Source organism: Tachyglossus aculeatus, chromosome 9 (assembly GCF_015852505.1).
Source record: "Tachyglossus aculeatus isolate mTacAcu1 chromosome 9, mTacAcu1.pri, whole genome shotgun sequence".
In the NCBI taxonomy this organism is placed as follows: domain Eukaryota; kingdom Metazoa; phylum Chordata; class Mammalia; order Monotremata; family Tachyglossidae; genus Tachyglossus; species Tachyglossus aculeatus.
The window spans coordinates 36,311,846-36,378,101 of NC_052074.1; the positions used below are offsets into that span (position 1 = coordinate 36,311,846).

The following is a 66,256-nucleotide window of genomic DNA, read 5'->3' on the forward strand; positions in this document are numbered from 1 at the left end:
GTCAGGGTCCTGGTTGAGTGGACCAAGGGGTGTTGAGCTGATCCAGGATAGCTTCGCTTATGGAAAGGACAGAGCCATCTGTCTCAGATGGATCAGAACTCACGGGTCTGGAGGCAGGGGCCTGTATCAGATGATCTTTTGAGTCTTCTCCAGCTGAGAAGTGTGGGAGTCTAGGAGTTTGAAAATGAAAAGCACAGTCCCGTGGAACACCCTCTCAGAACGCCCCTGCCTGTTGAACCCCACTCGGACACTGGATTGGGCAGTTCTGTGTAAAATAGACAGACAGCTTTATTGACCAAACACCATCCCGAGGGCAACCAGGACAGAGCAGGTACAGGATTGCCTGGTGCCGGGTGAATGTTTTCACACAGAGTCTAAATCTAACATGACACAGAATATGTTCCGGACCCAACCCCAACCCCAGCCCCAAGGGCTCAAAGCCGGCGAAGGGCACCACCAGCACCAATCTGGGCATCGGCACAGTCGGGGATGATCCATGGGCACCATTACATCATTGTCATCGGGGTAGCGGGCTCAGCAGTGGACCCACCCTTCCCCTCAGTCCCAGGACCAGGTGTGACCGGCTGTGCACCAGATCGGTCCTGGCAAAGCCATTTGTGGTGGCACATGAGGACTCCGGGAAGACTCAGCCTGGCCTAAGTGACACTGAGGACTAGGCTGCGAATGGGTCAGTGTGTGTTTGTGTATGTGTGTGTGTGTGTGTGTGCGCGCGCGCACGCATGTGCTCTTGTGTGTGTGTGTGTGCGGGGTGCGCGCAGATGAAGCTTGGCAGCAGGTTAGAAACTAGGCAGAGGAAACGCTGGCTTGGCAGGAGCCCAGCTTGGCCTATGACCACTGGGGCCTGAACCAGGAGGTGTTCAACTGGGGCTCTGATGCAGATCACACCCAGCCCTCGGGGGCACCCCCTTCCTGAGCCTGGGGGCGGGGCTAGAGAGCTGGGGATCACCTGGCCAATGGGGAGGGGAGAGGGGAAAGGGGAGCCAGGGAAAAGAGGGGCAGACACTTCCCGCTAGGCCACACACACACCCCCAGTACGTCCCCGAGAAGGAGGAAGTCAGTCCAGTCAAACCTGAGGGTACCATGGGCCGGGATCACCCCGCAAGAAGCTGTGCTGCCCTTGGCCTGGTTGGCCTGCCCGGCTTGCCCCCACTCCGCCTGGCTTCACTCAAACATCTCGTAGTGGCGTGTCTGCCGCACCCGTGGCACCGTGTCCATCAGCAACCTGTACGGATAAACCAACAGGTCACCCCAATCCGGCCCCCGCTCCACTCCAGCCAACGGGTCCTCTTGCAGCTCACCATCTGGACCTGCTGCTGGCCTTGGAGCCGCCCAAACCCCTAGGTACAATGAGGCAAAGGGGATTTAAGGTTCCCTAGGGGATCGGGGGATCTTGCTGGAGTTGCTGTCCCTGCAAGTGTTATATTATTGTTTTTCTTTACTCGGAGTTGGCAGGTCTCCAGGAGGACAGAACAGGGGACAAGTCCCCTCAGACCCTAGCTGGGCTGGAGAAATACCAGGCAGCAGCTTTTCCCTGTGGGACCCCTGGGGAAGGATCCTAGCAGGGGATATCATGGAGGGTATATAGCTCAGACAGATACACACACAGAGCACCACAGTGATCTATGGAGAGGCACTCTTATTCATTGACGCACTCACATGTACCTTTGCATTGTACTCTCCCCAGTGCTTAGTACCATGCTCTACATCTAGTAAGTGCTCAATAAAGAAGACTGATTGATCTGCTATAAAGGTACATGCACAGATCCAATACCCTCCCCCCCCCATACACACAGCTAAGCACCCCACTCAGAGCTGTGCACAGTTGTACATCACACATATAGGTGTACACCATGCAGTGTATTATGCCATGCACTATGTGGTTAGGTACAAATAATAATAATAATAATAATAATGGCATTTGTTAAGCGCTTACTATGTTTGAAGCACTGTTCTAAACACTGGGGGGGGGGGGGATACAAGGTGATCAGGTTGTCCCATGTGGGGCTCACAGTCTTAATCTCCATTTTACAGATGAGGTAACTGAGGCTCAGAGAAGTTAAGTGACTTGCCCAAGGTCACACAGCAGACATGTGGCGGAGCCGGGATTAGAACCCATGACCGCTGACTCCAAGCCTGTGCTCTTTCTACTGAGCCATGCTGCTCCCCTTTGAAGGTTGTCATGGGACAACCTGATTACCTTGCATCTATCCCAGTGCTTAATACAGTGCTTGGCACATAGTAAGGGCTTAACAAATACCATTATTATCATTATTATTATTACAAATGTATAACAAACACACACACACACCCCACACACAGCGAGTGGATGCACATACTTGAGCCCATAGGCGAAGATGGTGAGCCCAATCAGCACACCGATGCTGCCGTCCAGGTACCAGATGGATGAGTTGTGCTTGAAAACCTCGGCGCTCAGCAGGATGGAGAAGCCCATAACACCCCCCACCAGCGAATTGAAGCCTGCAAGGAAACAGGCCGGAGATCAGAGTGAGGGCCCAGCTTGGGTCAGCCCCCCATCCAGGGGCTGTGGATGCCAGGAGGGAGCTCGGGAGAGCCGAGGGTGCAGCCCAAGATGCTTCGGGGCCAGCCTGGCCAGCACACAGTCCAGCTCATTTCTACAGGACCCGCCAGTCACCTGGGAGATCCGGGAGCCAAGAACGGAACTCCGGTTTGCTAATAATAATATTTGTTAAGCGTTGGCTATGTGCTGAGCACTGTTCTAAGCACAAGGCAATCATGTCGGACAGGTTCGCTGGGTCGGAGGTGCCTGCGGACACCACGCCCTGGACATCATAGCCCTGCCCGCCCGCCCGCAGCCGCCTCGTGCGCCATGAAGGAGCAACCGAGGCAAGGATGGAGAGGGGATGGGGCGGGGTTGTTGGGCCTCCCGCCCCGGAGAACCGGGAGCCTTTTCAGGTCGCCACCAGATGGCAAAGTGACTGCACCGTCCCCGGCCCCCGCTGAACCAGCTGAACCCCGAGAATCCCGGCCCCCGAACACCCCCCGACTGCGAGCACCGCTGCTGGGGGAAGAAGACAGAGCGAGGGGCTGCTGTCCCAGGAAGCTCTGACCCGCTGGACTCGCCCAATCAATCAATCAATCAATCGTATTTATTGAGCGCTTACTGTGTGCAGAGCACTGTACTAAGCGCTTGGGAAGTCCAAGTTGGCAACATATAGAGACAGTCCCTACCCAACAGTGGGCTTACAGTCTAAAAGGGGGAGACAGAGAACAAAACCAAACATACTAACAAAATAAAATAAATAGAATAGATATGTACAAGTAAAATAAATAGAGTAATAAATATGTACAAACACATATACATATATACAGGTGCTGTGGGGAAGGGAAGGAGGTAAGATGGGGGGGGTGGAGAGGGGGACGCCCAGTCCGGACAGAAAAGACTCCTGGGTCCCTGGCCCCTGGCTCCGGCCTCGGGGAGCTCGGGCCGGGCCGGGATCTTCTAGACTGCGAGCCCACTGTTGGGCAGGGACCGTCTCTATATGTTGCCAACTTGGACTTCCCAAGCGCCTAGTACAGTGCTCTGCACACAGTAAGCGCTCAATAAATACGAGTGAATGAATGAATCGGTCCCAGCTCTTCTGGTCGGCGGGCGGCCCAGGCGCTTAGGACAGTGCTCTGCACACAGAAAGTGTTCACAAAATGCGATTGAATGACTGACTGAAGGAATGAGCGAGCCCGGCAGGCGGAGTTGGGCTAGGTTCTCTGCTGGAGCCCTTCTCCGTCTCGCCACCAGGGGGAGCCGCCGACATTGCGGCTGGGCCCGGACGGCCGCCAGGGGGCGGGCGATGATGCAATCACACACACACACACACACACACACACACACACACACACACACACACACACACACACACACACACACACACACACACACACACACACACACACACACACACACACACACACACACACACACACACCCCCTCCCGACCGCATGCCCTCCGGACCCCGATACCTAAAACCCGGGGGTGTATGAACACGTGTGCCACAATGCATGCTTGTGGGCACCTATGTATGGGGAGGGAGGGAGGGAGGGAGGGAAAGAGGGAGGGAGGGAGGGAGAGAGAGAGAGAGAGAGAGAGTGTGTGTGAGTGTGAGTGTGTGTGTGTGTGTGTGTCAGCCCAAGGGCTGATTCCCGGCCCGTCCGTCAGCCCTTGGGCCGTGCCCCCGGCCACTCACCGTCCGTGATGAGGGCCCGGCTGGTCAGCACTTTCCCCAGCAGAAACTTGAGCACGGCCAGGACGCTGCACAGGATCCCGCTGAGGACGGACACGCTGAACAGAAAGTCGTCCTGAGGGGGAGGTCGGAGTGTTGGGGTCACCACTGCCTCAGGGCCTCACCCTCCACGAGGTCAGGCCCGCAGGGCCGCTCCATGATGGGAACCAGTGGTTGAGGAAACGGCCAGCCAACCAGCTCACCCCCACCCCCACCCACAGACCTTCCCCCAGTCAGCCATCCTCTGGCCCCGGTTCCCTCATTCCCCCTTCAGGGATCCCCCCCCACCATGCCAATCAGCCCCTGGCCCCTCCTGCTCTCCCCTCTGCAGGAACCCCCCTTGCCAGTCAGCCCCTAAACCCAGCCCCCCACGGTGATCTGCCCATGCCAGTCAATCCCTGGCTCCAGCCCCCTCTCGCTCCCCCCACCCAACAGGAATCCCCTTATCCACATCAGCCCCCCGCTCCCTCTCCACAGGGACCCCCGGGCCTACCAGCCCAACCTCCCGCCCCAACTGCCCCTGCAAGCCTCCCCAGAGATCACCAGACTAGCCAGGCCCCAACCACCCTCTTACCTGGCTCCTGCCCGTGCCCGACACCTCTCCACCCGCCCTCAGCCACTTCCCTCCACCCTCCTCTCCCCACTCGGCTACCCCCCAATCCTGGCCAACTGTGCTGGTCAGACAGTGGGACACTACTCCAAGACCTCCCTTCCCCCAGCCCCAGGAGGTCAAAGGGCAGATTTTCGGGCTCACTCGAGAACTCACAGCCCTTTGCCTAGCCCATCTCCTCCCTGTGGATTTCAGCAAGGATGTGGGACATGGGTCAGCACATTCCAGGCTGAAGGCTTGGCCAGCCCAGCACAAGAGTGACCTCAGGGGGCTCAGGCCCATCCCCCTCTGCCAAGGACAGGCTGACCATTCTGCTTCCTTTGGTGCCCAGCCACAAGGCAGTGAAGACCACAAAGGGACAGTGCCAGGACCTCTGTGGGCCTGGGGCAGGTGAAGCTGGGTGACCTGGCCAAGGCAGCTTCAGGAGGCCCCTTAGCCCAGAGTCAACACCGATCTATCCCCCAGCTTTGGCAACCCTGGCCCTTCAGGAAACTGATTCCTCCTCCACTCCCACAAAGCTAAAATTTCTGCCAGGCAGCTCTGTCCTGCAGGGACAGGCAGAGCCCCACCAAGCCCTCTCTGGGCATTGTTGGGCAGGGAACATGGCTACTAACTCTGTTATTTTGTACTCTCCCAAGTGCCTAGTATGGTGCTCTGCAAACAGTAAGGACTCGATAAATACAATTGATTGGACTGAGGACGGACACTAAGAAAATAATCATCATGTCACAGACTAGCAGATACTTGATAGTTCATTCATTCATTCAATCATATTTATTGAGCTCTTACTGTCTGTGCAGCACTGTACTAAGTGCTTGGGAGTATCCAGTATAACAATAAACTGACACATTCCCTGCCCAAAATGAGATTACAGTCTAGAGGGGGAGACAGTATATGGTCATCAGCCTTCTAACGGCACATGGACTGGCCAAGGACAGCATCCACACTGCAGCACTAAGCTACACTAGCCTACGGGGACCAAGGGCAACCCTGAGAGATAGCTGCTGGGAACACCTTCCTTTGAAAAACCCTTCCCTCTCCAGAACTAGTCCTTTCAGGGGCTGGATTTGCAATCAGGTGGCAACTCTGACTGGGGCCCCCAGACCTGCCTGAGACCTAGGTGACCGTCTGCTGCTACACCCGCTCTTGAAACAAACGCACTTTGCCACCATCACAGAGGCTTGTTTGTGTCCCCCACAATGATGAACAGCTAGGAGGACGGAGAATGTTTTCTACAAAGATTTGGACTAGCACATTGCAGGAGACGGGAGCCCTGGGGGATTCTGGAGGGAATAAAAGACCTGGAAAAATTGGTGAAACTGTGAGCCTGGGAGTGGACATGGGAGGAGGAGCAGTGGACCTGGAGTTGATGAAGGAGGAGCAGCGATGGACCCGAAGTAGATGAGAGAGGAGAAGCCATGTTACTGAGCAAAGAAAGGGTTCTGGTCAGAGAGAAGAAACACAGAAAACAAGGAAGCCATTCCAGAGTCCCTGGAAATATGATGGCTTCCTCCTTCCTGGTACTTTGCCCCCGACAAAGGTCCCAGGAGAAGACCTGCTCCCACTCCTCACCCAGAGAGACGGTGGAGACAAAGGGAACAGCCAGGGAATGGATGGAGAGAGGCTGGTACAGTCCACAAATCAGTCACGGCAGGGGTGGCAAGATTTTTCCCATACCTCCCTTACTCACACCCTCCTGCACCCCCCCTCCCTTCTACCCCACTGCACAAACCCCCACACACTGCTGCTCACCCCTTGCACACACCCCTCCGCATGCACCCTGCACACACACCCCTGCATAAAGGCAGAACAGCAGTCCCAGAACAGAACCAGAGAAACGGTGTGGCCTACTAGAAAGAGCACAGGCCTGGGAGATGGGAAGCCTGGGTTCTAATACCGGCTCCACCACTTGCCTGCCGTGTGGTTTGGGACTTCTCTGTATATCAATTCTCTTAGCTATATGACCCGACTACAGATTATATTATAAATCATTTCTTTATAATGTCTATCGCCCCCTCTGGACTACTAGCTTATTGTGGTCAGAAAACTTGTCTACTAACTCAGTTGTATTGTACCTTCCCAAGTGCTTAATACAGTGCTCTGCCTATGAGTGCTGCATATAGTGCTGAAAAGCAGTGTGGCTCAGTGGGAAGAGCATGGGCTTGGGAGTCAGAAGTCATGGGTTTTAATCCCGGCTCGGCCACTTGTCAGCTGTGTGACTTTGGGCAAGTCACTTCACTTCTCTGGGCCTCAGTTACCTCATCTGTAAAATGGGACTTAAGACTGTGAGCCCCATATGGGACAAATCTGATCACCTTGTATCCCCCCCAGCGCCAGAGAACAGTGCTTTGCACATAGTAAGTGCTTAGCAAATGCCATCGTTATTATTGTTATACAAGTAAGCACTCAATAAACACCATTGATAATGACCGTGAGCCCTATGTGGGACCAGGACTAAGCCCAATCTGATTGCATTATATCTCCCCCAACGCTTAGTACAATACTTGGCACAAAGTAAGCATTTAACACATACCCCAGTTATCATTAGAACCACAAGGAGCAAGAGGCCCTTACCACTTCTGGAAGCAGTCGGGTGGAGAGATCATGGATGGCCTTAACCACGATGCAGATGGACGACAGGAGAAATATCACCCCCAGGATGACACAGGCTCTGCAAATAATAATAATAATAATAATGGCATTTATTAAGCGCTATGTGCAAAGCACTGTTCTAAGCGCTGGGGAGGTTACAATGCGATCAGGTTGTCCCAAGTGGGGCTCACAGTCTTAATCCACATTTTACAGATGAGGTAACAGGCACAGAGAAGTTAAGTGACTCGCCCAAAATCACATAGCTGAATTGGATGCTGGAATTCAATTCAACCCATCAATCGTATTAAATTCTTACTGTATGCACAGCACTTTACTGAGCACTTGGGAGAATATGATACTTGGGAGAACTGTGGGATACATTGTTGGCAGGCACGTTCCCTGCCCACAATGAGCTTACAGCCTAGTGGGGGTCCTGTTGCTGCCCCACAGCCATTCTGATTCCCAAACAGCAGCATGACGACAGGCCCGGGTGTCCATTGGATTGACCTGGTGCCACGGTGGGAGGGGTGTTGGTCAGAGCTCCCTGTGGGGAACCGAGTCAGGGCTCAAGATAGGCACTGGTAGTCACCAACCACCCAAGCCCTTATTCAGCATCCTGCTCAGCCAGATATCCAGAATCCCTCAGTGGGGGTCGGGAGAGCCATAGCTGAGGGGGCTCCAAGGTCATCTGGTCACTCCCTCTGCCTCTGAGTAGGACTCACAGAAGCCACCCTGGTAGGGTGCTAATCTTTGTTCTGCCTGTTCAACCAGTCCATCGATGATATTTTACTGAGTGCCTATGAAATACTGGGCAATGTGTTAACTGCATGGTAACTGTGGCAAGAAGACACATTTGTGGCCTTCAAGGAGCTTACAGTTTACTGGGGGAAACAGCCCACATTATTTCCAGACCTGAAAAACAAGAGGACAAACAACTTTTAGCAGAAAGTCGGATATTTCTCAATCTCTCAACTGTCTTGGACATTGTGGATCACCCCCTTCTCCTTGAAATATTAGCCAACCTTGGTTTTGATTTTGATGTTTGCGATCCTGTCCCGCTATCTGTTATTGAGTCTGGTCCACATGTAACACTGGAAGAACTGCCCAAGGAGCTACATGTGGGAGCTGTGTCGGATCCAGGTATCAGAGCCGTAGAAAAGGCGGGACAACACTACAATTCTGGTGACCTTGAGTTTGGCTGGAGCCCGATACCTTGCTGCCACCGCACTCTGTTCAACCATCTTCCAAAGGATCACGTGAATAGACGTGGAGTAAATTTCTTGAAAGAATTAAAATTAAATTTTGACAAAACCACAAAAGATGAGAAAAAAGTAGGTCCTCAAATGTGTAAAGATTTATGATCTACTTATTCCCAGACGTTTTCACTGAGGAAAGAGCCCTGTTTCCTTCGTCCTCATCCCCGCCACTGTCCTCCTCCTTCTCCTCCTCCTCCCTCAGCCATTACTGGTACCCTCTTGGGACTACAGTCTCTGGTGCTTCTGCAAAGGGTCCCGAACCCCCCACTAGCTGGGACTGGAAGTCGTTGGTCAGGAGGGTGCTGACCTCAGGGCGGAGGTCACCTTGGGGATTCCAGGAGCCCCTTCCAGTAGCCCCGAAACCCGCAGATGCAAGCGAAAGTATTGGCAGGGCTCTGCCTGGACTGGACTCGTTGGGGAAACTTTTCCATTTTCATTTTTCTCCCAGACGTCAATGAGGAGTCCCAAGCTGTCACCAGCCAGCACCCAGCTGGGACCATGAGCGCAGTGTGGAGCCGTGGATAGGCAGGCGGGGCCGTGGCTCTTCTACCTTGGAGTCGATTCTGTTACACCCACTTCCCAAACCAAGTGCTTGGCCTAGCACTCAACCTGCAGCCTGCACACAGCCTGTCTGATGGGATGAAACCGGATTCAGGACACCTGCAGTGGCCCAAGGTTGACCACCTCACAGCAGCTGATCCAGGATGGGACCAGGACCCCAGGACCAGCCTCCTGACTGACACCAGGTAGTTCTACTCTGCCTGACCAGAAACTGGGCAAGAGGGAGGGAGGGGACTGGAGGGCTGGATGGGGGTGGGGGGGGCAGTGGAGGGCTGGAAGGGCAATGGCAGCAGCAGCAGGGAGCTGGGGGAGACCGGTGGCAAAGCAGCTGGGAAGGCTAGAGGGAACCAGGCAGATTTAGAGAAGCAGCGTGGCTTAGTGGAAAGAGCATGGGCTTGGGAGTCAGAGGTCGTGGGTTCTAATCCCGGATCTTCCACTTGTCAGCTGTGTGACTTTGGCCAAGTCACTTAACTCCTCTGTGCCTCAGTTACCTCATCTGTAAAATGAGGGTTAAGATTGTGAGCCCCACATGGGACAACCTTATGATAAACTTGTATCTCCTCCAGCACTTAGAATAGTTCTTGGCACCTAGTAAGCCCTTACTGCATCAGCCTTCTCTCTGATCTCCCATCCTCGTGTCTCTCCCCACTTCAATCCACACTTCATGCTGCTGCCCAGATTGTCTTTGTCCAGAAACGCTCTGGGCATATTACTCCCCTCCTCAAAAATCTCCAGTGGCTACCAATCAATCTGCGCATCAGGCAGAAACTCCTCACCCTGGGCTTCAAGGCTGTCCATCACCTCGCCCCCTCCTACCTCACCTCCCTTCTCTCCTTCTACAGCCCAGCCCGCACCCTCCACTCCTCTGCCGCTAATCTCCTCACCGTGCCTCGTTCTCTCCTGTCCCGCCGTCAACCCCCGGCCCATGTCATCCCCCTGGCCTGGAATGCCCTCCCTCTGCCCATCTGCCAAGCTAGCTCTCTTCCTCCCTTCAAGGCCCTACTGAGAGCTCACCTCCTCCAGGAGGCCTTCCCAGACTGAGCCCCCTCCTTCCTCTTCCCCTCGTCCCCCTCTCCATCCTCCCCATCTAACCTCCTTCCCTTCCCCACAGCACCTGTATATATGTATATATGTTTGTACATATTTATTACCCTATTTATTTATTTATTTTACTTGTACATATCCATTCTATTTATTTTATTTTGTTAATATGTTTGGTTTTGTTCTCTGTCTCCCCCTTCTAGACTGTGAGCCCACTGTTGGGTAGGGACTGTCTCTACATGTTGCCAACTTGTACTTCCCAAGCGCTTAGTACAGTGCTCTGCACACAGTAAGCGCTCAATATATACCATTGATTGATTGATTAACAGATACCATCCTTATTATTATTTAGCTAGGAGAGAACTGGCCCAGGACCTCCAGCCCATTCCTCAGCACATGGAAAGTCAGTGGGTCCCCACCTGCAGGAAGCCAGTTCACCAGCCGCTTCTCCTGTGGATGCAGTCAATGGCCCCGGGGAGAGCTGGTGGTCATTACGCAGGGTCATTGGGGTCAGTTGGCTGCCATAATAACTAAAGTTTCAGACACCTCCTGGGCATGCACGCTGTCCATTGGGAGAGTAACAGGATACTGCAGAGGCTGAGCTATGGCCATGGTGCCTTACTATCCAATGGGAGTGTGGCGGAATACTGCATGAAGGGTAGCTACTGCAACGGCACAATACTCGACAGGATGCTGCACAGAGTTTAGCTATTATAATACTGTCCTGTGGGAGAATGATGGGATTCTGCAAGGGCTGCGTCTACTGCAACAATGCAATACTGAGCCAGGGAGGAGTGGCTGAGAGAGGCAGCCTGAGGCTGGACTGCAGACAATCCTACCCCAGAAGCTGTCCTGGGAGCCCAGGAGACCACAGGTTCTAGGGGCAACTATCCTCCTGGCCGCTTCCTGCCCAGTCATCATCATCATCATCATCATCAATCGTATTTATTGAGCGCTTACTGTGTGCAGAGCACTGTACTAAGCACTTGGGAAGTACAAGTTGGCAACATAAAGAGACAGTCCCTACCCAACAGTGAGCTCACAGTCTAAAAGGGGGAGACAGAGAACAAAACCAAACATACTAACAAAATAAAATAAATAGAATAGATATGTACAAGTAAAATAAATAGAGTAACAAATATGTACAAACACATATACATATATACAGGTGCAGTGGGGAAGGGAAGGAGGTAAGATGTGGGGGATGGAGAGGGGGGCGACGGGGAGAGGAAGGAAGGGGCTCAGTCTGGGAAGGCCTCCTGGAGTAGGTGAGCTCTCATTAGGGCCTTGAGGGGAGGAAGAGAGCTAGCTTGGCGGATGGGCAGAGGGACTGGGGGCATTCCAGGCCTGGGGGTCGATGGCGGGACAGGCGAGAACAAGGTACGGTGAAGAGATTAACAGCAGAGGAGCGGAGGGTGCGGGGTGGGCTGTAGAAGGAGAGAAGGGAGGTGAGGTAGGAGGGGGCGAGGTGATGGACAGCCTTGAAGCCCAGGGTGAGGAGTTTCTGCCTGATGCGCAGATTGACTGGTAGCCCAGTCCGACAGGTTGTTGGCCCATGCCAGGGCTTTGCAGGCCTGGTTAGAGAGCTCTTGCCAGTAGCGACCAGGCTTCCCGGTGCTTCTGGGAGAGAGTGGGGAGAGTAGAGGTTGAGAATCTCTACATCTACATATTAATCCTAACCCTGACAATGTGGACCAAAAGGCAGGGGCTGGTCCTGTCCACCCCTGAAGTCGGCGGGGGGGATCGGTGCAGCAGAGACTCGAGTGTGAACGGCCCTCTCCAACTGCCCTGTTGGCAGCAACTGACAAGGAGCCTGCCTACCAGGAAGGGAGGGGGTCCCCCATGAGGGGTCTAGGGGCACCACCCCCAATTGCCCTGCTCCAGGGTCAGGGCTTGCAAGACAAAAGTTTGCTTTGACCCCATTGACCCACCCTCCATTGGCACTGTCTGACCCACTCCCCACCCCCAGCCCTCTTGGGACCCCTCACCCAAACTGACTCCATTAGACCAGAACAGAACTGGGGCCTGGAACTCCCCTTCCCCTAATCCCTTCCAGCATCATGGTAACTCTTTTTTTATGGTATTTGCTTAGCACTTATTATGTGTCAAGTACTGGAATAGGTACAAGTTAATTAGATCAGGCACAGTCCCTGTCCCTCATGGTGCTCACAGTCTAAGTAGGAGGGAGAACAGGTATCCCCGTTTTACAGTTGAGGAAACTGAGGCATCAAGAAGTGAAGTGATTTGCCAAAGGTTACAGCAAGCAATTGGCAGATGCGGCATTAGAACTCAGGTCCTTCTGATTCCCAGGCCCAAGCTCTTTCCACTGGGCTGTGCTGCTTCTTCCTCTTGTCTCAGCCCCAGACCCACAGACCCGGCCTGGCCCCTGCCCCCTTCAGATTTGGGGACCCACTATTGGGCCTCCCAGCTGGGCCATCCTTGGCTTTGTGGGCAGCCACTCCGGCTCTTCTCCCCCAGCCTCTGCCCTGCTGGTGGAGAAGAGCCCTGGGTGGCAAGAAGGGGAAGCTCTGCCTGCCTCTCAGTCCTCTCTGTTACAGGCAGGGTCACTGAGGCGTGGGCTATCCATCTGGGGCACTGCTTCACATGGGCACAGACCTGCTGGGCCCCGATCCAAACAGTATTTCCTGGGCAAAGGCAGCGATTCCTGCTGGCCCGGCTGCTCTGGGCAACATCGACTCAGATCTCCGCTTCCAGCCTCACAACGGTTGAATTAGTCATCGGCTTAGAGAGGGACGGGCTGACCAGGGCCGGGCTGGACCCCTACAAGAACAAACCCCACTTCTCCCTGACAACGACTGCGGTGGGCGGCAGCCAAAACTCTTCCCACTCAGCGGGAGCATTGCAAGGCCAACTCAGGAGGGAGCAGGAGAGGAGGAGAAGGAAAAGAAGGAGGGGGAGGAGGAGAAGGCACAGGAAACTCCAGTTCTCAGCCGCAGCCTAGCCCTTCCTGGGAAGTGGGGGCCGATAAGCCACACCCCCACCTCTGCATCCCCAGAAAATGCTGGTGCCATTGACCAGGAGATGGTGGCAGTTGGGGGGAAGGCACAGATGGGCTTCCCATCTTCCTCCTTCCTCAGACTCTGCCCCCCCACCCAGGGTCCTGCAGCCCGATGGTGCTAGTCCTGGGGCCATCAAAGTGCACAGAACCCATGCTGGGCAATCCAATATGAGTGTACCCATGCTGCCCCACCCCATCTTGGCCTACTTAAGCCAAGCTGCCTGGACTGTCCAAGGTGAAAGGCTTGTGGCATGGAGGCAGATGGCCATAAGAGCCAGAGGCTGGCACCCTGAACAGCTCCACTCTAGCCCTGATCTAATGGCCTAGTGGGAAGAGTGCAGGCTTGGGAGTTGGAGGCTGTGGGTTCTAATCCCAGCCCCACCACTTGTCAGCTGTGTGACTTTGGGCAAGTCACAACTTCTCTGGGCCTCAGAGAAGACTGTGAGCCCCATGTGGGACAACCCGATTACCTTGTATTTACTCCAGCACTTAGAACAGTGCTTGGCACATAGGAAGCGCTTAATAAATTCCATCATTATTATTATTATTATTATTATTATTATGAAGACCAGTAACAGACCACCAAGCAGCTACCATGACCATCACGCTGCTCTAGCTCCAACTTCCAACTCAGCCCTGTGAGGTGCTCACACTGGCTCCAGATGGAGAGGGACCCATACGTGCCCTGCCCCACGGGCACACATGTATTCCCTTGTGTAGGTGTTGCCCTGTGGCATGGACTCACATGTATTCCCTGTGTGCCGAGTGCACAGCCGCAGCATTGCTGTAGCGCCACAGGACAATCGCCGAAGACAGGACGTCCAGGATGGCATCAAACTGGAAAAAGAGACACAGAATCAGCGGTCCCAGCAGCTCCCTGGTCACCGCCCTCTGGGGAGCTGTTGGCCGCACCCAGGGAGAGGCCCATTCACAAAAAAGCAGCATGGCTTAGTGGAAAGAGCCCAAACTTGGGAGTCAGAGGACATGGGTTCTAATCCCAGCTCTGTCACTTGTCAGCTGTATGGCTTTGGGCAAGTCACTTAACTTCTCTGGGCCTCAGTTACCTCATCTGTAAAATGGGGATTAAGACTGTGAGCCCCACCTGGGACAACCTGATAACCTTGTATCTATCCCAGCGCTTGGTACAGTGCTTGGCACATAGTAAGTGCTTAACAAATGCCATCATTGTTATAATTATTATCTGCTCATCGTTCAACCACTCCCAACACACACAGGGTAGGCCTCTGGAGAGGGCAGACTTTCAGGCTGAAATCACTAGCCCAGTGCCCACCCCGGCCCGCCTCCTCTGATCCGTGATCATGCCTTGTTGGGGGTAGGGGGCTGAGAGGGTGGGCTGTGACCTGCCTCCCAGGCTCTGGTCACCAAGTGTAATGGGGCAGGCTCACTCCACCCCCAACCACTCTCAAGGACCCTAACCATGCCTGCTTAGCCCTCCCAGCACCACAGGAGACATTTGTCAATGACACTCCAGGCCTTCTTGTGCTCACACACCCTTACTGCCTCACCCCCACCAGAGCTCCAAATGCAGCCACCTTAAACACCCACCCCCCAAGCCTCCACACCCACACCTACCCAGGCTTTCCCCATCCTTCCCCCAGTCTCCCCTCCCCAACTCTCCACAAACACAACCACCCATTTTCTCCCCCCAGCCCACCCCCTGCCCAGGCCCTGCACATTGAAACTTTCAGCAGGGTCACTACCCTGTCCTTCTAAACTGACCACATCTTCAAGCAAGCTCCACAGGGCGTGGGGCCAAAGTTGGGAAGGGGAAATTTTGGACCTACTTACAGCAAACCCAAAAGCAGAGGCGCTGAACCTCATCACAGAGACCGCTGGGGAGAGAGAAGATGATGTTCAGAAGCACACAGAGAGAGGGAACATTCATTTGCGGGAGCTGGGGTGTGGCAGGTTTTCATCAGTTCATGCAGGAGGGTGGTGCCACCTCACAGGCTTCCGAGTCCCAAATCCAGCCTGCCCCAGGAGCTCAAATCCCAAAGCCAGCCTGTCCCAGGCATGTCCCAGCTCCCATATAGCAGCGAGGTAGGGAGGGGACCCCAGGAACCCAGACACCAGCAGCCACAGCCCCCATCTCTACTGCCAGTCTAGAGGCACTCTGGTCAGTGTCACTGGTGTCTTCCTCCCATTCCTGGGCCCACCTGCCTGCCTGCCAACCTGCCCATCCTCTTGTGCCTGCACTGGCAGCACCCTTGTTGCCCTCCCATGGTCATTTTGAAGCAAAAACTCGAGGGATGGCGAGGGGTGACGGGCCTCAAGCTGGGAAACAAGATCAGAAGGGCGCTCAATAAATCTGATTGATTGATTGAGCTGAGCTCCGGGACGAGGATGTGATATTCTCCGGCTATCTCAGCCTGAAGGAAGTGACCACAGTGGTCTTGGCTGAACTTGGCTGGGGATCAGACAGCTTCCTGGAATCCCCACGAGGGTTTCATCCTCTTGGCATTCAACCCACACCTCATTGGAGTGATGGTCACTGTGAGATTCTCTCTGAAGACTCTACTAGTGGGTCAGCTGGACAAGGTGCAGAGCTTGGGCACTCACAAGGGACACTCAGATGGTCAGCTAAATGAAGCAGCATTGACCTGCCAGGGGGGCAGCGGGGGGGCAGCTGGGGGCCTATTGGGGCCCCAAAGGAAGTTTCATTAAGATGCCTGAGGTAGGGGAGGGGAAAGGGGTGGCCTGGACATCCCTTGGCTTGGCCCTTGCCACGCTCCTATCCAGACTGTTGGCTTCTTGGCTCCGGGTGAAGCACAGCAAGGGTCACTCAGCCCAACATCTCCCGTGCCAGCCCCTGGGATGTCCTGCCCAGCCTGGGGACCTAGAGATGTGAGGCCAAAGCCATTGAGGCTAGTGCTCCAGTACTGACCGAACCTGCTTCCTCCATGGCTCCCACCAACACCCCTACCACCACAGTTCCTGCCAGCCGCACCCTCTACTATGGCTCCCGCCAGCACCACCCATGCCACAGTGGCTCCTATCAGCCCCACCTCCACCACAGCGCCTGCCAGCAGCACCCCAAACTATGGCTCCCACCTACCCTCCCTTGACAACCACCAGCCTCCGCCCTCCGTGACTCCCACCAACCCCCACCCCCAGGGCTCCTGCCAATTAGATCAGCCTTTCCTCACACCATCATGGTTCCCACCAGGTGACCAGTCGTACCCCAACATGGTTCCTGACAGCTAGACGCAGAACTCGGGAAAGGGACAGTGAACAGGCCATAAGCCGGGAACACAAAACTCTCTGAATTTTTCCTAAGCCACACACTCATTCCCACCCCCTACCCTGCCCAGGGCCACCCCTACTCAGCGTGGCTCAGCAGCGTGGCTCAGTGGAAAGAGCACGGGCTTTGGAGTCAGAGGTCATGGGTTCAAATCCCGGCTCTGCCAATTGTCAGCTGTGTGACTTTGAGCAAGTCACTTAACTTCTCTGTGCCTCAGTTACTTCATCTGTAAAATGGGGATTAGGACTGTGAGCCCCCAGTGGGACAACCTGCTCACCTTGTAACCTCCCCAGCGCTTAGAACAGTGCTTTGCACATAGTAAGCGCTTAATAAATGCCATCATTATTATTATTATTATTATTACTCTGCCCAGGGCTGCCAGCATTGAGGAGGCCTGTGTTGAAGTTCACCCTGCCAGAAACAGAAGACAAACACAAACAATGGCAGATGTTTTCCTGAATCCAGGAGGTAGGATGCAATTTGCCTCATGTCAGCTGCTGACCAGGGCACCGACCAATGAATTTGGGCTGCTGCCTTGGCTCCGGCCCTTAGGCGCGCAAATCTGCATACGCAACCATCACAGTCACACATCTGGGGCGGGATGTCACATTGCAGCTGTGCCCAAAATGCCCCAAGTCACCGCCCAGCAGAGGAGTTTCTTAATGCAATTTTTTACCAATTTTCCCAATTCACCTCCCCACCACAGCGCTAAGAATAGCCCCTTCCTCATCTGGTTCTGGCTTGATCAGTGGCCATGACCCCCCATCTCCAGGATCTCACCCCCGTGGCCGGCTCTGCGTCCTGACCATCCACCTCCCATCACACAACTTTGTTCCCTGCTCCCCCTCAGTGGGGCTGCGGGACACGTAGGTGCCCAATGTCAGTCCCCAGATCCACCCACCTCAGAAATGGGCAAGGTTCTGTCTCCTGCTGTCCATCCCTGACAGGGTGAGGTTCTCCCCTGCCTCTCCCTCCAGCACTGGGCCAGCTTCACCTCAAAGCCCATGAGGCCGGGCTTCTGCCACTAAGGATCAGGTCCGTGAGGTACCAACCAAGCTGGCAGAATTTGCTAGACCTCTGTCGGTGCAGCTTGGCAGCAGCAGTGCCCAAGAGACTCTTCGGGTTTGGGAGGGGTAGCGGGGCAGTCCCTAATGACCCTCATGAATACTGGGCTCCCAGACACAGGTGACATCATGTGTGCTACACCAGGCACAGCATAGCACGATGATATTGCACGCCATTTGTGGAAGTTTGCCAGAACTTGGAGTATCACCAGGGCCCCCTCCCCTCAACCCCTGACCTTCTCCTCATCCAAGAGCCTTCATGCCTGCCCTGCCCAGGAGGCTGAGAGCCCAGGTGCCGCTTCTGAGCTGTGGGGCTTGGCGGCAGGAGGCTGGGCACTGAAAATAAAAATAAAATAAAAATCCCAGATGGTGCCATGTCCATCGCAGCCAGGGGTCACCCGGCTGAAACTGGACTATCCCCATGAGACTAGGCCTTCTACATCATTTCGGCTCTGGAAAAAACCTATCAGAGCAGCCCCACTGGACAGTCCCAGAGATCAGCTGGACTGGGGAGGGGGGAAGGGGGAGAGGCGAGGGCCACGGGACAAGGGCCCCAAAGTGAGGCCAAGTCTTTCTAGGACTCATTTATTCATTCATTCAATCAATCATATTTATTGAGCGCTTACTGTGTAAAGAGCACTGTACTAAGCGCTTGGGAAGTACCAGCAGCTGAGCATGTGCAGTGAGAGCTGGGAAAGCATCCAGCGCACATGCTCTAATTCAAATGGACCTCCAGGTGCCAGTGGGATTATACCTGACCCAGGTCCTGTTTCTCCCTGAGGCTGGGGATGCCCCGCAGAGGGGTCATGTGACTACCACCATCAATGCACGGAGAGTAGTGGCTGGTGGGGGATGGGTGAGACCAAGTGTCTGCCCACAGAAGGCCTGAGAGAAGAGAGAAGTGCAACCAGAGAGGAGCTCGAGGAAACCAAACATTGGGCCTGGGAAGAACATTCACCAGGTCAGAGGTGCCACGGCCCAATAGGTCAGACCTTTTCCATGGGCAGGGACTGAACCAGCACCAAAGGTCCAGGCGGAAGACTGGCATTTGAGCTAGCAATTGAATCCTGGGGGATGGACACTGAATTGTGGCTGGAGTTGGGGCTGAATAGCCCCAACACAGGCACCTGATATCACTGTCCAGTTCCCTCTGACCCAGCCGCTGTGGCTGGGCTCGGGTCTGTAGCTAGGGCCATCCGAGGCTCTGCGGCGGCCGTGGCCATGGCCGAGACTGTCGGGGAGGTTGTGGTCAGGACTGTAGGGGAGGCTGTCGCCAATCATTCAACCAATGGTATACATACATTGTCATATTTATTGAGCGCTGTGTTTAAAGCACTGTGCTAAGCACTTGGAAGAGTACAACAGAGTTGGTAGATGTGATCCCTGCCCACAGGGAGCTTACAGTCCACAGGCCACTGGTTCCTGTGGAAAGTGGGAGTTGGAGGATAGGCCTGTCATGGGGATACAGTCCCGCTTGGCCCCGGGCATGGGGGAGGAGGCTTTATGTCCTCCCTAAGGCCCAAAACTCCATTTTTGTTTCCTGCCACCCACTCAGGCCACACTCAGGACTACCACCTAAAGCAACCACATGGCCAGCAAGGAAATAGGAAAATTAGCCAAAACTCTGCAGCCTGGTGAGCAAGGGACTGACTGCAAGAGGAAAGGGGCTCAAAGAGCTCTGGCAAAGACACTTCCTGACCACAGTGCAGGGAAGGGAAATAGAGACCAAAACGGAAAGGCTTGGCAGAGCCAGCCCTGGGCGTGCCCCAGGTGGACCGCCTGCTCTGAGCCCACCTCAGTGGTCGAGAACAGCAGCAGCATGGGGACCAGATTCTGCCTGGCCTCTCCGAACTGCGAGCTATAGTGCCCCTCTCCCAGTCCAATCAGCCAGACTATGAGTGGTGGCTCCTGAGGCTTCTCCCAACGAGCTCTAGCCCCAGAGAAACATGGCAATGAGCTCCAGCCTCAGAGAAACCTGCCACGCTCCATCCCTTGGCTGAGCGGTTTGGTGGTTCCAAACAAGCATGCAGACATGAACTCCTCAGGCCCGGGGAATGCTCTTCCCCTTGCCTGCCCAGATTGTAAACGCCACTAGATTGGGAGCTCTTTGAAGGCAGAGACTATATCCATCAACTCTGTTGTATTGTATTCCCCCAAATGCTTAGTACAGTGCTCTGCACACAGTAAATGCTAGGTAAACAAGCAGCTTGTGGGGACCCAGGGGAGAGGGGAAGGAGAGGGGAAATGGGGAAAAGTTGGGGAGAGGGAAAGGAGGGAGTGTTATGGGAGGGAGGGAGAGAAGGGAAGAGGGGAAGTGGAGAAGTGGGGATCCTTGTGTGGAAATCCTGGATATTTCAGTGTCCAATTAAATGACAGACATATTTGAAACTCTTCAAAGGTAGGAATTCCTGAGGATGTGTGCTTGTGGAAGGACAGCAGCTTGGGTGTACAGTCAGTCAGTTCTTTGCCTTCCAACTAGTCAGTCAATCAATCATATTTATTGAGTGCTTACTGTGTGCAGAACACTGTACTAAGCACTTGGAAGAGTCTAATTAGAGTTGGCAGACACATTTCCAGCCCACCACAAGCTCACAGCCTAGAAAAATCTCATTAGCGCCTCTCAGTCACCTGAAGACTTTACTCATATCATTTTGAAGATCACGAGACAACCACTCCTCCTGGATAAAATAAGTCTGAAACTAGATTTAATTAAAGCTGAAAATACCAAGCTCGTTAGAGCCAGAAAATTAACTGGTAGGCACTCCAGCCCACTGCTATCAGTGGCAAGGTTCAGCAGTGAGACAGGGAACTGAAAACATCTTTCAGTTTGATTGGCATTAAAAGCCCTCCACTACACCTCAGTTCTTGAGTGGAAGTTCACCTCCAGTCCACACCCCAGGGACCTAGAAAAGGTTCCTGTCTTGTCTCCCCCAGGTCCCACAAGTCGACACTCAGAAATCTGGACTGTGAGAGCAGATCCGCTAGCAGGCTGACTGCTGGGCAGGGAAGAACAGCTGGCTCAGGTCCAAGCTGGCAGAAAGAGCTATAAATTACAGTTGGATGCAATGTCAGGTAGGTGATATGGGGCAGAGGGCAGGGAGGGGGGCAGGAGGGTGTTGGACAAACAGGCGATTGACCCCTCCTTGGAAGTCCTGCAGATTATTCTGAACCTCTCCCCAGAATCAGAAAAACACTGTGAGCTGAAATGTGCTCGACAAACAGGTTGTGGACTGACCTGCACCTGGGAACCTTGGCCAGGCTACATGCTTGCGCTGCGGCCCAGACCTAAGAGTCAGCCCTGGTTTCAGCTAACTAGGCAGTCTTCTGTTGGAAGACACACAGATGGACAAGGGTGTTCAAAAGTGTTCTTTGGATGTCTGACAGTGTGTCACCAAAAAGTATCAAGATCCAGGCAATACTAAAGTAGGACAGGGCACTTGGTGTGTCCAACCTTCTTTATGGTTGTGAACATTGTACACTATGCTGAGTATTGAGAGCTGGTCTAATGCCGCCAAACGTATCTGTGTACAACTTTCACCACCAAGCGGTAAGGCAGGATCGCAATCACTGTGATTCTGAAAAGGGTCAAACCACCAGTGCTGCAGCAATGCGCGCCACATCGCAGTCTTCGCCAGCTGGGGCGAGATGGGAGAAGAGATGACAGCAATTTTCCAACAGCTACTCTATGGCGAGATGAAATGGAACAACTGAGGAATAGATGGACAGAAGAAATGCAGATGATGTGGCAGAACCGCAGGCGGCTGGGAGACACTAGCAGCAGACAGGTCAGCCTAGCTGGTGGCAATCAGAAGTGGTGTGATGGTCTTAGAACAAAGGCTTTGGGGAGGTTGTGGCATCAAGAAGAAGAAAAGAAAAGCAGTGCCAGGTACTGTGGTAGCAAATGCAACAGCACAGCAAGGGGTAATGGGACAGCCCCCAACGCGGAAGGGAACATCAGTCACACCTCGGCCCCTCTAGCCCACTCATATACTCCCACTGCTGGGGCATCAGCTTCAATCCTGGAGGACAGGTATACAGGCAGGAAAGTAACTAGCACACGGTGTTTCCAAGTGCTCTGGTGGTCCAAGACTGGAGGGCCATGAGCCTGACCAAGTTGGGCATTGCTCAGCAGCAGCAGCTGAGAGTCCTGAATGGCCGATTCTCTGGTGGAGCACGCCAGATCTTTGCGAACCTGCAGCCCGCAACTACGGCTCTAAAAGACCCTTTCAAGTCAAATTGATTTTTTTTAAATGGTATTTGTTAAGCGTTTACTATGTAACAGTCACTGTACTAAGTAGTGGGCTAGATAGAAGTTACTCAAGTAGGACATAGTCCATGTCCCACATTGGGCTCCCAGTTTTAATCCCCATTGTACAGATGAGCTAACTGAGGCCCTGAGAAGTGAAGCGACTTACCCCAGGTCATACAGCAGACAAGTGGCAGAGCCAGATTCCCTAGGTCTTTCTGATTCCAGCCCCGTCCTCTATCCACTAGGCCATGCTGCTTCTCTTCTTTTTGATCAGTCCTGGCAGGCTAACAGTGAGGATGTTTACAAGCCGGAGGCCCAGTGGTGCTTCGTGCCTGGAGGGGGCCCCCAAACCCCTGCTAGTTCCCCCCGAGCATGCAGGACCCTGGGCTGGGCTCCACCTCTGGGAGCAAACTGAACCCTGTGATGGGGCCGCGCCAAGTCTAGTGCCGGGGAGTTTGTGGTGGTGGCCAGACCTGGCAGTGGCGGACAATGGGAGCTGACCGTGGGAGCCGGTGCTGGGGACAGATGGTGGGAGCGGTGGGCAGACACCTTGGACCCCGCCTGACACTGCCCTGTCCAGCTGCTGCCCAGGGTGAGACTCACAGCCAAGACTGTGAGCCCACTGTTGGGTAGGGACTGTCTCTGCATGTTGCCAACTTGTACTTCCCAAGCACTTAGTACAGTGCTCTGCACACAGTAAGCGCTCAATAAATACGATTGATTGATTGAATGATTGATTACCGGCTAGCCACACCAAGTCTGGAGGGGTCTCTGTGGGGGTCCCAGGGGTTGTGGGGCAAGCAGGATCAGGACCCACAGGGGTTGGGGGGGGGGGGGTCACTGGGCCCAGGGAGGAACTGAGAGCTGTGAAAGTGGGAGGAAGAGGAAGAGGACAAGGCCCAGAATTCATCTTTAATAGCACCAAACTGGAAACCAGTCGCCCAACTGCTGGGAAACTCCAACTGAGATAAAAGCCTCAGGACAAATGCCTCCTTGAGGTTTACTGCCACTGCTGCAAGTGGAGACCAGACCGCTGTCAAATGTGCCATGGTGGCTGGGCCCAGCCAGGGATCCCTGCTGAGCCGGGATGGCAGGCCTCCCACCGGACTGTAGAGAAGCAGTTTGGCTCAGTGGAAAGAGCACAGGCTTGGTTTCTAATCCAGCTCCGCCACTTGTCAGCTGTGTGACTTTGGGCAAGCCACTTAACTTCTCTATGCCTTGGTTTCCTCATCTGTAGAATGGGGATTAAGACTGTGAGCCCCACTTGAGACAACCGGATTTCCTTGTACCCTGAGAGCTTAGAACAGTGTTTGGCACATGGTAAGAGCTTAACAAATACCATAATAATTATTATTATTATTACCGGACATCCGGACCCTGAGGGACAAGTGCAGCTCGGGCACAGAGTTGGGCCTGGAAGGTCAGCCCCCGGAGGACCCAATACTGGCACTCCTTGGCCCACTCCCCCTGCTGCCTGTCCCCCTAGGAGGGCCAGTGTCCCCAGGATTGGGCCAGCATCCACGGCCGCCTCCCATGGTGACATCCAACAGGCAGGACTCAGAACATCACCCCAGTCCAGCCCAGGACCAAAACCACCTCCGCCTTCAACCCAGGCCAACCTCACAGCCAGATTTCCTCTGGGTCCTGATTTTGGCTCCCAGGCTGCACCAGGTCTAGGTGCTGCCTGTTCCTCTCTGACCACCCATTTCCCACCCTCCCACGCCTCACCCTTGCCCCAAAGCAGGAGGAAGTCGCTGCTCCAGTGGCCCCAGATCAAAGGGAGCATCAACGTCAAACTCCTAGAGACCATACGAGGTCCAGCAACTCTGGGTCTCTGTTTGACTACAAAGCTCCCTGCCCTGCTGTGGGGCCCTGGCATCCCTACTCAGCAATGGGTGGGGGAGGTGGGAGGGGGACACGAGGCAGTGCAGGGACCTTGGGAGAATGGAGATTTGATGTCCGCTGTCCCCTGTGCCCGGCCTCAACGCCCATATGAACGCACCCTGGCTGGCAGCTCCTGGCCTCGTCTCAAGTTCCTCCTTTCCTCTTCCCAGCCAGGGGACAGACAGGAGCAGGGGTGGGGGCCAGGAGGGAACCAGGGGCAGGAACAATAGTGGCTGGACAGAGACTCCTCCATCAGCGTCTAAAGACTGTGAGCCTTATGTGGGACAGGGACTGTCTGACCTGATTATCATGTGATTATCAGCATGAGAAGCAGTGTGGCCTAGTGGAAAGTGCTTAGACTTGGGAGTCAGTAGGATCTGGGTTCTAATATCGGCTCCTCCACTTGTCTGGTGTGTGCCCTGGGGTAAGTCACTTAATTTCTCTATCCCTCAGTTATCTCATCTATAAAATGGGGATTAAGTCTATGAGCCCCATATGGGATATGGACTGTGTCCAACTTGATTAGTTTGTATTTACCCAGCGCTTAGTAAGAGCTTTAATACCATAAAAAAAGTACAGTCCTTGGCACATAGTAAGCGTTTAAAGACCACAATTATTATTCTGAAGACTATTGTCTCCCGAACACTCCCAGAAACACCGAAGGGAACAGAACATGATGGTAGGCTGAAGTAGTGGTGGACATGTACAGCCCAACAGTGGGCACCGCGTCCTCACACACAAACAGCCCTGTGGTGGTCACCCCGTCCTCTCACACAAACAGTCTGGCAGAGTCCCGCTCCCTAACAGGCCCCCACTTCATCTGAGTAAGGTAGCAATGGAAACGGAACCCAGTTGGCTGGCCTAGCCAACTGGGGGCAACCATCCATCTGGGCAACCGGGAACAGAACAAAGTATCACTGACTCAAACACAAACTCACAGCTGTGTCCAGACTATTACTGCCCAGCAGCAGAGCCACTCCCGCAGGCCACACAGCCTCAAACTCAGCCCAACACCCCACCGGCAGCAGGAGAAACAGTGTGGCCTAGTGGATAGAGCACAGGCTGGGAGTCAGAAGAACCTGGATTCTAATCTCTCTCCCCCACTTTTCTGCTGTGTGACCTTGGGAAAGTCACTTCACTTCCCTGGGCCTCAGTTACCTCATTTGTAAAATGGGGATAAAGACTGGGAGCCCCATGTGGGACGGGGACTGTGTCCAACCTGTTTAGTTTGTATTTACCCCAGTGCTTAGAAAAGTGCCTGGCACATAGTAAGCGCTTAACAAATACCATAAGAAAAAAACAGGAAAAAAAAACCCATTGCCACCCCCACCAGCTGGACACTAGCCCCCAGCTCTTTCAGCTCCCACCACTATTCAAACACCCACAAGAATGGGCCACAGGTGGGCAATTAACAGCTCCCTGTCCTTCTGGCCTGGGCACCTCAAATCTCAGCCTGAATCACAGTCTAGGCCCAGGCCATGCTGACCCCTGGCTCCGATCCGCATGGCCAGGAATGGACATCTAACACATTTAAGTCCTCCCTACCCAGAAACCTGCACACAGAAGTCAGCAGGTGGTGGTCATAGGAGAAAAGACTGAGGAGCAAATAAAGGAAAGAGCAAGGAGGAAAAGGGTTTATTTTTAGAGCAGAGCCCTGAATTATTAATAGCAGCCCTTCTTTTGAAGGAAACTTCAGTATAAATGGTTCTCTCACACCAAGGAAGACAAAAAGATGAAAAAGAGAGACAAGAGCAACTGACCAGAGTAGGCCATCTGCAGACAGGGTACAGCTCAATGGCTCAGGGGGACCCTGAGTCCGTCCCTTCCCCCCTTATACCCCTCTTTAACCCCACTCGCGGTCCAGTGTCACCCTCCCACAACTCTGTTATACTGTGGACTCTCCCAAATGCTTAGTACAATGCTCAGCACACTGGAAGTGCTCAAAAAATACCACCAACATCCTCCCCATTCATTCATTCATTCATTCAATCATATTTATTGAGCGCTTACTGTGTGCACAGCACCGAACTAAGCGCTTGGGAAGTACAAGTCGGCAACATCTAGAGACGGTCCCTACCCAACAGCGGGCTCACAGTCTAGAAGGGGGAGACAGACAACAAAACAAAACATATTAACAAAATAAAATAAATAGAATAAATATGTACGAGTAAAATAAATGGAGTAATAAATACGTACAAATGTATATACATATATACAGGTGCTGTGGGGAGGGGAAGGAATGTAAGGCGGGGGGGATGGGGATGAGGGGGATAAATAAATAGAGTAATAGAGTAATCCCCATCTCACGAGCCCATAACCTTGGCATTATCCTTGACTCACCTCTCTCATTCAAACCCATATGTTCAGTGTGCCATGAAATTCTGTCACTTCTAACTTGACAACATCTCTAGAATCCACCAATTCCTCTCTATCCAAATTGCTGCTGTGCTGACCCAAGCACTTGCCATATCTACTGCCTCAGCTTCCCTGCTGATCTCCCTGCCACCAGTCTCTCTCCACTCCATATTTCACTCTACTGTCTGGATCATTTTTCTGAAAAACGGTTCAGTTCCTGTTTCCCCATTCCTCAAGACACTCCAGTGGTTGTCCATCCACCTCTGCATCAAACGACTCTACACTGGCTTTAAGGCACTCAATCAACTCTCCCCCTCCTACTTTACCCCACTCACCTCACATTACAACCCAGCCTGCACTTTGCTCTTCTAATGCCAATCTATTCACTGTACCCTGATCTCATCCCTCTCACCTTTGATCCCACTCCCTTGGAGAACTCATTTGCTCCCGTGGCTTCAGCTACCACCTATATGCAGATGATTTTCAAATCTACAGCTCCAGCTCCCATCTCTCTCACCTTCTCTGCAGTCTTTCATTTTCTCCTACCTTCAGGATACCTCTGCTTGGTTGCTCCGCCGACACCTCGAACTTAACGTATCCAAAACAGAACTCCTTATCCTTCCACGCAAACCCTGTCCTCCCACTGACTTTCCTGTCACCTGACAGCACCCCCATCCTTCCTGTCTCACAAGCCCATAACCTTGGCGTTATCCTAGACTCATCTCTCTCATTCAACCCACATATTCAATCTGTCACTAAATCCTGTTGGTTCACCGTTCACGACATCACTAAAATCTGCTCTTTCTCTCTATCCAGACTACTATCACATTAAACCAAGCACTTATCCTATCCCACCTTGACTAGTCCAACGTCCTCCTTGCTAACCTCCCAGCTTCTGTCCCTCCCCACTCCAGTTCATGCTTCACTCTGCTGCCCAGATTGTTTTTCTACAAAAACATTCAGTCTGGGTTTCCCCTCTCCTCAAGATCCTCCAGTGGTTGCCCATCCACCTACACATCAAACAGAAACTCTTTACCATCGGCTTGAAAGCACTCAATAACCTTGCCCCCCCTCCTACCTCACCTTGCTACTTTCCTATTACAATCCAGACCATACACACTTCACTCCTCTAACTTCAAACTACTCACTATACCTCGATCTTGTCTATCTCACTGCCAACCTCTTGCCCACGTCCTATCTCTGGCCTGGAACAGCCTACCCCTTCACATCCTACAGACAATCACCTTTCCCTACCTTCATAGTGTATTGCTGGCACATCTCCTCCAAGAGACCTTCCCTGAGTAGGCTCTCATTTCTTTTTTTCCCCCATCTCCTTCTGTGTCACCCCTGTACTTGGATTTGCACCCTTAATTCTTCTCTCCCTTAACCCCACAGCACTTATATAACCCTTTTCCTCAGCTCCCCCTCCCCGCTCCATCTCCCCAATTCACTCCCTTTGCTCTAGCCCCCCAACCCACAGCACTTGTGTATACATGTACATATCTATTATTCTATTTATTTACATTAATGCCTGTTGTTTTGATTAATACTTGTTTTGATGTGTACATATCTATAATTCTATTTATTTATATTGATGCTATTGATGCCTGTTTACTTGTTTTGATGTCTGTCTAGACTGTGAGCCCACTGTTGGGTAGGGACTGTCTCTATATGTTGCCAACTTGTACTTCCCAAGTGCTTAGTACAGTGTTCTGCACACAATAAATGCTCAATAAATACGATTGATTGATTGTCTCCCCCCTTCTAGACCATAAGCCCATTGTGGGCAGGGATTGTCTCTCTTTATTGCTGAATTGTACTTTCCAAGTGCTTAGTATGGTGCTCTGCACACAGTAAATGCTCAATAAACAATTGATTGAATGAATGAATATCTGCCATTTATTTATTTATATTAATGTCTGTCTCCCCTCTAAACTGAGCTAAGCTCATCGTTGGTAGGGAACATGTCTAGCAACTCTCTTGAACTGTACACTCCCAAGTGCTTAGTACAGCGCTCTGCACATAAGCCATCAATAAACGCAATCTATTGATCGATCCATTGCCCCGTCTCCCTTTGGCCCTTCATATCCGACAGACTACAGCCCTACTCACCTTCAAAGCCCTAATAAACTCACAGCTCATCCAAGAAGCCTTCCCTGTCTAACTGCTCCTCTCCATATCCTATTTGCCCTTCCTCCTCTGCATCACCTATGCATTTGGGTCTGTGCCCCTTAAGCCCTTTGATTGGTACCTCATCCCCAGACCTAAAACACTTTTGTACATATCCTTATACTCTGCTGCTACCCCATCTGTAATTATTTTAAGGTTTGTCTCCCCTACTAGATTATAAGCTTCCTAAGGGCAGGGATCATGACTACTGACTCTATTGCATGTGAATTCTCCCAAGTGCTTAGTATTCTGCACCCAGTAAGCACTCGGTAAGTACGACTGATTGTTTGATCACAGTGCTCTGCTCATAGTGAGCAGTCAAGAAATACCACTGATTGATTTGATCAATCTTTCCCCTCACACTCCGAGCCCAACTCTAGGCCAGCAGACTCCTTCCCTAAGGAATCCTGGACCTGGGCAGCTGGATGCCAACAACTCATCAGCACATCAGGCAAAACACCCGAATGAGGATCACTGGAGTGAGAATGAAGAACCCCTCTCCCCCGCACCAGACAACAGTGGACTTTAAACTGAACCACAAACAAACATGTGTTAACCTGAACAATCCCCTCCTTCCCTCCAGACCCCCAACCTCAAATGGCAAAGAGAGTCCAGGTTTGGGGTAAGCTGGGTTTTATTGCCCAACAGAGTCCACCAGCAGACTACATTCAGGACCAGATGGGTTGCTGGGGCTGCGTTCCAGGCAGATAGTTCCAAAGCTTCACACTCCTCTCTCCCTATATGTCCACCTTGGCCCGACCCAGCCCTCATCTGCTCCATCACCATCATCCCAACTCCTCCTCTCCCATCCTTCCTCCAGACATCTCTTTTACTGTTTGTCTATTGGGCCATGTTCTGTGTCCAATCAAGGTCACCTCTTGTGGATGGAGCTATGAGTGTCCTTGGGGTTTTTTGTTGCTTTTTTTCATGGTATTTTTTAAGCACTCTACTATGTGCCAGGGACTGTACTGAGAAACAGCAAGGCTTAGTGGAAAGTGCATGGGCTTGGGAGTCAGAGGACATGGGTTCTAATTCCAGCTCTGCCACTCGTCTGCTGTGCGATCTTGGACAAGCCACTTAACTTCTCTGTGCCTCAGTTACCTCATCTAGAAAATGGGGATTAAGACCGTGAGCCCCACATGGGACAACCTGATTACCTTGTATCTACTCCAGCGCTTAGAACACATAGTAAGCACTTAACAAGTAGTAGTAGTAGTAGTAGTAGTAGTAGTAGTAGTAGTGAGGCCCAGAGAAGTTAAATGGCTTGCCCAAGGTCACAAAGCAGTCAAGTGGCAGAGCCTAGATTACAGCCCATTACCTTCTGACTCCTGGGCCTGTACTCCATCTTCTTACACTGGCCCTACTCTCACTACTGCATTTGTGCTTGTTTCCATAACTTCCCTTTAGTAAGCATGTGCCAGCTTTCTAGTTCTTCTTTACTCTATCTCTACCCTTTCACACATACCTTTATGGCTCCCCATCCTAGACCAACTCCCCTAACTTACTTTGTCATAAATATGACATGCCCTCTTCCACAGTCTCTGTTTCCATCCTCAATGTTACCCATTTCATTCCCCCAATATTATGCAGCCGTAGCAGCTCTTAAGAGGTGCCCCTTGAAGGTAAGCCCCTAGAGCATCCAGCACAGTGGCCTGAGAGAAGCGTACGAGCTGGGGTACAGTGGGATAAAAGAGTAGGAGGAGATGGGCAGATTGAGTACCTTAAGCCAATGGTTAGGAATTTCTGCTTGATGCGAAGAGGGACGGGCAATCATGAGGAGTGGGGAGACAGTCCCAGAATGACATTTCAGAAAAATGATCTGAGCAATGGACTGAAGTATCGACTGGGCCAGAGTGGACAAGAGTGATGGTTGTTTGGATGAAAAGGGAGGGGCTGATCCTGGAGATGCTTTGAAGGGAGAACTGACAGGATTTGGTGATAGACTGAATACAGAGGTTAAAAGAGAGAAGAGCCAAGGATGATGCCAATGTTGCAGGCTTGTGAAATGGAGAGGATGGTGGCACTGTCGGCTGGATGACAAAGTTAGCTGGAGGAGAGAGAGAATTCTGGAGGAAAGATGAGGAGTTCAGTTAAGCTTGGGGTGCTGGTGGGGCATCCAGGTTACAGATGTCCTGGAGGCAGGAGGAAACAAGAGATAGCAAAGAAGGGAGGTCAGAGCTAGTGAGGTAGCCTGGGGAGTCACTTAGAGGGGGCAGGCACATTGGCTTCTGACCAACACCCCACTGATCCACTCAAAGGGAAGGGTAGAAGACAGATTGACCAAGCAGCACATAAGGCACCACCCAAGATCCAACACAATTCCGGGTTCCCTGTGTTTTGGGATCCACAGTCCAGATCTCTGTGAACGGTCAATTCCAAGGACGAATTATTCACAAGTAGCCAGTCTCACTCGGCGTTGCAGAGGGCCCGCAAGCGTGTCCCAGAAAGGTCATCGAGAGAATCCACAGTGTGCATGGGCAGTGTGCACGCATTCAAAGAAATAAACAAAAACAAAGATGCAGATTCGGCCACCAAAGTGAGCTGGTCAGCGGTGCCCATTCTGCGACACTGGCAGGAGTTGAGGGTCAAAGGGTCATTGGTCAGGTTCTGGCCAGTCATCCCAGTGAAAAGCCAGTGGGAGAGAGGATTTGATCCTGTCACCTCATCAGTCACCCTTGGGGCAGGCCTATATATTGGTTTGAGACTGTCTTTGCATAGTACTCTTTTTACCAGTGCACATTTCTGATTTACCTTGTTCCTACCTAATGGGCCCAATCTGTGTCTGTTTGTCAGTTCCCCTTTAGACTACAGCACCCCTTTTCTCCTTCAGGAGGCCTTGCCTGATTAAGCCCTCATTTCTCCGACCCACCCTCCCTTTGTCACCTACGTGTTTGGATTTGTACCTGTTAAGCACTTCTATTCATTTGATCGCATTTATTGAACATTGACTGTGTGCAGAGCATTGTACTCTCGCAAGTGCTTAGTACAATTCAACAATAGTCACATTCCCTGCTCACAGTGAGCTTACAACCCACCACTAGCCCCCAGCACTTATGTCCATATCCTTAAGCTCTTCCACTTTCCCATCTGTAATTTATTTTAATATCTGTCTTCCCCGTAGACTGTGAGCTGGGATTGTGCCTACTGATTACACTGTATTGTACTCTCCCAATCAATCAGTCCTATCCCAAGCATTTAGTACAGTGCTCTGCATACAGAAAGCACTCAGTAAAACCACTGATTGATCAGTTAGGTGGGATCTGTGTTGGTAACTTTAATGTACAGTTCTTAGAGACCCAGGGGTGCCCTGTACATGCTAGGCCCTGTGCAACATTGACGGAACAGGACAGGGTCCCTAGACAGACAAGAGACTCGGAGGATCACTGTGGTCCTAGAGAGCAGAAGGGGTGAAACTGAGCAAAACTCAGAAGTCCATGGGGCATCCCTGGGGAGAGGAAGTGAGGCTGACCTGCTCCTCTCTGGGACTTCTGAGAACCAAATGAGAGACTACAGAAGGATAGCTTGGGACCAGAAACAAGGAAGAACCTCCCTGGCTGTCAGGGGTCAAACCAAGGAATGAGTGACACAGAAACCCCTTAGTGGGGATGTGAATGTCCCAGGGCAGGAGCAGATGGGAGGGAGAGGTCAGTCACTGCCTGGGGTAGGGGTGGGGTGGGCAGGGGAAACGGATGGACACTGAATTGGCTCCCTGACTGTGATCTGTGGAAGGGTAGCAGGGGAAAGGAAACAAAAGGAAACCTGAGACAGCAGGCAGGCACGGTGCTCAAAGCGACCAGCTGCAGCACACCCTGTCCAAAGCTTGCCGCAGCAGGGTCAGGGCCAGTGCCCAGGGGAGCCGGCTGAATTAGAACGACATGGAATGTGGGCCGGCAGGCTCCACAGATGGAGGCAGAAGTCACCACAAGAATGGACACAGGGAGGAAACCTGAGGCTGGAAGTACAAGCTGCCACCCCAAGCCCTAGGGACAGGCCACCCTGGATCCCCTGGCTGAGGAAGGTTGGGGGGGCAATGGCAGCCAGATAATAATAACAATAATAATAACAATGATGATGGCATTTGTTAAGCGCTTACTATGTGCAGAGCACTGTTCTAAGCACTGGGGGGGTTACAAGGTGATAAAGTTGTCCCACGTGGGGCTCACAGTCTTAATCCCCATTTTACAGATGAGGTAACTGAGGCTCAGAGAAGTTAAGTGACTTGCCCAAGGTCACACAGCAGACATGTGGTGGAGTTGGGATTCGAACCCAGGACCTCTGACTCCAAAGCCCGGGCTCTTTCCACTGAGCCACGCTGCTCCTCAACCCCAGGGTCTGGCCACTAGGACACTGCCTGCTCCCCAGGTCTGGGGAACTTGGGAGAGAAAGGCAGAGGAAAGATTTGGGGCTTGGGCGTCGTTCCCCCGGTAAACTGATTTCCGTTCTTTTTGGAAAGCCAACTCTTGCCTCTGACTCCCAGAGCACCCGGGGCAACGATGAATGGGACCACAGAGTGAGAGCCACCCTGCCCTCACTAGGTGAGGGGGTCCCCCAACATCTCTGCAGATCCCAAGGGCTGTACCACAGTTCTACACTTGACTGTGCCTGTGCCCAGCTCCACTGCCTCTCTTAGGGACCTTACTTTATTAATACTAATAAAGATAATAATATTTGTTAAGCACTTCATATGTGCCAAGCAATGTACCGAGTTTTGGGGTAGGACACCTGTCTACATGTTTTGTTGTATGTCTCCCCCTTCTAGACTGTGAGCCCGTTGTTGAGTAGAGACCGTCTCTATATGTTGCCAACTTGTACTTCCCAAGTGCTTAGTACAGTGCTCTGCACACAGTAAGCGCTCAATAAGCATGACAATGAATGAATACAAGATAATCAGGTTAGACACAGTCCTTGTCCCACATGGGGCTCACAGTTGAAGTAGGAGGGAGACAGGTGTTTAGTCCCCATTTTACAGATGAGAAAACTGAGGTCGAGAAGTTAAATGACTTGCTTAAGGTCACCCAGTAGATAAGTGGAGGAACTGGGAAGGGAACCCAGGTCCTCTGACTTTCAGGCCTCTGCTCTTTCCACTAGGCCACGCTGCTTCCCACAAAGGACAAGAGGAAATGAGGACACATATGCTCAGACACTAAAGTGCCAAGGCAACAAGAACATGAGTAACTCCACCCAGAGACCACACTATGTTTCATCCGGTTGAGTGGCACCAGGACACTCGGAGGAATCATGCCAGGACATTCAAGAGTGCTCTGCATGTAGTAAGTCCTCAATAAATAGCACTGATTGATTGATCCGCCCTCAGGGATAGGGATGGACTACCTCAAGACAGCAGGTCCCCTGGTTCCCCTCCACTGACCCTTCAACCACCTCCGGCAGACTGGTGGGGCACAACTTCCCCTGACTGCTTACTGTTTGGGAAGGTGGGGGATCTTTCCCCCAAATCTGAGCCCACCTCATAGAGTCAACAAGATCTGAGAACTCCAGCAGTCCCAGAGATTCTACAGCCATGAAAGTGAGATCACTTTAATCACTGTCACCAGGATCACCACTGAATGAACCCTTCTTACAGATCTGCCTGTCTTACAATTCAGTGGTCAACCGTGTGCATGTGTTTGTGTGGGCACATTCACGTGCACATATACTGGCAGATAAAACTGTCCTTTGTGTAAAGGGTTACCTAAGGATGAGAGCGTGGCTGAAAAGACCAATTGGGGTCGATAGTTCTGACCACACTGTGCCTCCAGTCAGGCTCCTGAGGCCAGGCCGTGTCATCTGTAATGATAGGCTACATACTCTCCCCTCTAAGTTCCTCGGGAAGGCTCTGATGGGTGGCTTGCAAGCCTTGGGATTGGCTTACGCGTAGTTTAGCCATTTGGCATAAGCACCCAGGAGCCCACTAATAGCTTGATCCGCTTCATCTTACCTGCCTGTTCCACTAATTTGGGGGTGAGGCTCCAAAACCTTCCCCGATGAGGATGGAGATGATGGAATCTCCTGACAAGAGCAACAGATAAATCTTGGCCTTGGACTTCCTCAAACGACTTTATCCAGAGCCTCAGCCTCAGTCAAGGGGCTCCACTGATCCACCAGCCAATCTGCAGTTGCCCTCTAGGTCTGACTTAATTGATAAATCTTTTAGTAGCTTTGGCAGCCTTGCACGATCCTCTGAGATTCCTTTCTAGCCACCTGATCCTTGTTCACACTAGGCCTGCCACTCTTCAGGAACTTTCTTGTTCTCTTCACCTGGGATACTTTTCATCGTTCCCCCTGGTGAACTCTTTTATCTGGCCAATCAATCAATCACATTTACTGAGCACTTACTATGTGCGGAGCACCATACTAAGCGCTTTGGAGAGTGCAATACAACAGAAAGCCATTCAGGGTTTCTGCTAGGTGCCATTTTTGTGTGTGTTGAAGCCCTCACTATTCAGGTCTGCTTCACTGTTTCACTGTTTCTTCGTCTAATTTCCTCTTTTCAAATGAAATATCCTGGTGCTGTGGACTTGGAGAGGTCTTTCAGGCAATCAGTGGTATTTATTGAGCACTTATGTGCAGAACCCTGTACTAAGTCTTCAGTAGAGTACAGATAGTTGGTAGACACATTCCCTGTCCAACAATAGCTTAGAGTCTGCTGGAGGAGACAGACATGAAAAGAAATTACAAATAAGTATGAAAGTTCTGTGGGGCTGAAAATGGGGTGAATATCAAGTGGTTAAACAGTACAGATCCAAGTGCAAGGATGATGCAGAAGGCAGAGAGAGAGGGCTTAACTGGGGAAGGGCTCTTGAAGGAGATGTGATTTTGGTAAGTCTTTGAAGGTGGAGAGAGTGGTGGTCAGTTGTTTGTAAAGGGGGAGGGAGTTTTGGCCAGAGAGAGGACGACATCGAGATACAGTGAGTAGCTTGGCTTAAGAGGAGCAAAGTGTGCAGGCTGGATTGTAGTAGGAACTCAGTGAGGTAAGATAGGAGGGGTAGTGCTGAGTGCTTTTAAAACAGATGGTAAGGAGTTTATGTTTGACGGAGAGGTGGATGGGCAACCACTGGAGGTTCTTGGGGAGATGCAGACTGAACAATATTTTTTAGGAACCTGATCTGGGCAGCAGGTGAAATAAGAATTGGAGTGGGGAGAAACAGGAGTCAGAGAGGTCAGTGAGGAAGCTGATACAGAAGTCCAGGCAGGATAGGACGAGTGCTTGGATCGGCATGGTTGAATGGATGGAGAGGAAGGGGTGGATTCTAGAGATGTCATAAAGATAGAAATGACTGTAATTTGTTACAGATTGTATTTGAGAGATTAACGGGAGAGATCAGTTGAGGACAATGCCAAGTTTATGGGCTTGAGAGACAGGGAGAAGCAGCTTAACCAAGTGGATAAAGCACGAGCCTGGGAATCAGAAGAATCTGGGTCCTAATCCTGACTTTGCCACTCATGTACTGTGTGACTCTGGGCAAGTCACTGAACTTGTATGCCTCAGTTACCTTATCTGTACAATAAGGATTAAGACTGTGAGCCCCAAGTGGGACATTAGCTATGTCCAACCTGATTAGCTTGTATCTACCCCAGCATTTAGTACAGTGCCTGGCAGTAGTAAGTGCTTAACAAATACCATAAAAAAGGGAGGATGCTGGTGTTATCTACAGAGATGGGAAAGTCAGTAGAAAGAAAGGGTTTGGGTGGGAAGGCGAGGAGTTCCATTCTGGACTTGTTAAGTCTGAGACATCAGTAAGACAGTGCAAGTTGAGATGTGCTGAAGCCAGGAGCAAATGTGAGGAAAGGGGTCTCTGTTCTCTTTCCCCACTATATATCTGACAGTCCAGCACTCTTCCCATCTTTAAAGCCCGACTAAAATCATGTTTCTTCCAGGAAGCATTCCCTGACTAGGCTTTCATCTCCCAACCTATTTTCCCATCCTACTAACTGACCCACACCCTTAGTTCCACCCCAACCCCACTTACGTACACATATTTATACTCAGTTGCTTCCCTTACCTGTAGTTTACTTTAATGTTTGTTTCTCCTGCTAGACTGTAAGCTCCTTGAGTGCAAGGATCATGTCTACCAACTGTGTTGTACTCTGCCAAGTGATGAGTACAGTGCTCTATGCAAAGCAAGTGCTCAATAAGTACCATTGATTGACTGATTAAGAGTGGGAACAAGTGTTTTTAGAAGGCAAGAAGAGGGCTCTCCCACAAAGATGAGATGAGAAGCAGCATGGCTCAGTGGAAAGAGCACAGGCTTGGAAATCAGAGGTCGTGGGTTCTAATTCCGCCTCCACCACTTGCCAGCTGTGTGACTTTGGGCAAGTCACTTAACTTCTCTGTGCCTCAGTTGCCTCATCTGTAAAATGGGGATTAAGACCGTGAGCCCCACGTGGAACAACCTGATTACCTTGTATTCCCCCCCCCCCAGCGCTTAGAACAGTGCCAGCGCTTAGAACAGTGCTCGGCACATAGTAAGCACTTAACAAATGCCATCAAAAAAAAAAAAAGACGCCCTGCACAAGATCCTGTCAGCTGCTCAGCCCTAGATCCTGGATATTGTCTTTCCTTATGTGCTCTAGGACTGGCTGTTTCAGAAAACAGCTATTGATCCACCCGCCCTACCCCCCTCCTCCTGCCCCCAACAGTTACCTCCTGCCCCACTTTCATGGCTGCCCTGCCTCACCTAACATTCCCTGCTCCCTTTCTCCACCCTATCTGGAGAGCTACAGGGCACTCCCACCCTGACTTTTAGGGTTAAATAGCATCCGACAATGAGGTCAAGGAGGCAGGAGAGTCAGTCATTATAGCTGTCCATCTTCTGTCAGAGTAATAAAACCGTGAAATGGATACCCTGAGAACACACCTTCACGCCGGCCGAAATGAATATTAATGCGCACTGAGCTTTATTTACAATTGCTTACTCTAGGCAATTTGGAGCAGTTTAAGCTTTGAATGCATTCTAGAAACCAAATGAGTTTTAACTCCTGCTCCAAGCATGCAGCTGGAACTAGGATACGTGCAGCTGGCTCTAGGGGATGGCCATTCTCACCAACTAGAAGGTGTAACAGAGGATAAAGCCCAGAGCACTCCATAACAGATTTGTTCCCAAAAGACAATGCTTCTCAGTTTGGGCCTTTAGAACCATGATGTTCACATCTCTTTTCAAAAGATTCCGCTGCCTATCTCGTGTGCCTCCTTTAGCCTGAATCACCATCTCTGAAACAGGGATTTTTTTTTCCAAGTCTTTGATGAAATTTCTTCTATTCACGTTAATGAATTAATTTCTTAAGCCCTTTATGAAGTTCTGCAAAGGACTGCCTCTGAAGTGAGAGGATCAAGCACATGTTTAGGGAGGAACCCAGGATTGAAAATCCAACAGGACACATTTCCTTTAACTGGAAGCTTCCAGCTGTCGTAGAGCCACAGCTGGGAAATGGGCCTGTCTCCTTGGGTGGGCTCCCAGACACCCAGAGCTGCTGTCTCAGGACTAGGCCTTCTGTTGCCAGTTTGGGGCCACAGGACGTGAAAAGACGACATAACTGGGAGACCTCAGGAGTGAATACCCTCTAGTTCCACTCAGGGCCTCAGGGGTGGGAAGCAGCAGGGCACAGTGGATAGAGCATGGGCCTGGTCAGAAGATCATGGGTTCTAAGGCCGGCTCTGCCACTTGTCTGCTGTGTGACCCTGGGCAAGTCGCTTAACTTCTTTGTACCTCAGTTCCCTCATCTGTAAAATGGGGATTGAGACTGTGAGCACCACATGGGACAGAGACTGTGTCTAACCCAATTTGCTTGCATCATATCCAGCACTTACTACAGTGCCTGGCACATAGTAAGCACTTAACCAATACCATTAAAAAAAGGCTAAATTCTGCCCAATCTCTCCACACGGCTGAGTTTCCCGATCTCCAAGGTGCTTCCAAAGACAATTGCCCTGTCATAGAAAAAAGTGTCCTCTTAAAAAAACAAAAGCACAAAAAAACCCTTTTCTCCGCAGAGCAGGCACCGCCTCTCCCTGTTGTAATTAAGTGCCCTAAGCAGGTCCTTCCAATCCAGCCAGAAATTTGAACAGAAGCATTTTCCCACCAGCCAGCACCTCAGCCCTGTTTGCAAAGCAAACGCTTCCCCCGCACAACCAGTTCCCTCCCGGTCCTGACCGTGCTGGGCCCTGGGCCCTGCCTCTCTAGACCAAGGGCAGGGAAACAGCAGCTGGAGACCAGCCCTGGTCCGGTGGAGTTGGGGGCCAGGGTCCTCTCCCAACGGGGTATATCAGGGCCAGGGGCTGAGGTGGGGGGTGGTACTGAGTGGCTCCAGGGCCGTTTCCAGGAACCAGCATTTCACTTTAAAACCTTCCCAGATGTTCATGTTCCTGAACGGAGCCTGAGACAGAAACTGCCTGATGCAGGCTCGGCCTGGAGTCTGCTCAAATCCCAACTGCCTGGTAATGTGACAGGAGCACCCCTGAACTCTCCCAAGTGCTTAGTACAGTGCTGTGAGCACAGTAAGCACTTAAATTCCATGGATTGATCTCTACTTCCCCAGTTCCCTGCCTCTCCAACACCACCCAACTCCTATCCCTCCCCCATTCTGAGCTCTCTGCCTTCCCTTGACCACGCCCTCTCCCTTTTCTCCCCAAGCACTCTTCCACCTTCCCAGACCCCCGCCCCCTCCCTCCCAAACCCCAGAGATGCCGTTCTGGGGTGAGGTTGATACGGACAACTGCACGTGGAGCCTGCCGCAAGGACACTGCCGTGGACAGGACACCACCGTGAGCCAGACACCATCGTGAGGCAGACCCTGAGAGTACAGTATCAATCGGCCCAGTTCTCCCGAGCGCTGACTCTCCAAAGCACTGACCCTCTTCCCGATGGACTCACAGGTGGACAGATGGACAGATGGCCTCCACGGGCCTCCCAACCCAGATGGAGAGGCCCGGCACCCGAGGAAGGGCTGCACATTGGATCTTGTGCATTTGGCACGAGGATTTTTCCAAAATTACACCATCGATCAGGAAAATGGAAATGAATTATTCAGCCTTTCCTTGCCAGCCTGCCGCCCTGCCTGTCTAGCACTCAGACCCGAAAAACCGGGAGCTCAGTCAATTGTGTTTACCAGCATGGGCAACGGCAACCCCATGGCAAAATGACATTTTTCCAGCCCCCTCCTCACTTGGGTCCTCCTCCCACAACTGAGCCCCCCCACCCACCCCCCGGCATGCCCCTCTCCCAAGACACCTACTGGGCCCTAGGCCACCAGGGGTCCCTCACCCCATCCCCCTGCCAGCCCTTGAGGCCCCGAGTGCCCCCCACAACTCCCGCCAACCCCAAGCCCCCAGGTGTCCCTGACCCGCACTCACTGAAGGCAGCAATAGCCAGGGCCAGGGTCACGACGATGGAGAACCAGGATACCCACAGCGCTTTCTTCCGGTAGCTCTGGGCCTCATGGGGCTTCAGCCTGGTGCTGCTCTCCAGGAGCCCTGCATGGGGGGCACAGTGCCGACCATCAGAGGGATTCTCGGCCCCTGGCAGCGCCACCCTCTGCCAGCGAGACCACCATCTATGTCAGAGGGAACCCCCCCCCCCCCCCGACCTTCTTCCGGTGGGCCCCTCAATCCCAGACCAACGCATCTACGTGGGCAGGGGAGAACTCATTACAGAGGTATGGGATGTATCAGTGGGCTTTCTGGAGAGAGACTAGGGGAATCACTGGTCCAGAAGCCAATATCTCCATTCCCGCTATCATCGAGCTGCCCCGGCCTGCCTGAGGCAGCAGAAAAAACAGAGCCAGGTGCCACGAACACCCGATATGGACACACGGCCAGGCTAGTTGAGAGTGTGTACCAGGCACAGTGGGACCGGTGGGCCCCTTAAGCACCAGCCTTGTCCCTCAGACACACAGCCTTCTAGTTTCTAAGCTCCATATTAAGGTATTTATTAAGTGCTATGTGCCTTAGCACCTTATTGTACTAAACACTGGGATAGATATAAAATAATTGGATTGGATATAGTCCCTGTTCCCCATGGGGATCATAGTCTAAGTAAGAGGGAGTAAGACTGAATACCCATTTTATGGATGAGGAGACTGAGGCACAGAGAAATTAAGTGATTTGCCCAAGGCCCCATAGCAGGCAAGAGGCAGAGCTGGGATAAGAACCAAGGTCTTCTAATTCCCAATTTGAGCTCTTTCCACTAGACCATCCTGTCCCCTTGAGGGCAGAAATCATGTCCACCAACTCTATTATAGTCTCCCAAGCACAGTGCCCTGCACACAGTAAGTGCTCAATAAATACCACTGATGAATTGATTCACCATCACTACGAGAAGCCATGTGTCATAGAGGAAAGAGCATAGGTTGGGAATCAGGAGACCTGAGTTCTAATTTTGGCTCTGCCACTTGTCTGCTGTGCGATCTTGGGCAAATCACTTAACTTCTCTGTGCCTCATTTTCCTCATCTGTAAAATGGAGATAAGGTTCCCGTTCTCCTTTCCTCTTAGATTCCTCTTAGCTTGTGTGGTACAGCACTTGTGTCTGACCTGATTATGCCTTTACTTGACACTGAGCACAGTGTTTGGTACACAGTAAGTGCACCTGCACCTCCTCATGGTGTTTAGGTACACATCTTGAAACTCTCTTGCTTCCCCTTTCTGTAATTTATTTTAATCTGTGTCTCCTTGACTCAACTGTAAGCTCTTTGAGGGCAGGGACTGTGTCCACTAACTCTATTGTATAGTCTTCCACCAAGCACCTTCTAGATTGTGAGCCCATTGTTGGGTAGGGACCATCTCTATATATTGTCAACTTGTACTTCCCAAGTGCTTAGTACAGTGCTCTGCACACAGTAAGCACTCAATAAATATGATTGAATGAATGAATGAAGCACCTAGTGCAACATTCTAACCAAGTGCTCATTCAATACTATTGTTGGATTGGTGATTATGAAGGTGTACTTTTTGTGTACGGCAGGGGTTGGGGCAGTGAAGGTCAGAGGAAGCAGGAGGTTTGCACAAGAAAATCCGATGCTCTCCCTTGTGGCCCCCACGGGGACCGGGGAGGGAGATGGGGTGGAAAAGCCGGGTCCCCTCTCCTGAGCTCCTCCTCCACCCGCCACTGCCACCACCACTTGCCGTTCGGCCCATCCCCAGACCCATGCAGGGTGACCCGTGCGAGAGGACAGCATGAGGTCTGCAGTGGTGATGGCGACTGTAGGATCAATCACGATGGAGCTGAGGCCGAGGCAGGAGGGGCAGCTGCTGCCCTGGAAAACTGGCCCAAGTGGCAATTTCATCTGCTGTGACTCAGATAAGAAGGAGGTTTCCCCCACACTGCCTGGGATGGAGTTCACAGATGGATGGCTGACTGACCACTCCCCCCGCCATCTCCTGCCTGGCTGGGGACAGAGCACCAGGCAGTCAGGGAAAGGAGGGAGGGGGTGGTAGGGGAAAGGAGGGGGAGAAGGAGGGACCTGACAGTGAAGCTGCTGGACCTTGGGGAAGCAACTTTCCTCACATGTGCAGGCAGGCCAGAGGTACTCAGTATTAGTCCCAGGAGCCACCCAGGGGTGACCATGGGAAGCAATGGCACCACATCCTGTCCTGCTCGTGCCCACCCCAGCTCATGTGAGTTTATGCAGACTCCCCCAGAGTCCTCTCCTGTTCTCCAGAGTCAGGGGGCCAGGGGGGCATCCATCGTCACTGCTCAGACCTGCTGGGGTTCAGTGGGCCCCACAACTACAATCATGGCTGGAGAACCAGGAGTGAGCCCGCAACCTTGTCACCCATCGCACACCCTCACCACCCACTTGCTCCTCCGCCAGCACAGGACAGCCTTTGGCCCTGCCTTTGGCCGCCTTTCCTGGGGGCGATTATGGGTCCAGCCATACAGCTCCTTCAAGGAATCCAACCCACAAGTGGGAAGTCACTGGCAATGCCCAGGCACCCTCTCTGAGTGGTGCCTGGGAGTACTATGATGTCCCAGGCTTCCACACACGACCCCGCTGGCCCCGCCCCTGGTCTGGTGGAACAGGATGCGCGGATTGAAAAGGGTCTCTCTCCACCCAGAGTTGGACAGCGGACATTCAGCTCAGCTGGCCACAGTCTTGGCTGCAGGGACAACTCTTACACCTGCTGCTGGCAAAGGCGGGAAAGGTGCATCCTGGGCTGAGTAGAATCCAGGGATACCAGCTGGACAGTGGCCCACTGGCCCCTGATGTGGCCGGCTCTCCTTGGTCTCTAAGAAGAAGTCAACACCTGCCCATTGACAACCATAGCCAACACCTGGCAGAGCTGTAGCCTGCCTAGATGACTGTGCCAGTCTCCCTTTTGTGCATGGTTGCATGTGGGCACATGCCTCTTTGGGCATAATTCATTCATTCAATTGTATTTATTGAGCACTTACTGTGTGCAGAGCACTGTACTAAGCGCTTGGGAAGTACAAGTTGGCAACATATAGAGACAGTCCCTACCCAACAACGGGCTCAGGGTCATAATGCCACCTAACCATCTGTACACTGACATATTTGTAGACATGCCACCACGTGGGCACACCCACAGACACCTAGATGGGTAGGCCTCCCATTGGCATGCACACAGATACCTGGTGGGTATACAGGTTGCCACACGGGCATGCACACACAGACACTTGGTAGGAGGACATGTCGCCACATGGGCACACACATCCAGACACCTAGTGGGTGGACATGTCACCACATGGGCATGCATGCATTCATTCATTCAACTGTATTTATTGAGCACTTACTGTGTGCAGAGCACTGTACTAAGCGCTTGGGAAGTACCAATCAGCAACATACAGAGATGGCCCTTACCCACACAGCCACATGCACATAGGCAAATAGATTGACATGCTGCCACACAGTCATGAGAACAGAGGCATATTGGGTGAACTCTACCACGCAGGAGGGCCCACGGATATATGTGTGGACTCACCACTTTGGCATGGGCCAATTTGTACTTCCACATGTATAGGCACATAGACATACACACAACACCACGCACATGTATGCACCCCCACCTCAGACTTGTGGGGGCCTAGATGAGGTGTGAGGGGGCTGACAGGTGGCCAGAAAGTTTGGACACCTCTTCCCTGGGGCTCTGGGGCTCCAACCCTGGGCAGGCCCGAAGAGTCCCGGTGGGGCGGGTGTGGGTGGCTGCCGCTGGGAGCCCACTCTTCTAGACTGGGAGCCCACTGTTGGGTAGGGACTGTCTCTATATGTTGCCAACTTGTACTTCCCAAGCGCTTAGTCCAGTGCTCTGCACACAGTAAGCGCTCAATAAATACGATTGATTGATTGAGTGAGTGAGCCCAGGGGCCGCCCGGGGGAGCCGACCCTGAGCGGGGGGGCCTCACTCTCTGAGGGCAGAGCCCACCGCCCTCCCGCACCCCTAAAGTGTCGGGGGCCGGGCCCGGGGGGCGCGGGGATGGGGGAGCTCGGCCGAACGGGCTCAGCGCGGGATGGGCCAAGACAGGACGCGGCCAGCGGCCAGTCCAGTCTTGGCCGGAGGCCGGGGGGCCGGGAGCCGGGGACCCCCGCAGTCCCGGGGGCCAGGGGGCCAAGGGGGGGGGGGCTGCCCCCTCCCCGCAGCGGCCGCCTCCCCCCCCCACAGCGGCCGCCTCCCCCCGGCCGCAAGGCGCACCTGCCCCCTCCGCCCCAAGCTCTCCCTCCCCAAGGCGCACCTGCCCGCCCCCACGGGCTGCCGCGGCCCGTCTGACCCGGCGGGCCGGGGAGCGGGCGAACACGGCGAGGGGACAGGAGACGGGAGAAGGGGAGGGGGCAGGCGGAGGGAAGAAGCTGGGGACGGGGGGGACGGGGAGAGGAGAGATGGGGAGGGGGAGACGGGGAGGGGGAGACGGGGAGGGGAGGGGAAGATGGAGAGACGGGGAGATGATGGGGAGATGGGGAGATGGGGAGAGGAGAGATGGAGAGGGGGAGAGGAGAGATGGAGAGGAGAGATGGAGAGGTGGAGAAGGGGAGAGGAGAGATGGAGGGGGGAGATGGGGAGACGGGGAGACGGAGATGGGGAGGGGGGAGAGGAGAGATGGAGAGGGGGAGATGGGGGAGAGACGGGGACAGGGGAGATAGGGAGGGGGAAGATGGGGAGAGGGGAGGCGGGAGACGGGGAGGGGAGAGGGGGAGAGAAATGGGGAGACGGGGAGAGGAGAGATGGAGACGGGGAGACGGGGAGAGGAGAGATGGAGAAGGGGAGACGGGAAGAGGAGAGATGGGGGAGACGGGGAGATGGTGAGGGGGGAGAGGAGAGATGGGGAGATGGACAGAGCAGAGATGGAGGGGGAAGATGGGGAGAGGGGAGAGGAGAGATGGGGAGGGGGGAGACGGTGGCAAGAAGATGGGGAAGAAAGAGACGGGGAAGGGGAAGCCGGAGGGAAAGAGACGAGGAGAGGGTTAGGCTGAGGAGAGGGGCCGGAGGAGGAGGAGGAGGGGACAGATGGAGCCGGGGACGGAGGGAGGCAGGCGTGGGGAGCGGGGGCCGGGCGGGGGCCGGGCGGGGGCCGGGCGGGCTCTCCCACCTCTGCCCTCGAGGCCGTCGCCGGACTGTCCGCTTTCGCTGAGCCGGAGCCTTTCGGCCGGCTCCCCGGCCGGCGGGGAGGGCGCGGCGCCGGGGGCGCCGGGAGCCGGGGAGGGCGCTGCGCCGGGGCCGCCGGGGGGCAAGGAGCCCGGCTCCATGGCGGCAGGGCGGGCGGGAGGGAGGGAGGACGGGCGGGCGGGCGGGCGGACGGCCGGACAGACGGGGGTCCGGACGCGGGGAGCGCCGTGCCGAGCGGCAGGAGCGGGGAGGGGAGGGGAGGAGAGGGGAGGGGGCGCGGGGCGGCGGGAGGAGGCGCGGGGCGGTGCGGTGCGGCGCGGCGCGGTGCGGTGCGGGAGGGGGCGGGGCGCTCCCTGGCACCGCCCCCCACCCCCCGCTCGGCCCAGGTGGCACCTGCTGGGGTCCCGGGGCGATGGGCGGGGGTGTGGCAGGACAGGGGGCTGCCCTCATTCTGCCCACCAGCCCCTCGGCATCCCCCCCGCCCCCTCCCCCAGTGGGGGCGCCTTAGCCTCGCACCCTTCCCCCCCCCCCGCCCGCCCCCACTCCAATCACCAAACCGCTGCCTCCAGGAGGCCTTCCCTGATGAGTTCACCGGGCCCGGATCAAGGCAACCCATCAGCGGCCGGGAGCACTCATGGGTTTATGCGTTGGCTTGTTATTGATTTATTCATTCAGTGGTTTCCATTATTTATAGCCATTCCCTCACTCTTAGCTAGGGAATAGTCATCCGTTTCTGACTCCGGTGTCCGCAAGGGCAGGGCTGGCAGTCTTATGCTCCTCCTGATTAGCCGCCCAGGGGCGGCCTCCTCCACACAAGGGCCCCTCGGCGGCCTCTGTCCAGAGGAATGATGAAGGTGATGATGTTAACAGTAATAGTGGTAACGATAGCTCTTGTCTTTTCAAAGTGCTTGCACATTACTGACCTCGTGTGCGAAGAAGAAGCAGGTATTATCACCCCATCTTAGGGATGACACCCCAAGAGGTTGAGTGATCTGCCCAAAGTCACACAGCAGGAAGCTGGGAAGACGAAGGCGGGGAGGATGGAGGAAAGGTTTTAAGGATTCAGAAAAACAAAGCCTCAGTTAATGCTACATCCCTTCTGAAAACTGAGACTCAGTTGCTGAGGAGAGAGCAACGTGGTAGGCCGCCATTGAGAAAGGGGCAGCTCTTCTAGAGAGAAAGCTTTGAAAGGAATAAGAGACAAGGGGGCAAAAGAGAAAACAGCTTCAGGCACTGCAAACATCGAACGTGGCATCACAGCAAGGGTCGGCTGTTTCTGGTGCACAATGGTCTCGGCGCTGCGGTTCTCCCATTGGCCTTTTCGGTCAAACACGCATTCATTCGTAAGTAAATTTCACCATCAGTGTTGTCTTCTTCCAGTGTGAGTGACAGCTTACGTGCAGCAGGTCGGTGGGACTAGAACTTAGATGTCATGACTCGCAGACCCATGCTCTTTCCACTAGGCTAAACTGCCACCTACACACTCAGTAGGATTCTGCACAAAATAAATGCTCAAAAAATACCACTAATTGATCCAGTTCTGCACTCTGCACACAGATGATCAGAACATCATCCTGCATGCAGTAGGCACCCAGGACATTGCTCTGCACACAGTAGGTGCACCGTGCTCTACTTGCACAAGGTCTCTGTCTCAGTTTTTTCATCTGTAAAATGAAGATAAGATACCTGATCTCCCTCCTTTTTATACTGTGAGTCTCACATGGGACAATAACAGTGTCCAACCTGATTATCTTGTATTTAAGCCAGTGCTTATCCCAGTGCTCAACACTTATCAAGTTCTTAACAAATATTATTTTTATTAGTAACATTATTAGTTCAGTATATCCTGAGATGCTGCTGCTGTCTGACCTTCTGATGATCTAGGAGAGGGGGGTTGGGATAGAGAATCCAAACTGAACAGGGGCAGGAGCAAGATTGGGGTAGGGAAAGGGACAGGGACAGGAGCAGAGATGGGGCAGGAGCAAAATAGAAGCTGGAGCAGGGACAGGACCTGGATCAAAGGCAAGAGCAGGGGGCAGGGATGGGAGCAGAAACAAGGTTAGTAGCTAGGGCAGGAGTACGGGTAGGAGCAGGGATCGAAGCAGGGAAAGGGACGAGAGCAAGGACAGGAGCTGGAACAAGGGCAGGAGCAGAGATGGAAGCAAGAGCAGGGACAGGGGCAGGAGTAGGGCAGGAAGAAGCATAGGAGCAGGGACAGGGGCAGGAGTAGGGCAGGAAGAAGCATAGGAGCAGGAACAGGGACAGGAGCAGGGGCAGTAGCAGCGGTGGGAACAGTGATGGGGCAAGGACAGGAGCTGGAACAAGGGCAGGAGCAGAGACAGGGATGGGAACAGGGGCAGGAGTAGGGGCAGGAGCAGGGATAGGGACAGCAGCAGGGGCAGGAGCAGGGACAGAAGCAGAGATGGGGCAGGAATGAGGACAGAGGCAGGGGCAGGAGCAGGGATAGGAGCAGGAACAGGAGCAGGGACAGGAGTGGGAGCAGGATGATGATGATGATGATGATGGTGGTGATGATGGTATTTGTTAAGCACTTAAGTATGTGCCAAGTACTTTTCTTAGTGCTACAGTAGCTACAAGGTAATCAGGTCATCCCACCATCAGGCTCACCATCTTAATCCCCACTTTACAGATGAGGTAACTGAGATACAGAGAAGTCAAGTGACTTGCTCAAGGACACACAGCAGACAAGCGGCAGAGCCAGGAATAGAACCCATGTCCTCTGACGCCCAGGAGCAGGGGCAGGGTCAGAGCAGGGACAGGGTCTGGAGCAGGGATAGGGCAGGAGCAGGGACAGGAGAAGGTTCAAGGACAGGGACTGAGGCAGAGACAGAAATGGGGCAGGGACAGGGTCAGGCCTGACTCCCCCCATCCTGCTTCCTCAAGGGCAGGATGCAAAGGGGCAAGGCTCAGGGCCACAGAGCTGGATGGTGGGGCCTCTTCTTCTCAGAATCCAGCCAGAGCCAACCCTGTGGCCGTGTAGAAGGAGATATTGTAGCCCCGGGGTCCCTCAGGGAGCCGAACTCTTCGTCTGTTGAGGAATGAGGCCCCCAGCATAGCCGGAACCAACTGCCTCTCCCTTCGGTTCCCGTGGGAACTCAGGGTGAAATGGGCTGGGCTATCAGCCTCGGTCCCCACCACAGGCAGGGAGGGATCAGGACCACCTGCAGTAACCAAACCCCAAACCCGGAGAGAGTCCTGCCCTCCAGGTCCATAGAGAGCTGAGTGGGTCTAGTGCTGTGCAGAGCTGGGTGGGTCTCACTGGCACATCAGGTCTCAGGTCACTGCCCCGGGACAATTGGCTTCCACCTGGCAGTGACCCAGGGGCCGCTCTGCCCTGACAGCTCAGTGGTGAGCCACATGTTGCCCTTGCCCCTCCTCAGGGACCTGGGTGGGGACGTCCTGCTCAGGGGCCTCACATTTTAAGACTGAGCCAGGGGGATTCACAACTGAGACCCCCATGCCCTCAGCCCCATTGCCTGGTCTGGCAGATCCCTCCAGCCAGGCGAGGCCTGGGCCGTGTCGCCATGGCACCCTGGGGGGGCAGAGAGGCCAGGAGGGCCCAGCAGCCAGGCCGAGGCCTGGGCCGCATCTTCTCCAATGCACCCAGTGGGGCAGAGTGACCGGGAGGGGCCAGCAGCTAGGCAGGAGCCTGGGCTCCTCCGCCGCTGCAGGAAGCTCACTTTGCGGAGAGCAAAGCATGGAGAGGAGGCCCTGGAATGTCAGCGCGGTCTGGGGCCACCAGCCAGGAGCTGAGTCTATCTGTCCGTCCATCCATCCATCCATCCATCCATCTGGAAGAATAAACTGCCTGGACCATACCCGTGGCTTGGGTTTGGTGAAGGTCGCTGCCCCCTGAGTTCATGGGACCCCAATTCCTCAGTGAGTACCGTAATCTTGTGAATAGAGTACAGTCCTGGAGGTCAGAAGGACCTGGGTTCTAATCCTGACTCCACCTCTTATCTGCTGTGTGAACTTGGGCAAGTCATTTCACTTCTCTGGGCCTCAATCACCTCATCTGCAAAACGGGGATTAAGACTGTGAGCTCCATGTGAGACATTGACTGTGTCCAATCTGATTAGCTTGTATCTAACCCAGCATTTAGCAGAGGGTCTGGCACATAGTAAGCATTTAACAAATTCTATATTTGGGAAAAAAAGCATTTCAACGGTCAAGGTCAGACCTGTGTCCTGGCAGGAGACTGTCCATTCAGTTGGCCATCTGGCCCAGAGTGCCAGACTCACCCGACTGGTCATGGGTCAGTACAGCAGCACACAGGCTGGGGGGTATTGGGAGGCAGGGGGATTCTCTTCAGGCTGGTCCCCGCCTCAGAGGCTGTGGAGATGGACTGGAGTGCTTGGATGGGGATGCAAGGAGACACCCTGACCCGTCTCAGAGGCTGAGTGGAAACGGCCCACCTTTCCTGATCGACCAAAGAGGTATGCTGTCTCCCCAGCCTGGAGTGAACCGTGCCCTCCATTCTCACTGGAATGTCCTCTTGGCCACTTCTCTCCTCCCTCTCTCCCTCTCAGCCCCCACCTCTGCCTTCATCTCTATAATCCAAAGAGCTGGACATCTGCTGTGATCAGAGTGATGCTCTGGACAACTACTTATTTTTAAGGTATCTGTTAAGATCTTGTATGTGCCAGGCACTGTACTAAGCCCCAGGCTAGGTACAAGTTTATCAGGTTGGACATAGTCCCTGTCCCATATGGGGCTCAGTCTTAATCTCCATTTTACCGATGAGGTAACTGAGGCACAGAGAAGTTAAGCAACTTGCCCGAAGTCAAACAGCAGACAAGTGGTGGAGTTGGGATTAGAACCCTGGTCCTTCTGACTCCCAGCTCTGTGTTCTATCCACTAGGCCACATTCTTCCTCTACTGTGTGCACAGCACTGCACTAGATGGCTACTGTGTTCAGAGTGTTGTACTGGATGGCTACTGTTCACAGAGCACTGTACTGAGCAGCTTCTTTGCGCAGAGTGCTAAACTGCACACCTGCAGTGTGCAGAAAACTGGAATGGGTTTGGAGGAGCATACAATAAAAGTTTTAAAACACCATCTTTGCCCTTGAGGAGCTTACTGAAGAATCCACCTCTCTATTTCCCAAAAGAAGAGATTCTTTTCCTTTCTCTTTGAGAGAAAGAAAGTTTCCAAGGAAGCAGTCCCAGGAAATGTTAAGAACATAAATTGGAAATCAAACTTGTAGGTCAAAGTGGCTGTTGTTTTTGGAGTACTTCAAACGCCCTATTGAGGCTTACTGACAGATGCAAACGAAGCCCCAAATAACCAGAAGAAAACTGAATTTTAAAGGTCTGGACAAGAATGTAAGATGCAGTTTCTTTGTTTCCCATTGTCATCTGCATAATGAAACCTTGACCGTTACTGCATGACACTTAGAACAGTGCTCTGTCCACAGTCAGAACCCAAGAAATAGCATTGATTAATTGATTGACAACCACAACACACATGAATACTAGGCATAAGATGATCAAACTGTCTGGACTGTCCAAACTAGTTTACGCAAGGTGAACTCTTGCTCCCACCTTCTGCACATTGCTAAAAATGCTGATGGACGCTCTTTGTCTTGGGCCGCCATGGACAATAAGTAGTCCCCTCACCCCAAACCTGTCCAGGGTCCAGCTCCATATGCCTCAGTCTTTAGTATCACCAGAGCAATGACCCAAGTGTTTCCCGGAGAGGGGTCTTTGCTGCCCTGAGCCAGGGACCCCTACAAGAGCAGGTCAGTTCTAGGTGTTCATGAGCCATCTTCCTGCCCTCTGAGGAATCAGTCAGTCAATTTTTTTTGAATGCTTACTATCTGCAGAGCACTGTACTAAGTCCTTGGGAGAGGACAATAGAACAATATAACAGACACAACACCCTGCCCACAGTGAGCTTACAGCTTAGAGGGGGAGTTTCTTCCAATACAAAGGACAACTAACTAACCATAACTACTTACTCATGTCTTCTAATGCAAAGGATAACTAACCATAACACTTACTCATGCCACCTTCCAGTATAAAGGACAACGAGCTAGGCATAACTATTTACTCATGTCTTCTTCTAAGAGGAGGGACAACTAACTAGCCCCAGACTAGACCACGTTCTCGAGCCCACCAGGCCTGTCTTCCAGTCTGGACTCAACTCTGCCCTCAGCATAACCAGAAGCAGTCCAGACCATGTGGCAGTGCATATTTATTTGTCCTTTGGATGACTTACATCTTACTACTTACCGCTCTATTCTCATTCTTCCTCCTGCTCCCACTATTTTTGACTAATTGTATGTCCAGTATCTCCAGTGGCTACCAATCAATCTGCGCATCAGGCAGAAACTCCTCACCTTGGGCTTCAAGGCTCTCCATCACCTCGCCCCCTCCTACCTCACCTCCCTTCTCTCCTTCTACAGCCCAGCCCGCACTCTCCGCTCCTCCACCACTGATCTCCTCACCGTACCTCGCTCTCGCCTGTCCCGCCATCGACCCCTGGCCCATGTCATTCCCCGGGCCTGGAATGCCCTCCCTCTACCCATCCGCCAAGCTAGCTCTCTTCTTCCCTTCAAGGCCCTGCTGAGAGCTCACCTCCTCCAGGAGGCCTTCCCAGACTGAGCCCCTTCCTTCCTCTCCCCCTCGTCCCCCTCTCCATCCCCCCCCATCTTACCTCCTTCCCTTCCCCACAGCACCTGTATATATGTATATATGTTTGTACATATTTTTTGCTCTATTTATTTATTTATTTATTTTATTTGTACATATCTATTCTATTCATTTTATTTTGTTAGTATATTTGGTTTTGTTCTCTGTCTCCCCCTTTTAGACTGTGAGCCCACTGTTGGGTAGGGACTGTCTCTATATGTTGCCAATTTGTGCTTCCCAAGTGCTTAGTACAGTGCTCTGCACATAGTAAGCGCTCAGTAAATACGATTGATGATGATGTCCATTGGTCAATCTCCCCTACTAGACTGTACACTCCTTGAGAGCAGGGAATGTGTGCCTTTCTTCTGTTGTGCTCTCTCAGGCATTTAGTAAAATGCTTAGCATTCAGAAAGTACTCAGTGTATACCAGTGATTGACTGGGCACGGACCCAGTGTTACCCTGAGCGCTGATGGAACTTGCACCTTGCCAGGATGTTCAAATGCTAAGTAGGGACCCTGAAATACTATAAATCCTTAAAGTCTTCCACAGTGAAAAATCTACACTAGCCTAGTGGTAACAGGGACATCCACAAAGCAAAAGGTGACCAGAGCCTAGCATTTTTGAGGAGGTTGAAATTTTGCAAACCTCCCAGTTGCCATGGACCTCATGGAAGTTAGCATGAGCTGATTAACAGGCTAATTCACCCAACTCCCAGTGATCTGTCCACAAACTGAGAGCACAAGTAACGGGACTCCACAGACCATCCATTAAGCCCGTTTTAGTCAAATCCAACCCGCTCCCCTGCCAAATATCCAACCTGACCAATATGCCCAACTTCCTGATCATTCTATCCCCTTAATAATAATGATATTATTATTATTATTATTATTATTATGGTACTTGTAAAGTGCTTATTATGTTCCAAGCACTGCTCCAAGTGTCGGGGTAGAATAGAGTTAATCAGGTTAGACACAATCCCCATTTTACAGATAAATGTTAACTGCGCCCCAGAGAAGTGAAGTGACGTGCCCAAGGTCACACAATAGACTTGTGGCAGAGCTGGGATTAGAACCCACGATCTTCTGATTCCCAGGCCCATGTTCTATCCACTAAGCCATGCTGCTTCTCTCATCAAGGGTGTTTCTCTCAGCCATGCCGCTTCTCTCAGCCACCTTACCACTCCTCTGTTCCTATTTACTTGTATAATTTATGTATATCTATTCTCACACCTTAAGCATGGAATATAAACCAGTGTGCATTTCCTCTGTCTCCCAGCACATAGCAGGTGCCCAGAACATGGCCTTGCATATACTAGTAGGAGGCCAGTCTAGAATTCTATCCGACTGCTGGTCCCTGCCTGACAGATTCTCTTCTGCTCCAGCCTCTGGAGGGGGCGGCGGTGGTGGCAGCTGCAGCTGCTGCTGCTGCTGCTGCTGCCGCCCATTCATTATCTAGTCTCACTCACCAACCGTCCTGATTCCTCCACCTATTTCACCTACAGGTTGCTGGCCCCCTACCCCAGGCCCTCTCTATCTGTCCTGATTCTGGCAGGTCCCCGTCTAAGCTAGGCTTCCTCTAGGCCCCAGCTGCTGGGCCTCGCCAACACCTCACACACCCCCGCCTCCACCGGGCCTGACCCTCACCCCATCTCCTACAGGCCATGATATTCCCCAAGGCACAATGGGAGGACAGAGAGAGGCCCAGCAGCCTCTGGAGGGACTGGAGAGGAATGACATCAGCAATCTTTTAGGGGGAACTTGGACTTGCTTTCTACAAGAAATTGGCTGAGAACAGGACAGGGCCCGGGGGTTGGCATACTGGAGACCAGAGCTTGGGTGACAGGTTCCCCATGCCCCTAGGAACGGGGCTTCCTCTGCTCAAGGAAAGCAAGTCAATGATTTCCCCTGGTCTCGGGCCAGCTTTTGTTTGGAGGACATTTCCCAGAGAAACGCCTGCATTTCTGTCAATCTGTCACACTCCGGGTGGTTTACTGAGCACCTACTGCATGCACAACCTGGGTGGAGTGCTTGAGTGAATACATGAGATGCAAAAGGCATCGTCTCTGCTCTCAGGGAGCTTGCAGCCTGAGGAGACGGGCAGACAGGAATGCTTTGCTCCTAGTGGGAGCAGGAGGAAGAGCAAGGACATCTGCCCTCTTCTTCCACTCTTCCCGACCTCACCCTCTTCTGTTCTTCCAACCTAACTGCCCCTTGCTCTTGACCCCTTGCTCACACCCTTCCTACTGTCCGGAACTCCCTCCCCTGTCAAATCTGGCAGACCACGTCCCTCCCCTCCTTCAAAGCCATTCTGGAGAGGGTGCAGGTATAACTTCAACCTGTCTCCTGGCCTTAGTGTTCCCATCTGTGAAATAGGAATGAACTGCTGGCCACTAACCAGCAAGAGGGGAAGGTTACTGTAAGGTCATCTGCAGCCTCCTTTCTGCTTCCGGCTTCCTGCTATTTGGGGGATCCGGTTGCAGCAACGGAAGGGAGAAGGTTACAAAGATGCTTTTTCACGAGCCTGAAAGCTTGCATCATGGGATTAGAAGAATAAAATCATCTGTAACGTGGGGGAGGAATTTCTTTTGACGCCAGACTTGGGAAATTCATCTGCCTTCTACCTTGGAACCAGACCATCCCAGTTCTTCTGCTTCCTTTTTGGTTCCTTCTTCTGCTGAAAAATAAACTTGCTGGTTCGCCCCTCCCAGATGTTTGCTTGAAAACCTGAACCCTTTTTAGACTCTGTGAAGACTCTCACATGAGACCAGAAGTGTGGATCACACGGATGGTGTCATTTCCACAGCCAACGCCACTCGATCCTTATTGCGGTGGCTGCTACCACGACCACCACCACCACTACTGCCACCGACACCACCACCACCACCACCACCACCACCATTGCCGCCACCGCCACCAAGGCCCCGGTGCTCCAACAGCCCGGGAACTCCGAAGCCTCCTTCTGTGGATGGTGGCGGGAAGTTTTCTGCAGAGAGCAAACTTCCAGAAGGCAAAGCTCTCAAGCACAGGCTAGAGGTGTGGGTCAGAGCTAAATTAGGAAACGGTCTGTCAGCTGTTCCACCAAGAGGCTGTTTTCATCCAGGGCCAGGGTGAGCTCATCAAAAAGCTCCTTTCTGGAGATGGCAGTCAACTTCTCAGGACCTGAGGCTCCATAACTCTGGGGTCATGTCTGCAGTTGAAGGGGAACATGCTTTGCTGGGGTTTTGGAGTGCTCTGGACAGGGAGCATCAAGAAGGCACTGTGACAAGCCCTGTGACAAGATCCCACCCTTGAGGCTTTAAATAAACTGAATCCCATGGGGCTGGAGGGAGGTGAGAGGGATCTGACCAGGAGAGAAAACCTTCTAAGAGATGGGGCAGCCAGGGAAGTTCTTAGGAGGGAGGCATGATAAGAGAGGGTCTCGGGGCTCTGGGTTGGAGCTGTTTTCAACATTGCCCAAGTGATCTGGGAAGGGGAATGCACAGCTAAGTCTCCCATGAGGAGAAATTCTGGGCAGCTGGCAGGCCCCAACCGCAGGAAGACTGCACAGATCTCCGGGAGGCGACTTCCCTGGGAGCTTGGGCAGAGAACCCTCCAGGGGAAAACGTTCAAACTACAACTACACGGCCTGTCAGTCAGGGGCTCTGAGTCGCAACTCAGGAAAGCGATCTTGGAATCATCAAATGAATGCTGGCACCTTCAGGAAGGGCCTAGAAAGAAAGAAACAGGAGTAGAGCCTTTCCAGTCACTGCCTCTTCGGAAATACAAACCAGATCAGCGTGGCTTAGTGGATAGAGTCCAGGCCTGGAAGGCAGAAGGACCTGGGTTCTAATCCTGATTCACCACTTGTTTGCTGCATGATCTTGGGCAAGGCACTTCACTTCTCTGTGCCTCAGTTACCTCATCGGTAAAAGTGGGGATTAAGACTGTGAGCCTCATGTGGGACATGGACTATGTTTAATATGATTAGCTTCTATCTAACCCAGCATTTAGTGCAGTTCCTGACACAGAGTAAGCACTTAACAAATACCATTTGAAAAAAAAGAGTCAGGGATGGATGGGTGGTCTGTGCTGGGTCACTAGGAGAGAGTCAGGGATAAAGAGGGGCGAGTCAGGGGTGTTGTATAGTTCGTGCTGGGTCACTGGGGGAGAATCAAGAGTATTGAGAGACCCACGCTGGGAAATTATTTTGTGGATGGAGCTATTTATAATTTATGCCTCCTTGTCTTCCCAGTTAGATTATAAATTGTTTGCAAGCAGGAACCATATCTTCCTTTTGAGGTTTCCTCATGGAGTGGGACTAAAAAAGGTGGCAAAAAGGAGCCCTGAACATTGCCTGCTTCATTAAACTCAAAGCTGACTCCCCAAAGGAGCATGTGTGCTGAACCTTTACCTGAAACATGGCTAGGCTCTTACCATCCTTAAGCTCGCTTTCAAAAAGAAAGGACTACTACATACGCATACACCCATATACACTTTCCCAAGTGATTAGTGCTGTGCTCAGCACTGCATAAGTGATCGATAAACACCAAGGACCGATAGGCTGATCGCTGGCTCTGGTGGGAGGGGGGCCTAGGACCATGGCTGTCCGGGGGTCAGTGGGCTGTGGGGATCGGCCCAGCCCAGAGCCTTGGATGAAGGGTGGTGATTCTCCTTCACTGGGTCATGAGGGCCAGAGACCGGTTCCAAAGGAAAGAAAAAGAAATTTGGCCTAGTGGAAAGAGCACGGGCCTGGGAATGAGAGGACCTGGGTTCTAATCCCATCTTTGGCACTCGCTAGCTGTGTGACCTTAGGCAGATCACTTCACTTCTCTGTACCTCAGTTTCCTTGACTGTAAATTGGGGATTGAGTACCTGCTCTCCCTCTTAGACTGTAAGTCCCATGAGAGACGAGGACTGTATTCTTCCTGATTAACTTGTACCTACCCCAGCACTTACAACAGTGCTTGCCACATAGTGAGATCTTAACAAATACCATTAAAAAAAAAAAAAGTTGAGAGACCTGGAGCTGACAACAGGACTGTCCAGGGCCTTTCCTGGATTCCAGTCTCCATGATGGTCAAGGACCTTGGCTGCTTGGGCTCAGACATTTACCAAGAGGTGGCAGTTGTATTAAGGAGCGGGCGGACAATGTGGGGTTTCTCCTGCCTGCAGCCACCTGATTTCTGGGCACCTCTCACAGGGCCCCAGGCTCAGCCAAAAGGCAACAGCTGATTCCCCTGCTTGTGGGGAGCCCCCTGGGCTATTGTATCCCATCCCTTCCCTCCCCACCACCCCCTGCCGCCATCAGCGGCAGGTGGGGACAGATGAGCTCAGCCCCAAGTCGGGGACAGGTGAAACCCTTCCAGTAGCTTCAACAACTGAAACTTTCCACTTCTCAATGGAACCCCAATGGCAGCAGGAGAAGGAGAGGCTGAGTTTAGGGCTCCTACTCAGGGGACTCTGAGAAAGGAGGGGAGGGGAAAAGAGGCAAAAGGAGGGGAGGAAAGGAGAGGGGAGAGGAGAGGGATGGTGCCAGGGCAACAGTGGGGAAGGAGGGAGAAGAGTTACTCTCCACTGAGAGTCTGCTGAGCAGACAGGCGGGCAGAAGAGGGCACACGGCATTGGGTGGATAGGTGGCTGGAGGGCAAGAAAGCAGGAGGACAGGAGATCTTGGGGCTGGAAAATCAGAGGGACGGCCCAGCCCAGTCCTCTCCGGGAAGATGGCAGCACCAATCAGGTTGGGCCTCTCACTCCCCAGAGGGTCTGCCATGGGCAGTCTGTTGTCAGTTGCAGAACAGCCCAAACAGGAATACCGAGGTGGCATCGATGACTCTTAGAACATGGAAAAAGATCAAGGTTGGACTGGCCTGGGCCGGGCTGCCTCCGGACTCCTACTGGGAAATCTCAGCTTGGCCCATGGAGAGTTTGAACAGCTGCGCCTGACCCTGAACCTAACCCTAACCCCAGGCCCTGGGCCCTGGGCTGTGAAAATCCATCTCCAGGTCCCCTCGAGCCGTGTCAGGGTGAGGGATTCCCCCTGCAGAGAATCTGGTGTCCACTGGTAAGGGCTGAGAGCCCCAATCTGGGCTGGGGGAGCACACTGGTCACCTGGGAATCCCCGCCGGCCCTTCAGGAGCAGCATTCTTAGGCTGTGGGACTGGGCCCAGGAGCTCCACAACATAGAATCCACTGGGAAAAGCCAAACATCACTTCCTCTGAGGAGGCTTCCAGCCTAGGTTGGCCTGGCTGATCCCCACCGCCATATCCACACACATTCTACTCTCTGGTTTCTAGAGGGTTATGAGAAGCAGCATGGCCTAGTGGGAAGAGCCCGGGCCTGGGAGCCAGAGGACCTGGGCTCTCCACCTGGCACTGCCACTTGCTGCCACGTGACCTTGGCAAGTCAGGAACCTTCCCTTTCCCTCGGTATAAAATGAGGATTCGATACCCATTCTCCCTCCCGCTTGGACTGTGAACCCTAACCTGATAACCTCCTATCTTCCCCAGCACATAGAACAATGTTAGGCCCATAGGGAGCACTTAACCAGGACCACCAGCATTATTATTCTCCTTTAGCCTTTGTGCTTTAGCAGCTCCAGGTGGTCGAGCCAGGCCCCTGAGCCCGATCCCGGAGTGGGAGAGCCCTGCTCCGGAGAGCTGATGGCATCACCCCCGGGGCTCAGGGAGGAGACCCAGGAGGACTGGGCCAATTAAAGACGTCTCTTTCCTTTAATCATTTCCCTCCTCTCTAGAGGCACCAGCACAAGCTGACCAAAGTCTGATTCGAGCCGTGCTGGGCACCAAGTCATCACCCTCCGCTCCTCTGCCGCTAACCGCCTCACCGTACCTCGTTCTCGCCTGACCTGCCGTCACCCCCCGGCCCACGTCCTCCCCTCGGCCTGGAATGCCCTCCCTCCACACATCTGCCAAGCTAGCTCTCTTCCTCCCTTCAAAGCCCTACTGAGAGCTCACCTCCTCCAAGAGGCCTTCCCAGACTGAGCCCCCTTTTTCTCTCCTCCTCCCCATCCCCCCCACCCTACTTCCTTCCCCTCCCCACAGCACCTGTATATGTTTGTACAGATTTATTACTCTATTTATTTTACTTGTACATATTTACTATTCTATTTATTTTGTTAATGATGTGCATTTAGCTTTAATTCTATTTGTTCTGATGACTTGACACCTGTCCACGTGTTTTGTTTTGTTGTCTGTCTCCCCCTTCTAGACTATGAGCACGTTGTTGGGTAGGGACCATCTCTATATGTTGCCAACGGGTACTTCCCAAGCGCTTAGTACAGTGCTCTGCACACAGTAAGCGCTCAATAAATACGATTGATTGATTGATTTAGCTTTAATTCTATTTGTTCTGATGACTTGACACCTGTCCACATGTTTTGTTTTGTTGTCTGTCTCCCCCTTCTAGACTGTGAGCCCATTGTTGGGTAGGGACCGTCTCTATATGTTGCCAACGGATACTTCCCAAGCGCTTAGTACAGTGGTCTGCACACAATAAGCGCTCAATAAATACGAGTGAATGAATGAATGAATGAATGAATCACTCATTCACTGCAGATGGTGGGAGCCAGGACTCCGGCCCAGGAGGTGCCAGCCCAGCCCGGCTCTGTCCTCTGTCCTCTCCCCTAGAATCGCAACAAGATTCCTTAAAGCTCTTCACTCCAGAGGGCGGCGGCCAGGAGCAAGCGATGGCCAGGGACAGCTGGATCCAGGGCTGACTGGTTCATTCACTGGTGTCTGCTACTCGTACCATCCCCTTCACTCAGCCGGGTCCAGGGGCAGCCGAGTCCCCTGCTCCATGGGTCAGCTGATCCTCCAGGGCAGACAGAGAAGCATCTTACTCTCTTCTTCTGCAAGAGTCCTTTTGAGCACTGACGGAGCTTGGGGCCTGGGTTAGTTTACCAGGGAGACAGGCAGTCCCCAGGCTGCCCATTGGAACCCCTGGAGGGAACTGAATTGATAATAATAATGATAATAATAATAATAATAATAATAATAATTCTGGTATCTGTTAAGGGCTTACTGGGTGCCAGACACTGTGCTAAGCACTGGGGTGGAATCGGGCAGATCAGGTTGGACACAGTCCCTTTCCCACATGGAGCTCACAGCTCAGTGGAAAGAGCACGGGCTTTGGAGTCAGAGGTCATGGGTTTGAATCCCAGCTCCACCACATGTCTGCTGTGTGACCTTGGGCAAGTCACTTAACTTCTCTGAGCCTCTGTAAAATGAGGATTAAGACTGTGAGCCCCATGTGGGACAACTTGATCCCATTGTATCCCCCCAGCGCTTAGAACAGTGCTTTGCACATAGTAAGTGCTTAACAAATGCCATCATTATTATGCCTCATTTTTCAGATGAGGAAACTGAGGAAATAGAGAAGTGAAATGACTTGCCCAAGGTCACACAGCAGACAAGTGGCGGAGAAGGGATTAGAACCCATGACCTTCTGACTCCCGGGCCCGGGGCCCTATCCACTACACCCTGCTGCTTCCCATAAGTCCAGTTGTGCATTCATCATAGCGATGTCAGCCTGGGTCGGACCACAGGCCTTGAGTAGCGACCGGATCCAAGGGGACCTTCACCGCCGGGACCTCAGTCTAGAGGTCTAGAGACTGCAGACCTGAATGGTGGGCAATGGTTGTCCTTGGTCATAACCACCCCTGGGCGAACGGCTGTCCCTGGATCCACAGCGTGCCCTGGACACAGCTGCCCAGACTGAGCCCCTTCCTTCCTCTCCCCCTCGTCCCCCTCTCCATCCCCCCATCTTACCTCCTTCCCTTCCCCACACCACCTGTATATATGTATATATGTTTGTACATATTTATTACTCTATTTATTTATGTATTTTACTTGTACCTATCTATTCTATTTATTTTATTTTGTTAGTATGTTTGGTTTTGTTCTCCGTCTCCCCCTTTTAGACTGTGAGCCCACTGTTGGGTAGGGACAGTCTCTATATGTTGCCAACTTGTACTTCCCAAGCGCTTCGTCCAGTGCTCTGCACACAGTAAGCGCTCAATAAATACGATTGATTGATTGATTGATTGATTGCCCTTGGACACACAGTAGTCCCTGGAGACACAGCGTGCCCCTGGACAGGGCTGCCCTTGGACACACAGTAGTCCCTGGAGACACAGCAGCCCCTGGACAGAGCTGCCCTTGCGTATACGGGCCCCCCTGCCCCTGGACACACCTGCCCCTGACCCCCCAGCCCCCCCTGGACACAACTCCCCCGGCCCCCCAGCCCCCGTTGGTGGCCCCGGGGCCCCGGCCCACGGCGCCCTCTGCCGGCCGCCGCACACTGCCGTTTCCCCGCCCGCCCGCCCTCGGGCCCCGGACGGCGCGGACTCTGACCCCGAGGGCCCGGGCCCGTCTAGTCCATTATGGGCGGAGCGGGGGCCGCTCCCCGGGACCGACGGACGGAGGGACGGAGGGAGGGAGAGAGGACGGGCCGGAGGGAGGGACGGAGGGAGGGAGGGAGGACAGACCGGCCGGAGGGAGGGAGGGAGCACAGACCGACCGGAGGGAGGGAGGGAGGGAGGGAGGGAGGTGGGGCCGGAGGGAGGGAGCGCAGAGCGGCCGGAGGATTGACCGGCGGACATTCGACCCCCGAGATGAAGATCGACATCCACAGTCACATCCTCCCCCGGCAGTGGCCGGACCTCGAACAGGTCTGCAGCGGGAGCCGCCCCCCAACTCCGTCCCTTCCCCGCCGGGCCCGGGACTGCCCCACTCCCTCCCAGGGACATCCCGGGGTCCCCTGCCCAGGGGCCGGGGCCGAGCAGCCCGCCTCACTCCCCCAAGGGACCGGGACCCCCCCCCCGCCCCCCCCCTCCGTCTGCCTCCGGGGACCGGGGCGGGGGCGGGGGGAGGCGTCCTGCTCGGTTTCGGGGGAAGGGAGACTGAGACCGCTCAGGGCTGGAGGGGGTGCGGGTAGGAGGCTGGAGGACAGAAAGCAGGTCCGAGCCGCACCCCTGCAGGATTTCAGCCGGAGGAGAGCCGGGGTGGGGGCTTCAACGTCCTTTCATTCAATCAATCAATCAATCGTATTTATTGAACGCTTACTGTATGCAGAGTACTGGACTAAGCGCTTGGGAAGCACAAATCCGCAACCTATAGAGACGGTCCCTACCCAACAACGGGCCCCAGTGCTCAGCACAGGACTCTGCACCTAGGGAATATATATATATGTGTGTGGATAGATAGATAGATAGATAGATAGATAGATAGATGATAGATAGATAGATAGATAGATAGATACATTTAAATGCACGCTTGCTTTTGCCTATAATAATAATGGTATTTGTTAAGCTCTTACTATGTGCCAAGCACTGTTCTAAGCGCTGGGGTAGATACAGAGTAATAAGGTTGTCCCACGTGGGGCTCACAATTTTAATCCCCACTTTACAGATGAGGTCACTGAAGCACAGAGTCGTTAAGCGGCTTGCCCAAGGTCACACAGCAGACAAGTGTTGGGAGCAGGATTAGAACCCACGGCCTCTGACTCCCAAGCCCGTGCTCTTTCCACCGTGAGGAGTCTCTGCTCCAGCCTATGAGATCTTTGTGGGCGGGGATTGTCTCTACTGCTGTATTGGACTTTCCAAGCGTTCAGTACAGCGCTGTGCACCCAGTAAGCGCTCAATAAATTTGAATGAATGAATGACTGGATGCCCTGGAATCACCCTGGTGGGACTGGAACGGGATGGGGGGGGGGGGGGGCCCAGCCAGGTGCCCCTGATGCCCAGATCACTTCCACCAATGGCACTGGGTGCCTGAGCCCCACCCCTGCCCCCTTCCCCCCCACCCCCCGGGGAGCCGGGGCTGGAAGGACATAGCTGATGATGTCACCTTGCAACGCCTCCCCACACCTCCAGACCCTACCCAACCAAGGGACTTCAGAAGCCAAGAGATGGCTGCCACCCCCCTCCCACCCCTCCCTGCCCCAGCCTTCTGACCTCCTCTGCCCTCCCCCTCCCCCCATGCAGTGAACCCTTAGCAGCTCCCGGGCCGGCTCCATGCCCATCCTTACATCTCTGCTTCTCCAGTGCCAGTGCTAGTGCCGTCTTTGTTTTGGGCCAGGCTGCCGTTGTGTCATCATCATCATCAATCGCATTTATTGAGCGCTTACTGTGTGCAGAGCACTGTACTAAGCGCTTGGGAAGTACAAGTTGGCAACATATAGAGACAGTCCCTACCCAACAGTGGGCTCACAGTCTGCTGCTGCCGAGGATTGACAGAAACTCCACAAGGGATGGCTACGGCTCTATGGTGCTCCAGGGGGTTCCGGGACTTGTTACAGACGGGGCTTTCCAAGACTTAAAGTCCCAGAAATCAAGCCCCATCCCACTCTTGCCCTAGCTCTTGGGTACTCAATCAATCAATCAATCAATCAATCGTATTTATTGAGCGCTTACTGTGTGCAGAGCACTGTTCTAAGCGCTTGGGAAGTACAAGTTGGCAACATGTAGAGACAGTCCCTACCCAACAGTGGGCTCACAGTCCTCATTCAAAAGTGTGTTCTTGCCAGGAAATCTGCCACTAGTCAGTTAGGAGGGTCTCCGAGCTTGTTTCTTCCTTCTTCCAAACCATCGTCTCCCATGAAACATCGTGGAATCGGGAGGGACTCGGAACTGATTCTATTTTGAGACTCCGGTCTGTGTGTAGGGAGGGTCTTTGTGGAGACCCCAGCCCACATGTGCATCCCCTCTCCTGGCAGAAGCAGGAGAATAGAGGTGGAGAGCAAGCCAATCAGCCAGCTGTTGCCCCGAGAAAAGCGATGGAGGTAATAATAATGACAACATTTATTAAGCGCTTACTATGTGCAAAGCACTGTTCTAAGCGCTGGGGAGGTTACAAGGTGATGAGGTTGTCCCATGGGGGCTCACAGTCTTAATCCCCATTTTACAGATGAGGGAACTGAAGCCCAGGGAAGTTAAGTGACTTGCCCAAAGTCACACAGCTGACAAGTGGAGGAGGCGGGATTTGAACTCATGACCTCTGACTCCAAAGCCCGTGCTCTTTCCACTGAGCCACGCTGCTATGTGGGGGAGGTGGGAGATGCGAGAGATTTGGCAGATGCAGGGAGTCGCCGGGAGATGTGGGAAGATGCAGGGAGGCTCAGGGAGACACAGAGACCTGCAGGGAGACACAGAGAGATTTGGGAAGATGCAGGGAGAAATGGAGACGCACACACAGGGAGACATGGGAAACACGAGCTACTTGGAAGACCTAGGAAATTCGGGGAGTCCGTTAGATTGTTAATTCCATTAGATGGTGAACTCCTTGAGGGCAGGAATCATGTTTACCAACTATTGTATTCTCCCAAGCACTTAGTACAGTGCTCTGCACAAAGTAGGCACTCAATAAATATCATTGATTGATTGACTGTTGAGTCTTGGGAGATGCAGGGAGACTGAGAGAGAGAGCCAGGGAAGTGCTGGCCCTGCCACGGAGTTTCCTGGACCTTGTCTCATTCCACGGGACCTATAACCCTTTCAAGTTCCCGGAAACACTAGGGGGACTTGGGGGTTTATTTTATTTAGGTTTTTTTTTCTAATCCTATGGTATTCGTTAAGCACTTACTACGCGCCAGGCACGTAGTAAGCATATTAAGTGCTGGGGTAGATACAAGCTAATCAAGTTGAACAAAGTCCACGTCCCATATGGGGCTCACAGTCTTCATCCCCACTTAACAGATGAGGTAACTAAGGCACAGAGAAGCAGAGCAATTTGCTCAAGGTCACACAGTAGACAAGTGGAGGAGCAGGATTAGGACCCAGGTCCTTCTGACTCCCAGGGCCGTGCTCCGTTGGATTTGTTCCATGGAATTTGTGTTCTGGAACTGATTCATATTAGCACTAGAACTAGAGAGACAAACACCCTCTTTATCATCGTGGTTGGGGAAGTTTGCTGACTGGGGAGCTGTTGAGATTAAGCAGCTCCACCTCCCTACTCTCTTCTGGCAGCCGGGGGGTGGGGGCGGACAACCTGGTAGGGGGCTAGGCTAAAAGATGGGAGAAAGATGGAGGCTGGACCAGGCTACAAGGTGAAGTCTGGGGGTTATTTCAGGCTGCGGGAAGGTGGCGGGGGAGGCGGGGGTGAGGAGCGCGTGGGGCTGCCGGGTGACGGGTGCCAGGCTGCAGGGAGAGGGCTGAGGAGGGCATGGGGCTGCAAGGTGGGGGCTGAGGATTGTGCCAGGCTGCAGGGTGAGGGCTGAGGAGGGCATGGGGCTGCAAGGTGGGGGCTGAGAATTGTGCCAGGCTGCAGGGTGAGGGCGGAGGAGGGCATGGGGCTGCAAGGTGGGGGCTGAGGATTGTGCCAGGCTGCAGGGCGAGGGCTGAGGAGGGCATGGGGCTGCAAGGTGGGGGCTGAGGATCGTGCCAGGATACAGAGCGAGGGCTGAGGAGTGTGCCGGGCTGCAGAATGAGGGCTGAGAAGCGTGCAGGGCTGCAGGGTGAGGGCTGAGGAGTGTGCCGGGCTGCAAGGTGAAGGCTGGGGGTTATTTCAGGCTGCGGAAAGGTGGCGGGGGGGAGGGAGGGGTGAGGAGTACGTGGGATTGCCGGGTGACGGGTGCCAGGCTGCAGGGTGAGGGCTGAGGAGAGCATGGGGCTGCAAGGTGGGGGCTGAGGATCGTGCCAGGCTGCAGGGCGAGGGCTGAGGAGTGTGCCGGGCTACAGAATGAGGGCTGAGAAGGGTGCAGGGCTGCAGGGTGAGGGCTGAGGAGTGTGCCGGGCTGCAAGGCGAGGGCTGAGGCGTATACCAGAATGCAGGATTCATTCATTCAGTCAGTCGTATTTATTGAGTGCTTACTGTGTGCAAAGCACGATACTAAATGCTTGGGAGAGTACAACAGACACATTCCCTGCCCGCAACGAGTTCGCAGTCTTGAATGTGTCGGGCTGCAGCGTGAGGGGCTGGGCTGCTATTAGTCTTGGCTGAGTACTTGGTGCATCCCCAGTGACATCCAACAACCAAGGCTATCAGTTATTATCTACTGTGTGTCTGCAAACTACAGAAGTAAGTCATGCGGCCCCTGGCCTCAAGGAGCTCTGAATGTAAATGGGAAAAAGACACAATTTTTTTTACAAATCGTGGAAGCAATAGGGAGATTCAGGTGTATACTAGCGAGAGCATAGAGTAGGACAAAATAGATGAATAAATGTGTGAATAAAAAGTAAGAGGCTTAGATCAATACATACCACTAAGTTCTATAAAAACTGCATATAATTGCAACAGTGAGTGTAAATATATGTACTTAAGAGGACTTTGGAATAATAGGGCTTAGTTAAGGTATTCATTAAACATTTACTTCACTTCAAGCCCTGTGCTAAACCCTGGGGTAGATAGAAGATTATCAGATCAGACAGTTGCAGTTCCTGAACCCCAATGGACTCACAGTCTAAGAGAATGGGGAAAGAGCAGGCATCTTCCCATTTTAACAATCGAGGAAACTGAGACTGAGAGAGGTTAAATGACTCGCTCAAGGTCATACAGGGGGCCTCATCTCCCCACATTTTCTCCCTGTTCTTCTGTGTCACCAATACCTTTAAGTCCATGTAAGCTCCCTGTGGGCAGGGAGAATAATGATAATGATGAGGATGATGAGGATGCCGCCCCACCCCCACAGCCCTTAAGTGCATATCGAGAAGCAGCGTGGCTTAGTGGAAAGAGCCCAGGCTTGGGAGTCAGAGGTCGTGGGCTCTAATCCCAGCTCCGCCAC

The 66,256-nt window shown here is 53.1% G+C and overlaps 2 protein-coding genes across 3 annotated transcripts in view; one reads left to right on the forward strand and one right to left on the reverse strand.

Annotated features, from left to right (window-relative positions):
* Positions 1-257: 257 nt before the first annotated feature.
* On the reverse strand, positions 258-45,042 carry TMEM163 (transmembrane protein 163). The gene is made up of 8 exons (XM_038751159.1): positions 44,874-45,042; positions 39,688-39,807; positions 15,167-15,210; positions 14,103-14,194; positions 7,463-7,559; positions 4,243-4,354; positions 2,358-2,499; positions 258-1,243 (listed from the first exon to the last, which is right to left on the reverse strand). Exons 1-8 carry the CDS (start codon positions 45,028-45,030, stop codon positions 1,183-1,185), a joined length of 825 nt encoding a protein of 274 aa, XP_038607087.1. The 5' UTR covers positions 45,031-45,042; the 3' UTR covers positions 258-1,182.
* Positions 45,043-61,102: 16,060 nt separating this feature from the next.
* Positions 61,103-66,256, forward strand: part of ACMSD (aminocarboxymuconate semialdehyde decarboxylase) — a 22,356-nt gene continuing 17,202 nt past the window's right edge. For both annotated transcript variants that reach the window (XM_038751687.1, XM_038751689.1), the window contains exon 1: positions 61,103-61,208. In XM_038751687.1, coding sequence (XP_038607615.1) covers positions 61,152-61,208 — 57 coding nt within the window. In that variant the 5' untranslated portion in view covers positions 61,103-61,151. The remainder of the gene's footprint in view (positions 61,209-66,256) is intronic.

What these genes read in the sequence shown, in the direction of transcription:
- TMEM163 (XM_038751159.1), bottom strand. Translation starts at nt 45,030, where the DNA reads ATGGAGCCGGGCTCCTTGCCCCCCGGCGGCCCCGGCGCAGCGCCCTCC. An exon ending in CGACGGCCTCGAGGGCAGAG is followed by an intron (nt 39,808 to 44,873) that starts GTGGGAGAGCCC and finishes CCCCCCATGCAG; the next exon opens with GGCTCCTGGAGAGCAGCACC. An exon ending in CCCGACTGCTTCCAGAAGTG is followed by an intron (nt 4,355 to 7,462) that starts GTAAGGGCCTCT and finishes CCTCCCCCTCAG; the next exon opens with GACGACTTTCTGTTCAGCGT.